The sequence below is a fragment of the Eutrema salsugineum genome, unplaced genomic scaffold (genome assembly GCF_000478725.1).
Source record: "Eutrema salsugineum unplaced genomic scaffold, Eutsalg1_0 scaffold_11, whole genome shotgun sequence".
Taxonomy (NCBI): Eukaryota; Viridiplantae; Streptophyta; class Magnoliopsida; order Brassicales; family Brassicaceae; genus Eutrema; species Eutrema salsugineum.
Genome location: NW_006256901.1, coordinates 9,869,290 through 9,941,378, shown reverse-complemented (window position 1 = coordinate 9,941,378; position 72,089 = coordinate 9,869,290). Strand labels below are relative to the sequence as shown.

Below are 72,089 nucleotides of genomic sequence, written 5' to 3'. Positions count from 1 at the left end.
CAATTTGGAGCAGATTTTTCCACCATCATTTTTTGACGTAATGGAGCACTTGCCTATACATCTTCCTTATGAAGCTGAATTAGGAGGCCCCGTGCAGTATAGGTGGATGTATCCTTTTGAAAGGTTTTTTAAAAAACTGAAAGCAAAAGCAAAGAATAAAATATATGCATCAGGATCAATTGTTGAATCATATATCAATGACGAGATTGCTTATTTTACGGAGCATTACTTTTCCGATCATATACAAACGAAATCAAGGTAAACTCCAGAACTGTGAATTCATATTTATAATTAGTCAATATTGGCCACACGGTAATTTTACTTTAATATGTGAATTCATATTTATTATTAAATATTGGGACAGGTTAACAAGATTTGACGAAGGTGAAGTCCCTATATATGATGTCCCCGGAGTTCCTGATATATTTACTCACGTAGGTCGGCCAAGTGGGCAAATGCATGAAATATGGCTTTCAGAAAAAGATCACAAAATTGCACATGCATATGTTTTGCGAAATTGCAATGGTGGTGTCGTTGACGTTCTTTCATCAAGAAAGTACAACAAATACGAACCATTTATTCTAGGTACGCATGATATATAAATATATAAATTAATATCTAACTCAATAAATATAATGATGATATATTCATTTAGTATTCATATTTGTATTCCACAGCCTCCCAAGCAGATCAAATATGTTATATTCCATATCCATACCGAAAAAAACCAAAGCAGATGTGGCTAAACGTCTTACAAGTGAATCCAAGAGGGAATATTTCAGGACATTATGAAGACAAAGAACAACCTCTCTTGCAACAAGAGAGTGATGATGCTTTTATGCTGACCACAATTGAAGATATCATTGTTGAAAATCGAGTACGCAGAGTAAACCCAATAAATCTTGACTTCAATGTCGGATATGCAAAACCAGAAGATGAATTTATGTGTAATTTATCATCATCTGATGATGATGATGAAGATGAAGAGAATCCTTACTAATATGTGTATGTTTATGATTACAAAAGATGAATAAAATTGTTGTATTGTAAGATAAATTATGTTGGTTTTTTTTTTTTACAAAAACTAGAATTTGACCGACTGAATAGCGATTGACATACTACTAAAGGTCCAAATTTAAATTCGCTAATTAAGCCCAACTCTAATCCCATTAACAGGCCCAATAATTTAACCAAGCCCACTAAACCTACCCGATTAACCCTTAATCGCGAGGAATCCCCAACCACTTTCTATTCGACTAACCCTAATTCCCAAAATCCTAAAATCTCCCTTCAAATCGATCCCTTTTCGATCCAATTCCAACCCTATATCGACAGATAAACGATCCCATACCCTTCTAAATCGATCGATAATCCCTAATTTTCAGTTCTAATCGATCGATTTTCTTCTCCTCAAACCCGAAACCCCTAATCGATCGATTCCCAATGACCTTCGATATTAAGCCTCTCCTGGAATCCGATGGGTGGCCGTGGAAGGAAAAAACGCGGAGGAGCACGAGGAGGAGCAGCCGTGAGTCCTTTACCCAGTCGTTATGATTTCATACCAGTGACATCTCCACCACCGCTGGTCCCAACCTACGCGCCGACACCAGTGATGGAGCAACAAGGAGTCCCTGAGTCGCAACCACTGCCTCAACCTAGAAGGTCAGAGCAATCGCAAATTCGATTCTCTCCATCTCCTCAACACCGGTTCCAAGAGCAACCTAATTGGCAGCATTCTGCATCACCTCAATCTCATCAAGGAGTTTCTGGAGCTTCTTCTTTCTCTCAAAACCGAGCCTCTCCATTATCTCAAGAAGGAGGTAATTCTCCACACTCTCAACAAGCTCATTATGACGGTGAAGAAGCTGCATTTCCAGATCATTCAGAAGAAGAAGACAGTGCTGTCAATCTCTCTGAAGACCAGCTAAGGATTCTTAATGCCTTGCTCACGAAGCCTGGGAGAGAGGCTTATACTACGGTGTTGTCTCCCATAGAAAAACCGGGTACAACGTGGTAAGTCTACTTCCTCTAGCTTGATTTGTTTCCTTCTTCAAATGATGATCTTGATGACTGCTTCCTTTGTTTTCTTTGTATGTAGGTTTGATTGTGACAAGTCCTCACTTACCCGGAAGATTACCAAGGTCTTCCAACAAGTTTGATGGCCCTTTCTACAGCTGGACTCGTGTGCCTCGTGACAGGCAAGAGCGTTACTTCGTGGAATTTGCGGTAAGATCCTCCTTTTTCATTTATATGTGTTTGTTATTGAGTTTGTATCTATGTATTATTCTAACATCATCTCTTTGTCTCTTGTTATTGTAGAAAACCCACACCTGGGATCCCTTGATCACTGGTGTGGTTCAAGCCAAGTTTGAGAGTATTTGCAAAAGCCGGATGAAGGATATGGTCAGCACCGTAAGGACATCAAGAGTGCAACCTAACTGGATCGGCGATACACTCTGGGAACAAATGACTGTGCATTGGGACAAAGAAGAATCCAAAGAAAATAGTTCAACCACTACAGTTGCTCGGTTGTCGGAACGTGGCGGTCTTGGTCCTCATGTTCACTACTCAGGTCAGAAATCCTATATGCAAATCCAGCAAGAAATGGTAACTTTCTATTCTTTTACTATTCATTAAGTGTTATAGTCTTATGAATATGATTAATAACTTCCCATTGACATATTTTGGTTTATCATTTCAGGAAGAGGAATTAGGTAGACGGGTGAGTCTTGGTGAAGTTTTCATCAGGACTCATACAGAAAAGGATGGGAGTTATGTGGATGGAAAGGCAAAGAGAGTGGTTGAGACTTACCAGAAAAACTTGGAAGCCAAGTTGTGTGCCATCAGGACTGAAAACTCAGAGAATCCTGAGGGTACATCACCTCGTCGAGAGCTAACTGTAGAAGAGGAGAATGACTTGTTTCAACAGGTACAGTTCAGTTTTCTTATTTGGTTTTTTTTTTTTTTTGCTTCTCCTTTTATTCTAACATAGTTTGAGTTTAATGAACCATATGTCTGACTCTTTTTTTTTTTGTATTCGCAGTCCACTATTATGAGTGAAAGAGGAGTACCTTATGGAATTGGTAGCCTCTCTAACTTGTATGTAAATGGCAAGAGGAAGTACCCAGGAAGCTCTGCATCCTACAACACTCTGCAGGAACAGCTTCAACAAGCTCAACAGCAAATAGAGCTCCAAACAGCTGAGCGTGAAGCAGAGTTTGCCAAAACTTCAGCTGCGCAAGAAGCCAAGCTCGAGAAGCTCACGATGGTTGAAAGGTACTTGACTCAAACTGATCCACGGTTAAATGATTTTTTGGCTAGTCAAACTCATCTATCGACCACTCCTGCTGCGAAGTCTACCACTCCAACACCTGCTGATCCGATAACTAATGTAACTCAAACCTCAAGCGGAACCTTAGAAGAGTAGGTCTCTTCTAACATTTTTTTAGAACCTTAGAACTATTATAATGTCTCCGAACCTTAGAAGAGTAGGTCTCTTCTCATTTTGTACTTCTCTATAATGGTTGTATATTGTAACCATTTTAGATTTTTTGGTTTGTATGAAATGACTTTTATGTAAATTATTTGTTCCTTTTGCTTTTTAAATATTCATCATGATTTTAGAATTCAAAAAAATACTTTTTAGAGCATTTTTTGTAATCAGGGTTTCAATTGGGGGTTTGTAAATAACAATACCAAATTGAATATACGATGCTCAAAATAGTCGCAAAACAGACATAAATTAGTCAAAAAATGGTCACAGATCAGAAACAAATCAGTCGCAAAATTGCAACAAATTACTATTCATTTCTCGACATTAGTCGGTATACAGTCGCTAATTCGTAGGTAAATGGGTCACGAAACAGTCGTAACTTGGTCGTTATATTTAACGACTAATTACCTACTACTCATATATTATTAATACGACTACAATATAGTCGTAATTGAGTCGCATATGTAGTCGTACAGTAGTCGTTAAATTTGCCAACTGCATTACGACTAATTTAAGACAATATATATCAAACGCAACTTAGTCGTAATTCAGTCGCAAATGAGCGACTATTTTACGACTGTTTGAATTAGCGATTAAGAATTAGCGACTGTTTGTTTCAGTCGCTAATAAGACGTAAAATGCTGAGTTACGACTTATTTTCGACTTTTTTTGCTGTCGCTAAATCGGTGTTTTCTTGTAGTGTATGCAGATATGTGCAAAAACGTCGGAGCGAAAGAGGATCAACGCGGTTTTCAGTCACTGAAGACGGAGACCTGCGATTTTATTGAAATGATTCAACAAAAAGAGAAAACTCAGTTTGCCTTGGAAAAACTTCAAAATCTTGGTAAATTTTTGTCCTTTAGATTTCCTCTCTATAAAAGGTGTTTCCCCTAAAAAATAAATCTGAAAATAAGAAGAGAAAGCGAATTTAAAACCTTACGAGAGTCTAAAAGGATCGAATCTTATTCTTGAGGCAAGCTAGAGTTCGATTATATAGAGTTTTGGAGATTATTTTTCTGATTCCCGGAAAAGATCTAGGTCTGGGGGAACAACTGTTTACAACAAAGGAGGAAGATTATGCAACATCATTTGGCAAAGGAGAAGTGAATGAAAATTTGCGGACATCAACAGGTCCTTCTCTCTCTTGCAGTTTTGCATAATATCTTGCATCCTCCAGATTCTTCAGGTAATCCGAAACAATTGAACTCCACCACTTAAATAGCCTTTAATGCCAAACGCCGTCTATTCTGAATAGTGCCTTTGATGAGAATTCACTATTGCGCCTAATGAATGTAGAGAGCTAGTTGCCTAGAAGTTAGATCCAAGTGTGTAGATTTTCGCATGACGGATTAACGGATTAGTTTTTTTTTTGTATTTTCGTGAGAATTTTCTAGACTAGATCCACATAGATGTTTCACGATAAGTTACGGTTTATAAGGACGGTCACTGAGATATTGTTTAGTTCCTGCGATTTTTAAAATTGTTTCTTGACTTGATCTGAGTTTGTTTGAGGACAAACATAAAGGTAAGTCTGGGGGAGTTGATAACACCGTATTTTGACCACCTTTATGGATCATAGTGATGTCTTATGCAGGTGTTTTAACTCTGTTTTCATTGGTTTTTAAAATTTTTTCAACGTTTTAGAGTTTCAAAAGACTTTTCAGGAAACTTGGGCAAAAGATATGCAATTTGGAACAAATGAGCAATTTTGGATAAATGCAGACCGTCAGAAGTATGGCAAGCGATGAAGACCCTCTCAGAATCTGATCACCCCCAAAAATTGTGACAACATATAAGATACAACCAGCTTTCTAATGCACTTGGTTTGGAGACAATCCAACGGTTAATCTTCATATACACCCAATGCAATAAAGACGGAAAATACAGTCTCGGAAGACGACACAAGCCGGGACCGCAGCCAAGCCTCATTTCCCCGCGGGTAGAAGCACCACGACCGCGGCCAGTAGTCGTTCACTTCCCAGACAAACTAATTAAAGCCCAACTTAATTCCCTTTATTATTTCTAAGGCCCTAATTGTCCAGGACAACTCCAGAAGCAATAAATACCCTCTTTAAGTCATTCTAACGAGGAGGGACCGAAAATTTAGACAGAAAGAGAGAGAGAGAGAGAGAGAGAGAGAGAGAGATTCCGTGTGTGTGCTTTACAAACCCTAGGAGCCGCCTTCTTTGAAGAGGAGCCGTCGAGGAGAGCATCATCACGCCTCCATCTGCGACTCTGTCCTTCGTTTTTCTTCCCTGTTTTCTTTAATTTCTTACAACTTTCAATACTCTGTGATGATTGTCTACAATATATTTGAGTAGCTTTCCAGTTGGGTTTAAAGGGCTTTTTCAAAGGGAATTTCGTGTGTCTTATCTTTAAATCAATATATTTAGGATTTATAATCTTCTAGATGTTCTTCGTTTGCCTTTGATTTTACTGCGTGATTCTCTGCTGGCTACTTAGAAGCCGATCTGATATGATATGTTGCGAAAGCTTTCATTGATTGTTTGAATTAGGGTGAAACGAGCAATGATTCTATATGAGTGGAAACCTACCTATAGTTGAGTTGTGAATGTTGATGAGTCTTGTTCAATTATTGCATCTTCTCTCTTCCAGGATCAGTGGAAACCTACTGGTCAGGGTTGGGAGAAATAGTTGTTTAGTTCTGCAAAAGTATATTCATACTTCTGTACCTCGAGTTCTAGAACATACGTTGTTGATTACCTTTATTATTTGTTTAAATTCGACATAGGTTTAGCTCATGAATCCCTGCGAATACCCTTGAGCCTGATAACACCTGATTTTGATCCATTTTCACCATTGATTTCAAATGCTTTTTCAAAGGTTTTAATCAGTTTAGGAACTTTTATTATGATTTCCATGTATTTGTAGTTTCAAAGCTCTTTTTAGGAAACTTAGGGAAAATGACGGCAAAATGGAAGAAATCCACTTTTTCAGCTAAGAGTCAGACTGTCGGAAGTCTGGTAACAAATGGAGGCCTTCCACCGTCTGATCCAGGTCAAATTTGGAGACAATCAAGAGGAGACAATCAGCTTTTCATAGAACGTTACATCACAAAGATCCAACGGTGCAATCAAAAGATACATGGAGAACAACTTGACCCAGTTCACTAGTTCCGGAAGACTCTCACCCGCGGGAAACATATGTTTTATCTGCCGTGGAAGACTCTCACCCCCAGTGGACATTTGGACGAGCCACAAGGCCCAATATCATAGCCCACTTCGCCATTCCTTTGCAGAGAAGCCCTAAATGAGACCTGGAAGACCATAGGACCTATAAATACATTTCTTAACAGCTCTAAACGGGTGTGTGCTTCTGTAATGAGATTTTGAGCCACCAAACTCTGTTTTTCTAGGGTTAGGCAATGGAAATGGGGATTTTTCGCCAGATCCATTGTTCTTTCTCCTTTCTATTCTACTAATTTTTCTGTTTCATTCTTTTGCATTTTTCTATGTCTTTTATCATTCATTGCATTATGTAGATTTGTCCCTGAGATTCAAGTTGTTTGAAGATTTCGATAGGTACACATATTGATTATGATTTCTATAGTTCTAAACCATATTCTGGATCTCATCTCTTCTAAGTTATTTATAATGCATGAGAGTAGATTCATGACCTATTCTCTGAGCCTAGGATTGATCAGAACCACGAGAGTGTCGTATCAGATCATCCATACCTAGCTTCCGAAGAACATAGTCGCTATAGGAGTCGAGAGCTACCTATAGAGAAGATGTGAGCAGACAAATTCAATGTGCAATGCATGATCTTATTTCTGTCATGAGAGCGAGAGTTAATTGTCACATCTAAGTGATTAGTTGATTAAGATGACGAGAGTTGGTTAATCATATATATGTTTATTCTAGTTCCATGCAGATTCCCTGAAACAGATGAAGATAAATCACCCGGAAACTAATTGGAAATGCCATCATACATCGATTAGAGTAAACCGGAGAAGCCTAAGTCACCACCTATGAGTTTAAAAGTCTTTAGTTTGAGTTGATATGCTTGAGATATTCTTTTAACAATTCATCCTGCATTGCATTTTATTTTCTGTGAATATTAGATTAGGTTTAGTTTAGGATCTTTAATCAAAAACCCCAAATCCCCATGAGTTTATGACTTTCCTTACTTTCCTAGTTTGTTGTTTCTCGCAGATTAGACATCCTCCCTGTGGATCGACACCATAAGTCCTACAACGTACATCTGTGTCCTTGCAGACAATAGGGTTTTATAAATTTAAAACTTTTGGAGGACCAACGGGCTTGTTACGTCAGAGCCCAGCATTTGTTTTCCATTGCTTACAACCTTCAATTTTATTTGCTTTTCATTCGATTTTTCTTGCTTTCATTTGCCTTTGATTTTACTTACTTTTATCTGTATTCGTTTTCAATTGCTTTTATTTACCTGCTTTTTAGTTTAGATTTAGTGACAACCAAAACCAAAAACCAAAATCCAAACCCATTTAGTTCTAGTCTGATTTAAGTATTAGCGCGAATTTGTACTGAAACAACTAAGTCTCTATGGATCGATACAGCGCACATATGTGCACTTGCAGACATTTAGGGATTAAAAGTTTAAAACCTGAAGCTTAGTAAAACGACAACAACAACCCCGTTTACAATCGCATCACAACTGGCTCTTCTTCCAGGACTGATGTCATGGCATTGCAGAACTTCTTTGGATTATCTTCCACCCTTCTTGGCAAGACTCCTGGCTGCCTTTTCATCGAATCTGCAGTCTGACCTATCTGTAATTCCAACTTCTTGACAAACTTCCCATTCAAGTCAATGTACATACAATCGATCCTCATTCCCATTTCCCTGATCAATTTCTCATTGCCTTGAGATGTCTGCATCAACCTTTGTTCAAGTGATTTTACATGGTTGCTTAGCTGGGAAATGATTACTTCTAATGAGCTGGTCTGCGCTTGTTGAGGGTTGAAAGGTGGTTTTTGTTGGACATTTCCTCCTCCATGATGCTAAGAGAATCAAGGGTTACTTATAGCTTCACGTTTTAAATTTATAACCCTAAATATCTGCAAGTGCACAGATGTACGTTGTAGTAATTAGGGGTCGAACCACAGATATTTTGAGTTTTCAGTGCGAATCAATCAAGACTTAAGACTAGCAGAACAAGCAAATGGGGGTTTTTGGTTTTGGTGTCACTAAATCTAAATGTAAATCGAAATAAACAAGTTGTAAAACAATAAGAAACAGGCGCTGGGTTCAAAGGGTTTTCGCAGGGGTTCATGACCTGATCAAAAGACATACAAATCGATAAAGGTAATCATCTAGTGAGGATCCCGAACTAGAATAAACACATATAAGATTAGCCAACTGTCGTCACCATAATCATCTAATCACTCAACACAGAAATTAACTCTCGCTCTCATGCTGCAAATAAGATCATGCATTATAAACATAATTCATCCACGCTCACGATTCTCTACAGGTAGCATTCATCCACACTTCTAGGTCTGGTAATTCGATACAGCACTCTCGTGGCTCCAATTACTGAAATTAATTTCTAAGTGGCTAGCAACAAAAACAGCATAGTGAATAAGAATGAATGAAGGACTCCTAGAAGATTATGAACACTAAATCGCAATAACCATATGATCAAGACATGAAATTCCCTTTGAAAAATCCCTTAAAAACCCAACTAGGAAATTACTCAGACATAATTGAATTCAACATCACAAGAGTATTTAGAATTGCAGAGAATTGAAATAGACAGAGTTTAGAAACGAAAAACAGGTTGAAGAAGGAGGGCCGCTGGTGCCCCTCTCGGTGGCTCCTCTTCTAGGCGAGCTTCTCTTCTAGGGTTCCTGGTGAAAGATGTGGCACACCCTTCTAAACGACTTAAAAGGGATTTATATAGTGTTTTGAGTCCTCGGAAACGCCTAGGGCTTGCAGGAATAATGACGGGAGTGACTTGGGCTTTGATATGGGCTTCTGAGGCTCGGAATTGAGCTCCCCGCGGTCTAAAATTTCGCACCCCCGGCGAATGATGTTCTGGCCGCGGGTGAGTTTCTGGCTGTGACGATTCGCTTTCCTTGTATCGATCATATCTGGAGATCTAACCGTTGGATTTCTCTGATTCCACTTGCATTGGAAAGATGGTTGTCTTCTTTATCATGTGTCAAAATGTGGGGATGATCAGACGGTGGGAAGACCTCCGTTTGTTACTAAACTTCCGACGGTCTGAATTTATCCAAAATTATGCCTTTTGCTCTCAAGTGCATTCCTTTTGTCAAAATATCCTGAAACTCTTTTGAGATTCTAAAACATATAAATCATTTAAAAACCTTTAAAATTGAGTGAAAACACCTGCATAAGGTATTAAAAGTGATCCATAAAAGTGGTCAAAATCAGGTGTTATCAACTCCCCCAGACTTAAACATTTGTTTGTCCTCAAACAAAACCAAAGATCTGAACCTGGAAAAGAGGTTTGAAAATCTCAGGAACTAAAAAAATCTCACAGAAAATACTTCCAAACCAGAGTTAGTCATTATGCTCAAATCAAGGATAGTCTAGAAAATTCTCACCAAAGCACAAACATAACTAGTCCGTTGATCCATCATGCGAAAGTCTACACACTTAAACATATCCTCCAGTCAACTAGCTCTTAACATTCATTTATAAATTTCAGTGGTTCTCATCAAAAGGATTTTAGTAAAGCAATCAAGGCTATGTGTTCAAAATGGCTGCTTAAGGGGTGAAGTTCTCAGTGTTTAGGGTTACCTTTTTCTGGAGAGACAAGACATTATGCAAAACAGCAAGAGAGGATGGAACTGTCAATGCCCCCACAGTTTCCAGTCATATTTTTCTTGTCTTAAGATTCTTGATCTCCTTTCTTCAGGTTCTCTTCATGACTACCCCTGACTTAGATTTTTGTCCAGGTTTTAAAACCAATGCTCAAAAATGAATACTTGTAGCCTTTGCTTCAAATAATTTCGGCCATCCTAGACTCTTTAGGCTTTTAGTTTCTTTTTCTTTCGTTCTTTTTCTCCTTTTTTTTTTTTGTGAAAGCGGAAACCGCCTTTTGATTGAGTCTTAGGAAGCACGAAAAAAATTCAAGCTTTTTGAGGCACCATCGAGCTTTGATAGGATTGCTGATACTCCTCTTTCCAAAATTTCTTCAGCCCTTCTCTTGAGTGACTGAAAACCATGTTGTTCCTCCCTCTCCGGCGTTTTTGCACATATCTGTCGATATAACTAAAGAGAGAATGCATGAGGTTTAAACACAAAGGTTTGGGTAAAGGGTGTGGTACCAGCTAAAGATGAACTGGCCATCTAGGATAACAAAGGATGGTAACAATGATGTAAAGATGTCCTAGATGTGGATCATGATGCTTGCTAAAACCAATGATGAGAAAATTAGATGTCAAGATTATGTTCAAGTAAAATGAGCTAGTCTATCCTGTCAGGACATGTCTCCATGAATAGAAATCCTCTGGTGGGAGTTAGTAGCGCAAGTGCTCTAGCTACCGCCTAGTCTAGTACTATCCACAAAAGAAACTAGCATGTAAAGTCTAGAAGCATATGATTTTGTTCCGGTGTTCCTGTTTTGAAAACCGTTTGGAAAACTTTTTGTGAAACACAAACTCAAAACAAACCAAATTTCATTAGTAAAAGATGAACATCCTCCCCCAAACCTATATCACACTGCCCTCAGTGTGACTAATTTATGAGAGGATGGGATAATGATGGACTGAAATTTGGAATGTTTAGGTGTACTTACCTGGTGATGTGCTTCCTGGTTCGTAATTTCTGTTCACTTCTTATTCGTTCTTCGCTTAAAAACCTGAAATTATAGAAAACAGAAACAAAGCAGCAAAAATAGAAACTCAATCGCTTATTAAAATCTGAGGAACTCCAAAGCGAGGGAAAATGTTAGATTTAAACAGCTTTATAACCACTTTTGCATCATTAGTAGGGCTGGCGATTGCTTCTACCCATTTAGACACATAGTCTACCGCTACTAAAATGTATTGGTTTCCGAAAGAAGTTGGGAAGGGTCCCATGAAATCAATTCCCCATACATCGAAGATTTCGACTTCAAGAATGAAGTTTTGAGGCATTTCATTCCTCTTACTGATGTTGCCCATTCGTTGGCATGAATTACAGCGTGAGATGTAGGCGTGAGTGTCTTTGAAGATAGTAGGCCACCAAAATCCTGTTTGAAGAACTTTTGAAACTTTTTTGTAGGTCGCGAAATGTCCTGCATACGCTGAACTATGGCATCTAAACAGTATTCCTTCTATTTCTTCTTTAGCCACACACCTTCTGAAAAAAACATCTACACATCTCCTATAGAGAAAAGGTTCATCCCAGAAATAATGCCGGATGTCCTTTAAGAATTTCTTCTTTATATAGCCAAAGAATTATGGAGGTTTGATTTCTGCAGCTAAGTAATTTGCTATATGCCTAAACCATGGGGTGTCAAAAACATCTGACCGCCGTATAGGAGGTTGGGATGACTTTTATTGCACGGTAATAGGTATAGTTTCCATAGCGTAAACATTTTCTTCTGGCAAACTATCATTCAAGGGGAGTTTCTCTTCTACTCGAATTCTAGAAAGATGATCTGCTACTCCATTATCTGCTCCTTTCCGATCTCGGATTTCAATATCAAATTCTTGCAGCAGGAGTATCCATCTGATCAACCTCGGTTTTGCATCTTTCTTAGACATGAGATACTTGATTGCAGCATGGTCAGTATGGACGATAACCTTAGATCCTACGAGATAAGATCGAAACTTCTCAAATGCAAAAACGACGGCTAAAAGATCCTTCTCCGTAGTCGCGTAATTACATTGAGCTTCATCCAGAGTTCTACTCGCATAGTAGATTGCGTGTAGTTTCTTTTTTTTTCCGCCGACCAAACACAGCTCCAACAGAAAAATCATTTGCATCACACATGATTTCAAATGGTTGTTCCCAATCAGGTGGTTACACAACAGGAGCAGAGACAAGGGCATTTTTGATCTTATGAAATGCTGCCAAGCACTCATCATCGAATTCAAAGTTCGTTTCCTTGCAGAGCAAACATGTGAGAGGTCTAGCAATCTCTGAGAAGCCTTTTATGAATCGCCTATAGAATCCGGCATGCCCCAGGAAAGTTTGGATTCCCTTCACATTAGTTGGAGGTTGTAGGCTAGTCATGACTTCAATCTTTGCTTTGTCAACTTCAATACCTTTTCCAGATATTTAATGTCCAAGCACAATCCCCTCGCGGACCATGAAGTGTCATTTTTCCCAGTTAAGGACAAGATGCTATCTTCACAGCGCTGCAAAACTTTCCCTAAGTTTTCCAAGCACCTGTCGAATGAGGACCCATAGACGGAGAAATCATCCATGAAGACTTCCATGAAATCTTCGATGAAATCAGTGAAAAAAGACATTATGCACCGCTGAAAGGTTGCAGGTGCATTACACAATCCAAAAGGCATTCGCCGATAAGCAAAAGTTCTGTATGGACAGGTGAATGTCGTATTTTCCTGATCTTCCGGTCTAATTGGAATCTGGAAAAATCCAGAGTAACCATCTAGAAAGCAGTAGTATTCGTGATTTGCTAATCTTTCTAGCATATGGTCAATGAAAGGTAAAGGAAAATGATCTTTCCGAGTTGCCGCATTCAATTTTCGATAATCGATGCACATTCGATGTCCCGTCATTGTTCTTGTAGCAATCATTTCATCCTTGTCATTTTTGATAACAGTCACTCCTCCTTTCTTCGGGACAACATGCACAAGACTAACCCAAGTGCTGTCCGAGATAGGGAATATGATTCCTGCTTCCAAAAGTTTCATGATCTCCTTCTTTACCACTTCCATCAGGTTTGGATTCAACCTCCTCTGGCTTTCAATCGAATTCTTGGCATTGTCCTCAAGATTTATCTTATGCATACGGAGGTCTGGAGAGATTCCTTGTATGTCATCAAGAGAATAACCTATGGCTTTTCTATACTTCCTTAACTCATTTAACAGCTTATTAGTTTCAGTACTACTTAAGCCGGAATTTATGATGACAGGATAAGTTGAGTTTGGTCCATAAAAAGCATACTTGAGCCCATCAGGAAGAGGTTTAAGCTCGAGTTTTGGAGCTTTGAGCTCGCTCCATGGGTCGTTTATAGCTGTCAAGTTATCTTTTGGAGGAGTAGGGATGTGATTTTCCTCATTCATGTCCAGATAGTTCACAAGTTTCGCATAATCCTCGGCCTTATCGAGCATTTGGGCACACTCTTTCGAAGTTTTTTCGAGCAAGTTGCGATCATCATTTGTGGTGGTGATGATGATTTTTAGAGGGTCATCAAGAAGGACTTCTTCATAAACTTCCTCAGTAATAACATCAAGTTTATCAACCCGACAAAGCCCGCCATCTAAAGTAGGTTTCTCAAGACTCTTGTTCATATCGAACTGCATAATCAAACTCTCTAGATGTATGTCTATCTTTCCTTCCGGTACGTTGATTATTGCTCTTGCAGTTGATAGGAAAGGTCTACCGAGAATCAGAGGGTCTTTTGGTTCTCTTTCCAATTCAAGCACTACGAAATCAGTCGGTATACAGTTTTCTCCAATCATGACTGATACATTAACCAAGACTCCTTCTGGTCGTCTGATTGATCGATCGACAAGAATCAGCGAGATTTTTTGTGGGCTGGAAAGTATGATATCCTAAGCGTTTTGCAACTGAGAGAGGCATCATGTTGATGCTTGATCCCAAATGACATAGACAACGTTCAAAAATCATATTCCTGATTGTGCAAGAGAGTACAAAACTTCCCGGATCTTCTTTCTTCTGAGGGACATGGTTTTGTAAAATGGAACTATATTCATGAGTTATCATCATAACGCCTTCTTCTAATGCTAGAGAATTTGTTAGAATACCCTTCATGTATTTCCTAGGAGCAGGTTTCATTGCACAAGCTTCAATGAAAGGTAACCTCACATTTAACTGCTCGATTATCTATTTCAGCTTAGCCCTTTCTTTCTCCTTCTTTAGTCCTTTCAAAGCTCGTGGGTATGGTGATTTGGGCTTGTAGACACGAGTAAGAGGAGGAGGTATAGGTTCTTCTTTAACGATTTCTTGAGGGGCGTTTTCCTTCTCCTTATCTCTTTCTTTCTCAACTGTTGCATCTCCTTCTTTATCAGTCGAAACTTCTCATTTTTCTCCTTCTTCGTAATCTTTTGGATATTCTGGTTCCTTGTAAGCTGAACCACTCCTGAGGGTTATTGCTTTTAAATGATCAGAGGTCTCCAATTCATTTATTCTTTCAGAAAAAGGTTCATTAAGATCATTAACAGAAAAATCTGTCTCCTTTGATTCATCACTAATCTGAAGAAGAAAAAGGGTGGAGAGTTTGTTAATGGCATCTTCATGCTTCTTTAATTGACTCTCCATCTCCTTTTTAAGCCTTTCAATCTCTTTTTCTAGTTCTTCAATCCTGGAAAAAGGATAATAGGATAATAAGGAGGAAGTATGGGATTGGGTTGATCAGATTGGTTTGCTTGAAAGAAGGTTGAAAAGAGGATTGGAAATCAGGCTGGCCGCGGTCAAAATGCTCTGACTCACGGTGAAACTCCTCTTGGCCGCAGCCAAAAGATTCCCACCCGCGGTGGAGGTCGGTTTTGCCGCGGTTGAAAGGCTCCCAGCCCTGGTGGGGTTGATTCTGCTCAGCCTCTTCAATCTGGTAAACATAAGCGGTTTGCATCATCTCCTGATTTGGAAGTTCATCTCCACCTCAAGGTTGTTCATCTTCTCATTGTAGGGCTTGCTATGATTGTTTCCTTCATCAGAGTTATGAATCCGACAAATCATGCTAAGAATCTTCTGAATGCCTTCTCTAATCTGATCTAGGTGTTCTTTACTAACAGATGATTATTTTTCCTCAACTTTAGGACATCTAGATTGGGTTAGAAGTCTCCTATTTCTGATACTCCTAGCTAGATTAGTGATATAGACGTGAGCCTCATATACAGTTCTAGTGGAAAAGTCTCCATTGCTAGAGGTATCAAAAGAAAACTTCAGTTCTTCATTAACTCCATGGTAGAAGATGGTCATCAGGCGCTCCTCAGAGAAACCATGGTGTGGGCAATCCTATTGGTAGTCTCTAAATCTTTCTCAGGCGTCATTGAGGTCTTCTATGTCCTCCTGCTGAAAATTTTGGATCTTGTCCCTTAAGAGATTGAAACAATCTCTGGTGTAAAAGTGACTAAGGAAAGCCTCTCTACACTCTTTCCACGTCTTTAAGGACACAGGTGGCAAAATTTTAAGCCATTTACTAGCTCTACGAGTTAGAGAGAATGGGAAAAGGACACACATATGGTAATCGGTATTTTTCATTATTGTTGAACACAGCTCTTCAAAATTTTCAATATGATCTATTGGGTGTTCAGTAGAAAAACCGTTATACTTTTTAATATAGCTAATGTATTGTACCTTAGCCTCAGAGTCGCCATCCTTAGGTAAGGGTGGTCGAATTGCTTGCCTATCTGCGAAAAGTTTGTGTGTATCACATTCTCCAATCAGCTGTTCTCCCTTCTTGCCCTACTCTGATTCTCCAATCGATTCATTGCCATCATCGATTGGATCATTAAGCTCATCATCTGATGGATCACCATCTAGAAAAGGATCCTCTTCAGCGAGAGGATCAAGGATGTGTTCCTGACCCCTCATCGAAAAAGTACCTGAAAAATCAAAGAAAAACAAAAATTAGAAAAAGTTCTACAGAATTAAGCAGAGATTTGCAACGAAAGAAATCAAAATCCCCGGCAACGGCGCCAAAAACTTAATGCTAAGAGAACCAAGGGTTACTTATAGCTTCACGTTTTAAATTTATAACCCTAAATATCTGCAAGTGCACAGATGTACGCTGTAGTACTTAGGAGTCGAACCACAGAGATTTTGAGCTTTCAGTGCGAATCAATCAAGACTTAAGACTAGCAGAACAAGCAAATGGGGTTTTTGGTTTTCGTGTCACTAAATCTAAGTGTAAATCGAAATAAACAAGTTGTAAAACAATAAGAAACAGGCGCTGGGTTCAAAGGGTTTTCGCAGGGGTTCATGAACTGATCAAAAGACATACAAATCGATAAAGGTAATCATCTAGTGAGGATCCCAAACTAGAATAGACACATATAAGATTAGCCAACTGTCGTCACCCTAATCATCTAATCACTCAACACAGCAATTAACTCTCGCTCTCATGCTGCGAATAAGATCATGCATTATAAACAGAATTCATCCATGCTCACGATTCTCTACAGGTAGCTTTCATCTTCTGTAGCAAATTCGCTCGATCACTTCTAGGTCTGGTAATTCGATACAGCACTCTCGTGGCTCCAATTACTGAAATCAATTTCTAAGCAGCTAGCAACAGAAACAGCATAGTGAATAAGAATGAACGAAGGACACCTAGAAGATTATGAACACTAAATCGCAATAACCATATGGTCAAGACATGAAATTCCCTTTGAAAAATCCCTTAAAAACCCAACTGAGAAATTACTCAGACATAATTGAATTCAACATCACAAGAGTATTTAGAATTGCAGAGAATTGAAATAGACAGAGTTTAGAAACGAAGAACAGGTTGAAGAAGGAGGGCCGATGGTGACCCTCTCGGTGGCTCCTCTTCTGGGCGAGTTTCTCTTCTAGGGTTCCTGGTGAAAGATGTAGCACACCCTTCTAAACGACTTAAAATGGGTTTATATAGTGTCTTGAGTCTTCAGGAACGCCTAGGACTTGCAGGAATAATGACGGGAGTGACTTGGCTTTGATATGGGCTTCCGAGGCTCGGAATTGAGCTCACCGCTGTCTAAAATTTCGCACCCCCGGCGAATGATGTTCTGGCCGCAGGTGAGCTTCTGACTTTGACGATTCGCCTTCAATGTATCGACCATATCTGGAGATCTAACCGTTGTATTTCTCTGATTCCACTCGCATTGGAAAGCTGGTTGTCTCTTCTATCCGATGTCAAAATTTGGGGATGATCAGAGGGTGTGAAGGCCTCCGTTTATTACCAAACTTCCGACGGTCTGAATTTATCCAAAATTATGCCTTTTGCTCCCAAGTGCATTCATTTTGTCAAAATATCCTGAAAACTCTTTTGAGATTCTAAAACATAGAAATCATTTAAAACCTTTAAAACTGAGTGAAAACACCTGCATAAGATATTAAAAGTGATCCATAAAAGTGGTCAAAATCAGGTGTTATCACTCCATAGTTCCCATTTCGGAATATGTTTGGAAAATTCCTCTGCTGCTGCGGATAAGGCTATCATACTCAGGGTTGTTGTTGCTGTTGGATATAGTTAAGTTTTCGATGAGTGCTCTCCCTTATGGTACAATTTTTGATTTGAAATCTACATTGCTGGCAGTGTCAAGAGAAAATTGATACTTCTGCTAACGTCCTCTCTAGAAGGTGCTTAGCAGGTTTGCTTCAGAGAAACCATGATGAGGGCAGTTGTATGGGTCGATTGGCTTCTCTACTATTTGGTGGAACAATGTTTTCATCATTCCTTCCTTCTCATGGATCATCCCGATCTCGTTTTCTTTGATCATCGGCGGCTTGAGCAGCATTTTTAGGGATTTGGTTTCCCCCTTCATCAAGTTGTGGCTGGCCATTTGCTTCATGGGCAGCATCTCGGTCATCATCGTGAATAGAATCACAGTATCGTCTCCAATGTGATCATCTTAATCACAGATTAAAAGATCTTCCCGATGGGCATTCGGATTGGCCATCTTGAGCGTCCTTCGTCTGAGTTTCCGAAGTTCTCTTTTGTGTTTTTCGACCTCGTCAAGAGGCGGTACAATATTGGCAGGATTTCTCCTAGTTTTCATGCACTTTAGAGCAAAAAAGCAAAGATAAAAAAGAGAAGTTAGAAAATCTGCAACAGAACTCGAAAATCTTGAGGTTTAGAATTGAAATTAGATTAAGAAATCAAATCAACAGCGACAAATCCCCGGCAATGATACAAGCACCAAGGTGTCAAGGGCTTGTTGGATCTTGGAAGCAAAGCCTGGTCGATGGCCAAGGGGTTGATTCAGCGGATGAGCAACTCTAACCAAAGAATCAGTTGATGGAAGTGAAATGGAATGGATGGGGGATTGAAGTGCACCATACAAGTTGTGAAAGACTTGTGATACAACACAGACTCTCGGCTCTAGGAGGTATTGGTCTCAACTAGAGAAAAGACGAACAAGTTTTTCTCAGAAAACTTAACTAAGAAAATTCTTGTTTTATTAATATCAAAAGGTGCCAAATTACAAGGCTGTAATGCGACCTTATATAATGGTCCTAGCAGCTTAGACTCAAAGAAATAAAAGAATCAAAACAACATGAATTTTAAAAGTAAATACTCAAAACAACAGCACTTGCAAATTAAAAATGCTAAATTAAAGGACTCAAAAAAAGGAAATAAAAGACTAACTAAATTGTCTCTGCATAAGACCAAAGAAAAGAGAAACTCGTTAGTCAAAGAATTGAAATTTGATTGAACACTTACCTTATTTGGTGGCTGAGACATGTGTGGCTTTGACCGAGTTTGAATCCTCCCTCCTAAGTGTCTTGGTGCATTGGCGAGATGGTCAGCATGAATACTTGGGCTTGAATTGGCAAAATGGGCCAGACATCTTGATTCTTTGAAGCTGGGGCGTTTGCTAGCTCTTGGCATTCCTCCAGTAGTCCAGTCCAAGCTTCTTGTTGATGGGCTTTAGTATGCGGCTCAATTTCTTGGTCTTCTTATGGCCTTGCTTGATCCACTTGAGATATGGCTTGTAACATTCTTTGGTTGTACTTGTGTTGAAGGACCTTTGCTCTTTGTCTTGTTATTGGCCCTTGATGAATGATTGGTACTTCCACATCTTGTAGTTGCGGCTCGGTTAAGTCTGGTTCAGCTTGAAAGGCCTCATCATTCCCTCCTTCAAGAGGTTTTGACCTCAAAACTGGATCATCTGCAAGATATGGAGCAAGATCAGTTACATTGAAAGTTGAGGACACGTTAAACTCACTTGGCAATTCAAGTTTGTAGGCGTTGTTGTTGATCTTCTCTAGTATCTTGAAAGGTCCATCTCCTCTTGGTGCTAGCTTTGAACTCCTTTGGCTTGGGAATCTTTCATGCCTCATGTGTAGCCATACCCAATCTCCTGGTTCGAACACCACTTCTTTGCGTCCTTTGTTGGCGTGCTTCACATATTTTTCAGTTCTCTTCTCCAAGTTCTCCTTTGCCTTTTGATCTAGTTTCTTCATGAAATCAGCTCTTCTTTCTCCATCTATAAACTCACGGCCTCAGCTGGTGGTAATTGTGTGAAGTCCATTGGGGTCTTGGGGTTGAAGCCATAGACTACTTCGAATGGAGACATCTTTGTGGCCGAATGTTGAGCTCGTTTGTAGGCAAACTCGATGAATGGTATACACTCCAGCCAATTCTTCATGTTTCTACCGAGTGTGGCCCTTAGCAATGTAGATAATGTTCTGTTCACCACCTCAGTTTGGCCATCTGTTTGTGGGTGGCAAGAAGTAGAGAACAAAAGCTTGGTGCCAAGCTTCTTCCACAAGGTTCTCCAAAAATGGCTCAAGAACTTGCTGTCTCAGTCAGATACAATGGTTCTTGGCACTCCATGTAAGCGCACTACCTCCTTGAAGAACAGATCCGCCGTTTGAGATGCATCATTAACCTTTGCACAAGGTATAAAATGTGTCATCTTGGAGAATCTGTCCACCACCACAAATATGGAGTCTTTGTGCTTGATCTTTGGCAACCCCAGCACAAAATCCATCGATATATCGACCCATGGTGCGGTTGGAATTGGTAATGGTAGGTATAAGCCGTGAGGGTGCACTCTAGACTTGGTTTTCTTGCAGATAAAACATCTCGGACAATGAGCTTCTATAGCCTTTTTGAGATGAGGCCAATAGAAATGCTCCTTCACCACGGCGAGGGTCTTGTCTACTCCAAAGTGACCCATCAGTCCTCCTCCATGAGATTTTCTGATGATAAGATCCCTAAGAGAACATTGCGGTATGCAAAGCCTCTTGTCTCGAAACATAAAGCCTTAATAGGTGTAAAATTTCCCGTGAGCTCCGTTGTTATACTCCTCAAAGCTCTCTCCTAGCATCTTTGATGAACTCAAAACCCATGACTTTGGCCTCCATAGTTGCGATGAGTGCATGTCTTCGAGATAAAGCATCTGCCACTATGTTGTCTTTGCCCTTCTTGTACTTGATAATGTAGGGAAAAGTCTAAATAAACTCCATCCATCTGGCGTGTCTCCTCTTGAGGTGGGTTTGTCCTCAATGATGCTTAAGTGTTTCATGGTCAGTGTGGACCACAAACTCTGTTGACATCAGATAATGCTACCAAGTCTTCAAAGCTCTGACTAGAGCATATAACTCTTCGTCATATGTCGGATAGTTAGCCATGGCTCCTCCTAGCTTCTCACTGAAAAAACGCCATTGGTTTCCCTCCTTGTGTCAGTACAGCTCCTATGCCAATCCCTGATGCATCACACTCCACTTCAAATGTTTTGTTGAAGTCGGGTAACACTAGAACGGGTGCATTTGTTAGCTTCTCCTTGAGAGTATCAAACGCCTTTTGTTGAGCTTCTCCCCAGGTAAAACCAACACTTTTCTTCACTACAGCAGTGAAAGGTGCGGCTATACTACTGAAATACTTGACAAAGCGCCGATAGAAGCTTGCTAACCCATGGAAGCTCCTCACTTGACTAATGTTTGTTGGGGCCGGCAAGTCTTTGATGGCTTTAATCTTCTCCTCATCAACCTGTAATCCCTGCGAGCTCACAACAAAACCTAGGAAAACCAACTTATCAGTGCAGAATGCGCACTTCTTTAAGTTTGCATCAAGGCCTTCTTGTCGAAGAGTCTTTAAAACAAACTCAAGATATGACACATGATGAAATAAACATTTGCTGTAAACTAAAATATCATCAAAATAAACTACAACAAACTTACTGATGTATGCTCTAAGAACTTGAATCATTAGACGCATAAAAGTGCTCTGTGCATTGGTGAGGCCGAAGGGCATCACCATCCATTCATAGAGACCTTGCTTGGTCTTGAAGGCAGTCTTCCATTCATCATCTTCTTTCATCCTCACTTGATGGTATCCACTCTTGAGATCGATCTTTGAGAACAAGGTGGCTCCACTAAGCTCATCAAGAATGTCATCGAGTCTTGGAATTGGGTGTCTATACTTGATGGTGATGTTGTTGATAGCTCGGCAATCTACACACATGCGCCAGGAGCCATCTTTCTTTGGCACCAACAGGACAGGAACGACACAAGGACTGAGGCTCTCCCTCATATATCCTTGTCTAACAGCTCCTTGACTTGCCTCTCCAACTCCTTTGACTCCTCAGGGCTCATTCGGTAAGCCGGTTTGTTTGGTAAAGCTGCTCCCGGTATGAAGTCTATTTGGTGCTCAATGCCTCGAATTGATGGCAATCTTTCAGGCATTTCTTCTGGAAAAACATCTTTAAACCTGTCAAGTAAATCAGTGATCTCCGGTGGTAGTTCAAGTTCACCTAAACCTGTGCTCAAAAGCTCCTTAAAGATCATTAGTAGCATTGTGTGTTTAGCAGCAAAAACTTTTCTAACATAGCTAGGCTGAACAAGAAAATTTGACTTAGAGATACTTTCTTTTTATTTAAGCATTTGCATTTGAAGATCATGCACTTGTGATGGTGTAAGAGGCGCTAGACTCATTTATCTTTTATTATGCATAAGAGTGTACATATTAGTCCTACCATCATGCTTAGTTTCTCTATCAAATTGCCATGGCCTACCTAACAACAAAATGACCATCTTGCATAGGAACAACATCGCATAAAACTTGGTCTTGATATTTTCCTATGCTAAATAGAATGGTGACTTGATCGGTAATCTTAAGCTCTACCTTATCATCGAGCCACCTCAGCCTATATGGACGCGGATGTTTAGTTCTCTCAAGGCCTAGCTTATCAACCATGTGAGCACTTGCAACATTAGTACAAGACCCACCATCAATAATAAGATTACATATCTTCCCCTTTATAGTGCAACGGCTGTAAAAGATGTTCTCTCTTTGTATGGTCTCGACTGGCTCCAACATCACACTTAACACACGTCTAGTGACAAGGAGTTCTCCTGTATCCGGATAAGCTATGTCTCCATACTCATCATCTTGATCTTCTTGAACATCAGCTTCATCGTGTGACTCATACTCTCCAGCCTCGGTCATGAGCATCACTCGATTGTTTGGGCACTTACGAGACATATGACCTCTTCCCCTGCATTTGAAACAAGTAATATCTCTTGCACGCTGAGGGTTATTAGCCTTACCTGCCTCTGGTCTAGTGTCTTTGCTTGTTTCGACCGCCTTGCCTTTGAAACGTGAATCAATTTCCACACCTTTGCCTTTTTCGAGTGGTTTGCTGAAGTTTGAGTTCCACGTGGGTTGCGGCTTGCTTCTGGCGTTTGTGATCTGCTTCTTGATGTGTTGTTCTGCCTGTATAGACAAATAGAAGAGATCTTTGAAGTCTTGATATACCTGTCTCTCCACTTTGCGGCTGATTCTCTCTTGCAAACCATCAAGGAATTGTGCCATTAGAGCTTCTTCATCATCATTGAGCTCCAATCGGTTCCTCAAGCGTTCAAACTCCTCATAGTATTCTTCTACGGTCCTGGTTCCCTGTTAAGAGTTCGAAAACAACGCTGTAATTCTCTATAAAAATGTGGAGGAACATACCTTTGCCTCATCAGGTCTTTCATGTCGACCCATGTATCAATAGCTCTCAAGCAGCTCCTCTTGCGGTCTGACACTTCTCTGTCCCACCATGTAAGTGCACCATCTCTGAGTTGAGCCACCGCTAGTGCGACTCTTTTGGGGCTAGGATGATTGTAATAGTCGATGATGTGGTCCATCCTCTTCTCCTAATCCATATATGCCTCTGGATCAACTTTGCCAGCGAAGTTTGGTGCGGTCAACTTGATATGGTTATGGTTTGGTCTAGAGTAAGGAGTATACTCTTCATCATCAGCGTCTCCATAGTTGTCTTGCGGCACACGTCGCCTTTGGTCGTAGTTTCTCTGACGTCTAGGGTGTGGTTCTTCATCTTGAGAAGAGTCGTCTTCGGTCATGTGTGGCTCGTTGATGCACACTCCGTTGTGCCTTGAATTGTTTCCTGTGTTCTGAGTGGTGTTGAGGCCGGTTCCTAATTCTCCAATGTGGCGAGTTGGTTGTAGAGTTACCCTCGGTGCTTGCTCCACACGGCTAAGTCTATGTCCAAAGTCTTGCCTTAATGCTTTGATCTCGTCTCTTATAGAGATTATGAGTCGATGAAGAGGGTCTTGCGCATTGCTGCTCTCCTCTCCCGTAGCTGCTTATGGAATTTTGTTTCTCACAAAACAGAAACAAAAGAAAAGGGTATTTTGCTTAGTTCTGATCAAAATAAAAATGGAAAGTCTTGTAATGTGTACTTATGCCCTTTTTTTTAACTTAGAATGACAGACTAAACAAATAAGGAAACTGGTGCTGTCTAAATAATTAACAACTTAGCAACAAAATGAATTTAAACGTGATTGAAACAAATAAGGAAAGTCTGACTTGATGCACCTAAACTTGGAAATCGACACAACAATTCAGGACTAATTTTTTTTTTTACTTTTCTCTGATGACACAACTTAGACAATAATCAAAATGAATCAAATGACTAGTAAAATGAAAATGCAGGAAGAACACAAAAATATATGATATGATGAATTTTGTTTTTTTTTTGATGCAATGAAACAAATTACTAAATGGAAATGAAAAGATGTAAATGGATCGATAAAACCTGGGCTGAAGGAAGTTCAGCTCTGATACCAAAAATGATACAAGCACCAAGCTATCAAGGGCTTGTAGAATCTTGGAAGCAAAGCCTGGTCGATGGCAAAGGGGTTGATTCAGCGGATGAGCAACTCTGACCAAAGAATCAGTTGATGGAAGTGAAATGGAATGGATGGGGGATTGAAGTACACCACACAAGTTGTGAAAGACTTGTGATACAAACAGATTCTCGGCTCTAGGAGGTACTGGTCTCAACTAGAGAAAAGAAGAACAAGTTTTGCTCAGAAAACTTAACTAAGAAAATTCTCGTTTTATTAATATCAAAAGGTGCCAAATTACAAGGCTGTAATGCGACCTTATATAATGGTCCTAGCAGTTTAGACTCAAAGAAATAAAAGACTCAAAAGAACAGGACTTTTAAAAGTAAAGACTCAAAACAACAGGACTTGTAAATTAAAAATGCTAAATTAAAGGACCCAAAAAAGAAAAGAAAAGACTAACTAAATTGTCTCTGCATAAGACCAAAGAAAAGAGAAACTCGTTAGTAAAAGAATTGAAATTTGATTGAACATTTACCTTATTTGGTGGCTGAGACATGTGTGGCTTTGACTGAGTTTGAATCTTCCCTCCTAAATGTCTTGGTGCATTGGCGAGATGGTCAGCATGAAGACTTGGGTTTGAATTGGCAAAAGGGGCCAGACATCTTGATTCTTTGAAGCTGGGCCGTTTGCTAGCTCTTGGCATTCTTCAAGTAGTCCAGTCCAAGCTTGTTTTCGATGGGCTTTATTATGCGGCTCATTTTCTTGGTCTTCTTGTGGCCTTGTTTGATCCACTTGAGATATGGCTTGTAACATGCTTTGGTTGTACTTGTGTTGAAGGACCTTTGCTCTTTGTCTTGTTATTGGCCCTTGATGAATGATTGGTACTTCCACATCTTCTAGTTGCGGCTCGGTTAAGTCTGGTTCAGCTTGAATGGCCTCATCATGCAACAATGCCAAAAACATGATGTGGGTGCAGTGGGCAACACAAGTTCTACTCTAAACAAGCTGCAAGTGCACAGCAAACGCATTAGTACTTAGGGATCGAATCCACAGGGATTTGTGTATTTAGGACTTCTAACTTATGCTAAAACCAATCGTAGACCTAATCGAATAAAATGGAGTTTTAGTTTGTCACTAAATCTAATTAAGTAGAGAATTAAAAAGCTTGAAATCAAAAGCGGTTGAAATCAATATGAAAAACGGCGCTGGGATTAAGGTTGTTCTTTAGGGTTCATGTTCTAAAATACAGAGAATTTAGGTAAGGATTTTCTCTGACTCTGAAACTAGGATAGACATTTGTAAGTTCAGCCACCTCTCGTCACCCTAATCATCTAATCACTTGTCTTGGCAATTAACTCTCGCTCTCATGCCTGAATAAGATCATGTATTTCAGATCGGAATCCATCTCGGCTTACGTATCCTCCGTAGCTAGCTTTTGTCTCCTATGACCGTGACGTTCATAAGATCCAGTTCAGGCAACCCAGATACAACACTCTCGTAGCTCGGATTTAACCTAGGATCGGACTTTGGGTGATCAATCTAGAGTTACCCCTTTGAGATTTGGATGAATAGGAGAATAATTCAAAAATTAAAATCCTTTAACCTAAAAACCTAGATGTCATTCAACCATGGGATCCCCTTTGATGGTCCCTTCACCCAACTCGGTGACTACTCAGATATGGCTGAGTTAGACATCATCATCGGTTTAAGAACTAAAAAGCCGTAAAGTGAAGAAACAAAAGTTGCAGAGAGTGTATGGCGATGAAAAGCTTTTATAGATGCATAATATTAAAACCTAAAGCTACAAATGAGTTCTCTCTCAGCGAGAAGAAAGAGGCTATTTTACAAAAGACCTAAAAATGAGTATTTATAGTGTTTCTCCAAGTGTGGGCGTCTAGGGCTCGTGAAAGGAGTCTAAGAAGTGTCTTGGGCCATAGTTGGGCTTCTGAGGTTTGGACATAGGTCCACCGGGGGTGAAACAAGCTGAGCCGCCGTGGGAAGAACCTTGGTCGTTGGTGAAAGCTTATGTCCTTGATTGAACTGTGTTGATTGGCCTTCAGTGCATTGATGATATCTGGAGATCTAACTGTTGGATTGCTTTGATTCCAAGTGTGTTGGAAAGCTGGTTGTCTCCTCTATATTGTCTCCAAATTTGGGGATAATCGGACGGTGAGAAGGTCTTCTTTGGTTGCCAAATTTCTGACGGCCTGAATTTATCCAAAACTGTACTTTTGCTCCAAAATGCACTCCAAAATTCCAAGTTTCCCGAAAAGCCTTTTAAAACTCCAAAACATGGAATTTTTTTATAAAACCTTTAAAACTGAGTGAAAACACCGCATAAGATATTGAAAGTGATCTACAAAAATGGTCAAAATCAGGTGTTATCACATCCCAAAGATATTAATCTTTTTTGTGTTATATTTTTCATTATATCTAGGTTACTCAGTACGTAAAGCTGACTTCTATAGGACTTAAATATCAGCTTATCAAAAATATATATGAGGCTCAGAGCGATGAAGAAGATGGTGATTATGATGAAAATCATGATCCTAATTTGAAGAAAGAGAAACTTCACAAATGGCAAATAAAGATTATAACGTGGAGGCAGATGACAATATTTGTCAATCAACCGTTCTCAATGTTCTTGGATCAACATCAAGATTTCAATTTGGTCTTCATCCTAATAGTAAGTACTACGAATTTCAAATTCGTTATTTTTTTTTTACATATAAATAATCTAGAAGATTATACTGTGAACTATATATTTTCAGGATATTATAATGATGGAGATCCCTCATTGAGTGTGGATACTGTGGAGCATATTTTTGGTATGGAGAGCGAATAGATGAATCCAAAAGACAATTGATTCCAGTATTCACGCTTTGCTGTAAGCAGGGCAAGATTGTCCTTCCTACACTTAAAAATTCTCAGATGGAACTTATAGAATTGTTATGCAAAGGGAATGCGTTGAGTAAACATTTTTGTGAGTTCATTAGAGCATACAATATGATGTTCTCTTTCACGTCATTAGGCGGAAGAATAGACTACAGGATTAACATTGGTCGTGATCCGTCATCTCTCAATTGAATAGAGAGAATAATCATCAAATTGGTGATATGATTCCAGATCTTGGCGAGATGCCCAAATTTTTGCAACTATAGATCTATGACACGCTTAATGAACTATGGAATAAAATAGGTTCTTATGGGTATGTATAATATTCATTTTAAAATACCTTATTTTCCTTTAACTAAATGACATAATATGTGCATACTCTTTATTTTCTAAACGTATTTTGAATCTTCTTAGGACTATGGGTGCGGAGACAGATAAATTTAACTTTACTATCTTGTATATATTGAAGAAGATGCTAGACAAATTCAATCCATACGTCAAGGTATTTAGGTAAGCTAGAGATAGATATGAGGCTGATGGAGAGATGAATTTCAAATTTTGATTGATAGATGGAAGATCAGCGGATAGAAGAACTCATAATATTCCTATTGCGGATGAAGTTGCAGCTTTGATACCAGGTGACTTTGTTTTGAACATGGAAAATAAAGACATCATTATTGAGTCCAGTACAGATGGAGGATTTCAAAGGATTAGTGAATTACATCCTGCATACATGCCTCTGCAATATCTTTTATTGTTACGGTATGGAGAATACGGTTTTCACTTGAAGATTCCGACTGGGTATAAAGAGACCTCTGCTAGGAAACATAAATCAGTAACAATGCAAGAGTTTTTTGCATTAGAATTTTGAGAGATGTGGGGAGGCTCCTACAAATCGATCAGGTAGACTATTTCAAAAGTTTCTTGTGGATGCATATAATATGATCGAATCTAGTAGACTACGTTATCTTTGGTTCAATCAGAAAAAGATTTGTTGTACTATAACGAAGGCATCTCAAGCTGGTGCCGAAATCTTAGTTCACAAGGAACAAGAATTTATATGCCGGCGAGTTTTACCAATGGACCATATTATTTAAATCAGCACTATCTGTATGCTATGGCCACATGCAAATATTTTGGTTTTCTATATTGTTTATAACATTTACATGCAATCCAAAATGGCCTGAGATTACTAAATATCTATAGAAATATAACCTCATAACATAGGATAGACTAGACATTATATGCCGAGTTTTCAAGATGAAGCTGGATAATATGATGAGTGATCTGACGAAGAAAAAAAAGAGCTATTTTTGGTCCAACAGCTGCTGGTATCTTTTACTGTTATACTAATCCATTGTTGAACTTCTGTCGTTTGTTTACATGAAACAGTATCCCTAACCGATTATACTTTTATCTAATGTCTTTCAGCTATGTACACGATTTGAGCTGGATATTTCCAAATTTGAGCTGGATCAGACGATGAGAAGGTCTTCATTTGAGGCTGGACCTCTGATGGTTTGACTCTGAGCTTAAAATGTGAATTTCTTCCATTTTTCCATGCTTTTCCTTAAATTTTCTGAAAAGAGCTTTGAAACTACAAACATAGAAAAACTATAATAAAAGTTTCTAAAACTAATTAAAACCTTTGAAAAACCATTTGAAATCAATAATGAAAATGGGTACAAATATTGTGTTATCAACTCCCCCAGATTTAGAGTTTGTTTGTCCTATAAAAAAACAAGATCCAAGCTAGAAAAATATCATCAACAGATATTACAGGGAATTCAAAAATATAAGCAACCATATTTCTTGATTAGGGGAAATGCATCGATCAGATGAAGTATAGAAAATTCTCACCAATATACAAACATAATTAATCTGTTAATCCGTCATGCGAGAATTTGCACACTTAGAACTAACTTTCAAGCAACTAGCTCTTAACATTCATTAAAGGTTTCAGTGATTCTCATCAAAAGAATATTAAACAAGGCATTCAAGGGTAGGTATCCAAATGGCTTTTTAATGGTGAGGTTTGATGTGTTTAGGGTTACATTTTTCTGGAGAGACATGATATTATACGAAACAACAAGAGAGGACGGAGCTGTTGAATGTCTACAGTTTCCAGTCACATTCTTCTTGCTTTAAGATTTCTGATCTCCTTTTTTCAGGTCTCCTCATAACTCGCCCAAACTTAGATTTTTGTCAGGGTTGTGAAACCATAACTCATTAGATGAATACTTATAGCATTTACTCCAAATAATTTCGGCTTCTAAGATTCTTTAGGCTTTTTGTTTCCTTTCCTTTCATTCTTTTTTTTTCTTTTTTAATTTTTTTAAAAAGAGGAAACACCTTTAGATATAGAATCTTAGAGAGCACAAAAATTACCATTAAAAATGAGCTTTCTTAGGCATTGTGAGGCTTGATAAGCTTGCTGATACTCTTCCTGCCCAATTCCATTCAGTCCTTCTCTTGAGTGGCTGAAAACTATATCGTTCCTTCCTCTCTGACGTTTTTGCACATATCTGTCGATAAAAACTTAAGAGAGAATGCATGAGGTTAGAACATAAAGGTTTGGGTTAAGTGTATGGTACCCGCTAAAGATGAACTGGCCGTCTAGGACAACAAAGAGTGGTAACAATAAGGTAATGATGTCCTAGATGTATATCATGATGCCTTCGTAAAACCAATGATGAGAAAATTAGATGTCAATATGAAGTTCAAGTAGAATGAGCTAATATATCCTGTCAGAAAGAATCTTCATGGATAGAAGTTCTATAGTGGGATTTTGTAGTGTAGGTACTTGTTGGGTGAAATTAATTCATTATCCGGTTAATGTGATCATGTCATTGCTAAGTGAAAAGGAATGACAAACATTCACTGTGATCATGTCATTGCTAAAAAAGGAGTGATGAACGGTCACTAGAGAGAGAGTCTCAACATCGACTATTTGACTATTTGTCTTTGTCAATCGGTTTAACATCGATCCCTCTTTACACAGGTTTCGATGATATATGGCATCTTGGTTGTTTGCAAGTTTTCTTTAGGTACAGCAAGGAGACAAATGATGATATTCGAACCTACTTTGGGAGGGCCAGACGTCTGACTTTTCCCAGAACATCACCTGATGCTGCTGTTTATTCAATCCACCTCCAAAGACCGGAAGAGTGCAGCCACTACACCAACAAAATCAGCAAAGAGAAGCTCGACGATTTCAATGATGTGGTTCGAAATTTGCCTGAAGGAATCACGTTTGCCAAATCTTGCAAGGACTTCATGATAGGCACTACTTCTATGAGAGCAAAGAATCAATCCCTGAGATAGAAGACTTGTTCAATCATGCCAGAAAAGGTAAACCTGTTCGAACACTTCACAAAATAGAAGGTGCAGGTCAGTTTCTTATCTCTTGTTCTATTAGAGGAGAAATGTTTAAAAACGTGCTTTGTGATTCTGGAGCTTGTCTTAACATGATGTCCAAGGCAATTGCTTTGAGACTTGGTATTAAACACCTGCGCAGGACTAGAGCAAAGATCAGCTTAGCTGATGATTCAAATGCAACACCTCAAGGAATAGCTCATGAAATTCCTTTGAGAATAGGAGATTGCATAGTGCCCGTCGACTTCTACATTGTCGAAACGAGAGATGCAACATATCCAGTGATTCTGGGATGGTCTTTTCTAGCAACTTCCGGAGCTATAATGGACTGGCTAAACCGGAGGATTTCATTTGCTAATATCGACAAAGATGTCTTCACAGAAGCTGTTCCATACAACAGCAAAGCAGGAAAACGTTCTGCAGCAGAAGAGTTTGAAGAAGAACTTTGGAGTGACGAAGAACCTGCTAAGCAAAGCAAGGAGATGTCGAAAAAGACTTGTCTCAGGACAAGGTCTTCTTCATTGGAATAAGTCACGTCCAATACCAAAAGTCGAGCTAAACGACTTAAAACAAAAGCGCTTAATGGGAGGCAACCCATTTAGGTATTGTTTTCTTTAGAATCTTTCTTTCTTTTTCTTTTGATCTTTTTCTTTTTCTTAGTTTCAGGTGTTTCTTATAAAACAAAAAAGCCAAAAAAATCAAAAAACCAGAAAAAAACCAAAAAGAAGGATGGTACCTGACTGCTCGGCCCAGCAGGAACCAAGGAGAAGCAAGAAGAGGCCGCGATATAAGCCCCCGCGGTCGCAAGTGTTCTGACCGCGGGAAACCTACTGTCGGCTGCGGTCGCGTAGTCCTGACCGCGGCCAAGCACTTGATTGCCGCGGTCGTGCAGCCCCTGACCGCGACACTTGGTCGTTGAGATCCAAACCCGACCCAAACCACCCCTTTCACCCCATTCCACCTCACCAATCACCCTCCACCTCATTCATCACCTTCCATCACCTTCATCACCACCTAATCACCTTCCCAAACCCCTTCGAATGAATCCGGTTCATCTCCACCAGCATCCCGGATCCAGGTAAGTTCTCTTTGTCCTTACCAATTCGATTATTTATGCATTTTTCTCATCCAATCTCGACTTGTTTCACACTGAGGACAGTGTGATTTAAGTCTGGGGGAGGATTTCATCCCTTTCTAACCACTTTTCTTTCATGAGTCTTGCATTATCTACATTTTTTGCATTTTTCTTAAAGTTTTTCAAAATCGGTTTTCAAAACAAAATACGTTTTAAAAGGGAATGGTGAACATGAATCAATGATAGTTGACTGTGTGCTTTTAGACTGTTCGTAGTGACATGCTCATTCATGATTTAGGACTAGACTAGGCGGTAGCTAAGCACATTTGAAACGAAGTACCCCAGAGGAATTTGAATGATTTCGATTTAGATGAAGGGATACACTAGCTGTGTTTTATTTGGACTTAATTTGGACTTAATTTTCTCATTGAAGCATTAGACCAGGGAAACGAATCATACATTCAGGACTCCTTTATCCTTTTACCACTCTCTGTTGATCCTGAATGGCTAGTTCATCTTTAGCTAGTTCCCCACCTTAACCAATCCTCTTTCAAACCACATGCACTCTTGTTTTCTATTGTCTTATATGCAGATAAGTGCAAAAACGTTGGAGAGAAAGAGGAACGACGCAGTTTTCAGTCACCAAGGACAGAGACCTGCGATTTGCCGGAAAAAGTTTCCGGAAGGATTCAACACAAGAGGAAGCTCAGTTTGCCTTAGGAAAATCTCGAATTTTGGTACAATCTCGTCCTCTAGTCTCTCTCCCTAAAAGGCATTTCCTTTCCAAAAAAAAAAAAAAAAAAAAAAATCCGAAAACGAGAAAAGAAAGGAAATAAAAGCCTTAGAGAAGTCGAATTTTAAGTCCCAAGGCAACTGGAGTTTGAGTTTATGGAGTTTTGGGAATTGTTTTCTGATTCCCGGAAAGAATCTAAGTCTGGGAGAATAGCTGTTTACAACAAAGAAGGAAGGATTATGAAACAACATTTGGCAAAAAGAAGTGACTGAAAACCTTGGTCATCAACAGGTCCTTATCTCTCTTGCGGTTTTGCATATTATCTTGCATCCTCCAGATCTTCAGGTAACCCGAAACACTTTAACTCCACCACTTAAATAGCCCTTTAATGCCAAACGCCGTCTACCCTGGATGATGTCTTTAATGAGAACTCACTATTGAACTTAATGAATGTAGAGAGCTAGTTGACTGAAATCAAGATTTAAATTGTTTAAGTTTTGCATGACGGAAAAAGTGGACTAGTATCTCTTGTGCATTAGTGAGAATTTTCTAGACTAAGTTGTGGATTGATGCACTATCTTTGGTCCTAGTTTTGGAGGTCATGTCTATGAGATTTGTGCATTCCCTATTTTTGTTTTCACTTAACCAGTTTAGGCTTTTGCTTTGTTTGAGGACAAACAAAGGTTTAAGTCTGGGGGAGTTGATAACACCGTACTTTGACCACTTTTATGGATCATTTTGAAATACTTTTTCTATGTTTTTAATTGCTTTTTAAGTACTTTTATCACGTTTTTCTAGTATTTGTAGTTCCAAGACTCTTTTCAGGAAACTTAGGGAAAAGCTTAACAAAATGGATAGAAAACCAGATTTCAGCTCAGAGTCAAACCGTCAGAAGTTCACCCCTGATTGAAGGCCTTCTCACCATCTGATCCAGCTCAAATTTGGAGACCTTAAAGATGGAAGTATCAGCTTTCCAGTGCACTTTACAGATTGGCAATCCAACGGTTCAATTAAAAGATACGCGAAGAGCAAGATGTCCCGTAAACCAGCTGGCCAGCACTTCCACCCGCGGCCAACAAGCATTTTCCTGCGGTCAGGAGCATCCTGACCGTGGCATACCACTCATTCCCCGCGGTCAGAGCACTCCCGACCGTGGCCTTCAACCTCCAAGCCCAAAAAGCCCATTTCTGAAGCCCACATTTGGAGAAACCCTAAGTGACGTCCAAAGAGGTCTTGAGCACTATAAATACATGTCTTAGAAGCCCTAGAAATCGTGTAACCTATCACCACCGAAATATTTACTTCATATTTTTATTGTTTTTGCTTTAGCTTTTAGGGAGAGAGAGATTTGTTCTCTTGAACCCTTGTTCTTTCTTTATCAATTTCGGTTTCTATTCTACTTCTTAATATTATGTCTTTAATTTCGTTCATTATGTCTGAGTAGTTATATTGTTGGGATTAAGGGATTTTCGATGGGGATTTATATGTTCGGTGAGGATTCCATTGGCTATTGAGCTGAATCTTAGAACTTTTTCTTCTGAATTCGTTTTTACTGCATGAGAGTAGCGTCATGAACTACAATCTGATCCAGATGCTTGGTGACACGAAAGTGTTCATCAGGTATCAGATCTAGTTTGGGAGAGAAAAACAAACATAGGAGTGGAAACCTACCTATGGGTGATTTGTGAATTAGGACGAGTCTTAAACATAAGGCATCTCTTCTCTTCCAGGGCCAGAGTGGAAACCTACTGGTCAGGGTTGAGAGAGATAGTTGTCTATGATCACGACAGTGGCGTATTCATACGTACGTGACTCCAGTTCGAAAAGTTTAAGCTAAGATCTTACAAAATTTATTCTCTAGCAATGTTTTGAATCGTTCGTACCCCTGAAAAAACTTCCCTGAACCCCAACGCTTTTTTCTCCATTGATTTCCTGCGATTTTTACTTAAGCTTTAGTTCAATATTGTCTTTCCTCTTTAGTTCATTTTCAGTTAAGCATTAGAATATCCGTTTTTATTATTTTTAGTCATTTTCATTAAGTTTAGTTATTACGTCATTTAATTTCCGTATTCTCTTTTAATATTTCGTTTTTAGATTGTAAACACACTACCAAACCCCCACTAAACCGTTTTTGTTCTAGACTTCCTTACTTTAACTTATTTTCAAAGGCTTTTTGCAGCAAAAGTTCCTCCTTCCCTGTGGATTCGATCCCTAAGTACTACAATCGATCAGCTGTGCACTTGCGGCTATTGATTTCAATTAGGGTAAAACTTGACAACCCTCGACACCACACATCAAGACCACCATCACAGGATAAAGAATTCAAAAAAAATCTATTCAACAGCTGTGCGCCCTACATCTCAACTTACTACTTCAAGGTTGGTTCGTTTTGCTTCAGTTATATTTTTTATACCACCATCAAGTTTTTGGCGCCGTTGCCGGGGAAGGCACGCGTTTTCTTTTCTGCAAAACCCCGAGAAAAGGTTAGTAAATCGACTCTAGAACACCATTTTCTGCAACTTTCCATTTTTCTGTTATTTTGTTTCCATTTCAGAAGATATGGATCCTATAAATCGAAATAAACATAATGAGGAAGGTTTCTATAACACTCCTCAAGCCACCAGACGCAGAGAGAAGCATCTAAGCGATCTCTACAAAGAAACTCAAAGCGAAGACAACAGAACGTCCCAGAAGGAACCCTGCGCACCTCAAATGGCCAACCCTGAACAACCTGCTCGTCGGTTGCCTCACAAGAATGAAAACGTCAGACCCATTCACCGATTGGAGCTACTAGAATTGGCAGTCTCGCACTTACTCGACGTTCGAGCGAGATCCACAATTGACGAGAGAATTGACGACTTGTCAATACTCTTTAAGAGAAAGCTTGAAGATCTTTCAGCTCAAGTCAAGACCGTCGAAAGCCTGCTAAACGAAGGTGCTGAAACCGTCCAGGAGAGGATTAAAGCAATCGAAGAACGAGTTGGAGCACACGAAGTTCGCATTCGCAAAGCCGGTTGGAGCATCCGCACCTTAGAGATCAAACTTGGTGAAGCAGAAGAGACTATTAACTACCACAACAACCAAACCTATTCCTATGTAGAAGAGATTTGGGATGGAGTACACAAGGTTCAAGAGAAAGTAGAGACAATAGACTCAACTGTGGACGAAGTAGTCTATACCCTCAACAAAATCGAAAAGAAGGTCGAAAAGCTTATGCAAGGATGTGAAACGAATGGTTCGACGCTTCTCATCGAAGATCTTAGCCTAAAAGAGGAGAAGACGGAGTTAGAAGGTGCAAGAATCAGTTCAGATGGCAAAGGAGCAGACGAAGCTGAAGAAACGACTCGGAGTCCCATCCCCGCGGTCGGAACTCACGTGACCACGGCCAACAAGCTTCCAGCCGCGGTCGTGAGCATCCTGACCGCGGCAAAGCCCTCATCACCCGCCGTCGTGGAGCTTCTACTCGCGGTCGGCACTCCTTCAGATGCCCTTCAGCCCTTTTCAACTCCTACAGGTCAATGCTCATTTGATACATCTGCTGGGATGGTCAAAACCCCTCTTCAGGAGCAGACGGTGTATGCTATCAACTCCAAAACATCTCAAGAAGAAAATGAGGTACTCCCTTGCAATACAGTCCTTGCATATGAAGATGAATATGAAGGGCACTACCTCGAAGATGAAGACTATCGTCTGTTCATAGAAGGAGGGAATCCAGACAAAATGGTGGAATTAGGAGCACCAATCTCCAGAGAAAGGCTCATTGAATTCAACAAGTTTGTGAAATCAATCCCTCTTCACACAGGTTTCGATGATATATGGCATCTTGGTTGTTTGCAAGTTTTCTTTAGGTACAGCAAGGAGACAAAGGATGATATTCGAACCTACTTTGGGAGGGCCAGACGTCTGACTTTTCCCAGAACATCACCTGATGCTGCTGTTTATTCAATCCACCTCCAAAGACCGGAAGAGTGCAGCCACTACACCAACAAAATCAGCAAAGAGAAGGTCGACGATTTCAATGATGTGGTTCGAAATTTGCCTGAAGGAACCACGTTTGCCAAATCTTGCAAGGACTTCATGATAGGCCACTACTTCTGTGAGAGCAAAGAATCAATCCCTGAGATAGAAGACTTGTTCAATCATGCCAGAAAAGGTAAACCTGTTCGAACACTTCACAAAATAGAAGGTGCAGGTCAGTTTCTTATCTCTTGTTCTATTAGAGGAGAAATGTTTAAAAACATGCTTTGTGATTCTGGAGCTTGTCTTAACATGATGTCCAAGGCAATTGCTTTGAGACTTGGTATTAAACACCTGCGCAGACCTAGAGCAAAGATCAGCTTAGCTGATGATTCAAATGCAACACCTCAAGGAATAGCTCATGAAATTCCTTTGAGAATAGGAGATTGCATAGTGCCCGTCGACTTCTACATTGTCGAAACGAGAGATGCAACATATCCAGTGATTCTGGGATGGTCTTTTGTAGCAACTTCCGGAGCTATAATAGACTGGCCAAACCGGAGGATTTCATTTGCTAATATCGACAAAGATGTCTTCACAGAAGCTGTTCCATACAACAGCAAAGCAGGAAAACGTTCTGCAGCAGAAGAATTTGAAGAAGAACTTTGGAGTGACAAAGAACCTGCTAAGCAAAGCAAGGAGATGTCGAAAAATAATTGTCTCAAGACAAGGTCTTCTTCATTGGAATAAGTCACGTCCAATACCAAAAGTCGAGCTAAACGACTTAAAACAAAAGCGCTTAATGGGAGGCAACCCATTTAGGTATTGTTTTCTTTAGAATTTTTCTTTCTTTTTCTTAGTTTCAGGTGTTTCTTATAAAACAAAAAAGCCAAAAAAATCAAAAAACAAGAAAAAAACCAAAAAGAAGGATGGTACATGACTGCTCGGCCCAGCAGGAACCAAGGAGAAGTAGGAAGAGGCTACAATATAAACCCCCGCGGTCGCAAGTGTTCTGACCGCGGGAAACCTACTGTCGGCTGCGGTCGCGTAGTCCTGACCGCGGCCAAACACTTGATTGCCGCGGTCGTGCAGCCCCTGACCGCGGCACTTGGTCGTTGAGATCCAAACCCGACCCAAACCACCCCTTTCACCCCATTCCACCTCACCAATCACCCTCCACCTCATTCATCACCTTCCATCACCTTCATCACCACCTAATCACCTTCCCAAACCCCTTCGAATGAATCCGGTTCATCTCCACCAGCATCCCGGATCCAGGTAAGTTCTCTTTGTCCTTACCAGTTCGATTATTTATGCATTTTTCTCATCCAATCTCGACTTGTTTCACACTGAGGACAGTGTGATTTAAGTCTGGGGGAGGATTTCATCCCTTTCTAACCACTTTTCTTTCATGAGTCTTGCATTATCTACATTTTTTGCATTTTTCTTAAAGTTTTTCAAAATCGGTTTTCAAGACAAAATACGTTTTAAAAGGGAATGGTGAACATGAATCAATGATAGTTGACTGTGTGCTTTTAGACTGTTCCTAGTGACATGCTCATTCATGATTTAGGACTAGACTAGGCGGTAGCTAAGCACATTTGAAACGAAGTACCCCAGAGGAATTTGAATGATTTCGATTTAGATGAAGGGATACACTAGCTCTGTTTTATTTGGACTTAATTTGGACTTAATTTTCTCATTGAAGCATTAGACCAGGGAAACGAATCATACATTCAGGACTCCTTTATCCTTTTACCACTCTCTGTTGATCCTGAATGGCTAGTTCATCTTTAGCTAGTTCCCCACCTTAACCAATCCTCTTTCAAACCACATGCACTCTTGTTTTCTATTGTCTTATATGCAGATAAGTGCAAAAACGTTGGAGAGAAAGAGGAACGACGCAGTTTTCAGTCACCAAGGATAGAGACCTGCGATTTGCCGGAAAAAGTTCCCGGAAGGATTCAACACAAGAGGAAGCTCAGTTTGCCTTAGGAAAATCTCGAATTTTGGTACAATCTCGTCCTCTAGTCTCTCTCCCTAAAAGGCATTTCCTTTCCAAAAAAAAAAAATCCGAAAACAAGAAAAGAAAGGAAATAAAAGCCTTAGAGCGTCTAGAGAAGTCGAATTTTAAGTCCCAAGGCAACTGGAGTTTGAGTTTATGGAGTTTTGGAGATTGTTTTCTGATTCCCGGAAAGAATCTAAGTCTGGGGGAATAGCTGTTTACAACAAAGGAGGAAGGATTATGCAACAACATTTGGCAAGAAGAAGTGACTGAAAACCTTGGTCATCAACAGGTCCTTATCTCTCTTGCGGTTTTGCATATTATCTTGCATCCTCCAGATCTTCAGGTACCCCGAAACACTTTAACTCCACCACTTAAATAGCCCTTTAATGCCAAACGCCGTCTACCCTGGATGATGTCTTTAATGAGAACTCACTATTGAACTTAATGAATGTAGAGAGCTAGTTGACTGAAATCAATATTTAAATTGTTTAAGTTTTGCATGACGGAAAAAGTGGACTAGTATCTCTTGTGCATTAGTGAGAATTTTCTAGACTAAGTTGTGGATTGATGCACTATCTTTGGTCCTAGTTTTGGAGGTCATGTCTATGAGATTTGTGCATTTCCTATTTTTGTTTTCACTTAACCAGTTTAGGCTTTTGCTTTGTTTGAGGACAAACAAAGGTTTAAGTCTGGGGGAGTTGATAACACCGTACTTTGACCACTTTTATGGATCATTTTGAAATACTTTTTCTATGTTTTTAATTGCTTTTAAGTACTTTTATCACGTTTTTCTAGTATTTGTAGTTCCAAGACTCTTTTCAGGAAACTTAGGGAAAAGCTTAACAAAATGGATAGAAAACCAGATTTCAGCTCAGAGTCAAACCGTCAGAAGTTCACCCCTGATTGAAGGCCTTCTCACCGTCTGATCCAGCTCAAATTTGGAGACCTTAAAGATAGAAGTATCAGCTTTCCAGTGCACTTTACAGATTGGCAATCCAACGGTTCAATCAAAAGATACGCGAAGAGCAAGATGTCCCGTAAACCAGCTGGCCAGCACTTCCACCCGCGGCCAACAAGCATTTTCCTACGGTCAGGAGCATCCTGACCGCGGCAAACCACTCATTCCCCGCGGTCAGAGCACTCCCGACCGTGGCCTTCAACCTCCAAGCCCAAAAAGCCCATTTCTGAAGCCCACATTTGGAGAAACCCTAAGTGACGTCCAAAGAGGTCTTGAGCACTATAAATATATGTCTTAGAAGCCCTAGAAATCGTGTAACCTATCACCACCGAAATATTTACTTCATATTTTTATTGTTTTTGCTTTAGCTTTTAGGGAGAGAGAGATTTGTTCTCTTGAACCCTTGTTCTTTCTTTATCAATTTCGGTTTCTATTCTACTTCTTAATATTATGTCTTTAATTTCGTTCATTATGTCTGAGTAGTTATATTGTTGGGATTAAGGGATTTTCGATGGGGATTTATATGTTCGGTGAGGATTCCATTGGCTATTGAGCTGAATCTTAGAACTTTTTCTTCTGAATTCGTTTTTACTGCATGAGAGTAGCGTCATGAACTACAATCTGATCCAGATGCTTGGTGACACGAAAGTGTTCATCAGGTATCAGATCTAGTTTGGGAGAGCAAAACAAACATAGGAGTGGAAACCTACCTATGGGCAATTTGTGAATTAGGACGAGTCTTAAACATAAGGCATCTCTTCTCTTCCAGGGCCAGAGTGGAAACCTACTGGTCAGGGTTGAGAGAGATAGTTGTCTATGATCACGACAGTGGCGTATTCATACGTCCGTGACTCCAGTTCGAAAAGTTTAAGCTAAGATCTTACAAAATTTATTCTCTAGCAATGTTTTGAATCGTTCGTACCCCTGAGAAAACTTCCCTGAACCCCAACGCTTTTTTCTCCATTGATTTCCTGCGATTTTTCTTTAAGCTTTAGTTCAATATTGTCTTTCCTTTTTAGTTCATTTTCATTTAAGCATTAGAATATCCGTTTTTATTATTTTTAGTCATTTTCATTAAGTTTAGTTATTACGTCATTTAATTTCCGTATTCTCTTTTAATATTTCGTTTTTAGATTGTAAACACACTACCAAACCCCCACTAAACCATTTTTGTTCTAGACTTCCTTACTTTAACTTATTTTCAAAGGCTTTTTGCAGCAAAAGATCCTCCTTCCCTGTGGATTCGATCCCTAAGTACTACAATCGATCAGCTGTGCACTTGCGGCTATTGATTTCAATTAGGGTAAAACATGACAACCCTCGACACCACACATCAAGACCACCATCACAGGATAAAGAATTCAAAAAAAATCTATTCAACAGCTGTGCGCCCTACATCTCAACTTACTACTTCAAGGTTGGTTCGTTTTGCTTTAGTTATATTTTTTATACCTTTGACTTTTCATCGTTAGTTGCTTTTTGCATTTTTTTATGATCGCCGAGACTGCACTACCTTTGGATTTGAATATTCTATTTCCTATCTACGGATAGACACTTCAAAAAAGAAACTTTAAACAAACGAGTTTTAGAAGTCCTCAAATCTATGTTCGTCATTCACGATGACACATAAAAGAGAGTGATCGACGATTCAATTTACGACGAGTGACAGACAATACTCAGATCAACAGGAAGGCACTGCCTTGAACAGATTGACGATTGTCACCCACTTAACTATTTAAAAGCATCACTGTACGCATACGAACTGACCAAGGTCATGAAAAGAAAGTTGTATTCTTCGAAAAAACATTGATAACAACCCATAGAGGGTGCAAGAGGCGATTTCTCACCAACAAAGATGAATGACATTGTCATCATCACCTACAAGCGAAAGAGGAGTGACATTATCAACCTTGAAAGAGGTGATTCCTCACATAAACAAGGAAGAGAGAATGGCATTGTCAACCTCAAAAGAGGCGATTCCTCACACACAAAAAAAAGAGGAGTGACGTTGTCACCTTCGAAAGAGGTTGTTCCTCACCAACAAAAATGAATGACATTGTCATCATCACCTTCAAAAGAGGCGAATGCTCATCAAAAAATAATGTTGTTACCCTATCGCGATTCAAGGGGCGTCATCACGTAAAACCAAGGTGACTACTGTCACTAAAGATTAAAGGAGTTCAAAGCCTCCTCAAAAATCAAATGAACAACTAAGAGGGAAAAAACACATGACAAGCAGCAACCACAGCTGAAATTGCTGGTATTACTGCAGTAAATGTCATAGCTAACCTAAGGGAATAACACTAAAAAGTAACGTACTTGCTACTGTTACCAATTTAAAGAGCGATATACATCACCGAATGAGAGATGTGATCCCACAATTAAGCAAACTGCAAATTGCAATATGTGCAACATATGGCTATACACCTGCCGTGGTAGTGAAAAGAACGGTTACAAACCGCCAAGATAATGTCATTATCCAGAACGTAAAACAAAGATGTCAACAAACGTTGCATCATCGACGAATGACAAGTTTTTAGAAAAGGATCGACATATCCTATCAGATAAACAAAAGTAAACGCCACGAGCAATAAAGTTCCAGAAGATAAAGTTCAAGGAAAGGCCTTAAATAAGAAATTAAGGTGATTTCTCAAAAGATACAGCCCAATACGACCACGGGTCAGTGTCGGGGGCAAAAGCACCATCGCCAAAACCTATGAACGAATCAGGAAATACCAGCATAGTCTTCCCATTGCTTTCGGCTGATTTAACAGCGACATGACATGAGGAATGACATGAGGTATGTCCAAAAGAAGAGAAAAGGGAACGACGAATAAAAAAAAAAAAGGAGCGACAACTCCCAATAAAAGAAGAAGAGAGGGAGGCGACGAGCAAAGTTAAAAGGAAAGAATTAACATAAGTAAAATAAATAGAGAAATATAGACCAGAAGAGACTTTAAAGACGGTAGGTCACTGCGAAAGCGCAAGGCGCTACCAAAACACAGGTCGTCAACGACCTCGCATATCAACCTTATAACAATGAAATTACAAATGATGACCTCCCACAAATATTTTCTAGATCGATCTTACGATGAGGTCCCAACGATTGACGACGTGCTCCTAACGTTCAACGACAAGCTCCCAACGATCGACGGCGGGCTCCTAACGATCGATAACGAGCTCTCAACAATCAATGATAAGTTCCCAACGATCGACGATGAGCTCTCAACATCAAGCAACGACCAACGATGATAACTTACCACCGAGTAACTAATGATGATGATCTTCCAACAATGAACCTTCCAAGGACGAGCTACCAATGACCTTCCGCACCTTCAGCAAAGAAGCTGTCTGTTTATTGGGAAGATGATGGTACATTGACGCTTGTCACTCCGTACATATGGAACATGCCTCATGCGATATGGAAGCTATGTTCATTATTAATTGAATCTGCTTATCTACCCTAGATAAGGAATGACCACGAATCGAGATATGGTAGAACCAAACAAGGTTCGAATAGACAAGAAATATTGTCGTACATTGACCAGCGATCACAAAGGCTAAGTTACTTTCCAAATTCTAAATAAGAAATTGAAGAGTAGGGGGCAAGTTGTTGGGTGAAATTAATTCATTATCCGGTCAATGTGATCATGTCATTGCTAAGTGAAAAGGAATGACGAACATTCACTGTGATGTCACTGCTAAGAAAGAAAGAGTGACGAACGGTCACTAGAGAGAGAGTCTCAACATCGTATATTCATCTTTGTCAATCGGTTTAACATCGACCAGTGGTTTATTATAAGTCGTTGGTTCATATTCTTGAGTAAACCGAAGAGTCTAGAAAAGTTGGAGCAACCGACCGACATGAGCTCCCAATTCAAAGGGAAATATGGAAAGACCGACCGACATATAAAACCTAGTTCAATAAGAATTAGGATTGACATAACCCTATAAATAGAGAAGTCCGAGAGCAAGGACGGACACACAAACACATACTGCACAAAACCCTAACAACTTTATTCCCGCAACAGAGAACCGAACGACCAGATCTCTTCGTACTTTCGCTCTCGCCAATCGACGACGACTACCGAGCGACAGCGATACCAACTTACTTTGATTTTCGATATTGATTGCTTGTAACTCAATATTCGTTGATTAATAAAGATCTATCTCTTCTCGTCATTCCGTAGGACTATTCACACACGAACCGGTTAAAATGTGCCCCAATAGTACTCTAGCTACCACCTAGTCTAATACTAAACCTTGAAAGAGGTTTCATAAAGCGATGGTGTAGAAGCAAACATGTTGGTAATCATCATCGATTTTGTCATCATTCTTTCAAAACGTTTTTGAAATTTGACAACACATTTTGAAATTGAAAAGACTTTGAAAAAGTTTTAAGAAAATCGAAAAAAATGATAAATTTTTAAGAAAAATGCAGAATGCAAAGGCCAATGAAAGAATGGTTGTTAAGGGATGAAATCATTCCCTAGACTTAAATCACAATATCCCCAGTATGAAATAAATCAGGTAAGAATGAGAAATAGAGTATGTAATAATTGAAAAGATAAAGGGAAAGAAAACTTACATGGTGTTGGTGTTAGGTTGTGAGGTGGTTGTGGCGGTGATAGGATAGTGAATGATAGATGGTGGTTGATGTGGAGTGGTGCTTGATGAAATGAGGGTTTGATTTGGATCAAGGTAGAGGTGGAGGTGGCCAAGGTTGGCAGAACTGAGCTTGGCTGCGGGCCAGGTTATCACGGCTGCGGTGAATTGCTTATTGGCCGCGGTTGAACCTTCCTCCGCCGCGGTCAGCCTCCTTTTTCTTCTTTTTTTGTTTTTTTTTTGTTTTTGATGCATACTAAGGCATGTATAAAATAAAAAACAAAACTTCAATAGAAAAAAAAGTTAAACTAAATAAATATGTACTTAAATGGGTTGCGTCCAATCAAGCGCTTTGATTTATAGTCTTTAGCTAGACTTTTGTAAAGAAAAAGACATAGTTCAAATAAGATCTTTTCCAAGGACAAGTCTTTTTTCGAGATCTTCCTGTTTTCTCTAGCAGGTTCTTCATCACTCCATAGTTCTTCTGGTTTGAATGCTTGTGCCTTATGCTTTCCACCTTGGCTCTTAAGTGGTGTAGCTTCGTAGAAGATGTCCTTGTCGAATATGAGTCATCTTTGGTCTTGACTATGTAAAGATAAACAAGGGATAGGCAATCTCCAATCCTTAGAGGTATATCTCGGGCTATCCCTCTTGGAGCCTATTCCTCTTGAAGGTTCACTTGAATCATCAGCTAAGATAATCCTTGTCCTGGCACTTGAAATGTGTTTAATACCGAGTCTCAAAGCATCAGCCTTGTACGTTATGTTTATACAATCTCCAGAATCACAAATAACATTTGAGAAATCTTTCACCTCTAATGTCACAAGAGATAAGAAATTGATCTTTGTTTTGAACTTTTTGCAGGGTTCGAACTGGTCCTCTTTCTTGGGCGTGTGTGAACAAGTCTTTCATCTCTTGGATATATTCTTTGCTATCACCGTAGAAGTGGCTGATCATGTAGTCTTTACATGATTTGGCAAACAAAATTCCTTTGGATAAACTCTGAACTACTTGATTGAATTCTTCAAGTTTTTCTTTGCTGATCTTTTTTGTAATCACTGGCTTCTTGTGGGTCTTTGAGATGGATCCTGTAGACACCTGCATCAGGCGATGGTCTAGGGAAAGATAGGTATCTGGCTCTCATGAAATAGGTGTGAATGTTCTCCTTAGTCTCCTTGCTGTATCTGAAGAAGACTTGTAGGCATTCCAACTTCCAAACATCATCAAATCCTTTGTAAAGAGGGATTGACTTCACAAAGTTGTTGAACTCGATCAGTATTTCTCTAGATATGCTCTTGGTTATTGATTCTGAGTTGTTCTTTGATATGTTCATAATTTGCATCATTTAGGTTGCATAAATCATTCCAAATCATGTTTTATTTCATGTATTTTAGGTCCTTAGGGTTTGTTTTAGAACTTAGGAGATGCATTAGGTCCCAATGAGTCTTTGCATGTTTTGAGTGTCTATCAGGTGATTATGGAGCTGAAAAGATGAATCCAGGAGGTGGAATGGTGAGCAGAGCTTGAAAAAGTGGAAAACTTGAGTCTATGGAGGTTATCGGCCATTCTCGCTGGCCAGGAAGGTTTTACCGGCCATTTTCATGTACCGCGGGAAGCTTTACCGGCCATTTTCACGTACCGCGAATTAAGTATATCGGCCAAAATCTCCGGGTGCGAACGAGTCTCAGAAATCACCTGTCCGGGGAGCCTTCCGGTCCGATTCAGATGGCGGGTCCTTCATAGAAGTTGGAGAGCATTGAAGCACGGTCTCATAGCAATTGGAATCGTAGAATTCGGACGCGTGAGCAGAGAGATAAGCTCGTCGGAAGAAACCCCTGTCTCGCAGGTATTCCGGACCGAGCAGATCAGTTCTGAAGGATGCGAAGGACGGTGCACTTCCAGGCCGATTCAGCTTCCGGGTCCTTCATGAGAATCAGAGACATTTGAGTCTTCTTTCCAGAACGTCCAAGAGCATTCAATTCGGATCTATGAGCAGGAAGATACGGCCTCCGGAATGGACACATGTCTAGACGCCTCTCTCTGGTCGTATACATGCACTGCAAAGATGTGCCCTCCAGGAAGCCTTCCACCTCCCAAGCACTGAAACTTCCTTCACAAAAGTTGGAGATAAATGAGTCCTCTGTCTTCTGCAACCGAAATCATTCAATTCGGACAAGTATCACAGGAGTTACACTCTCCGGAATGCGAAGTGATCTAAGCTGCTCTGGATGCTGCGAGATGGTCTTGCGACTTGGTTAACCCGCAGGCCTGAAGATGAACGCCTGAATGCTGATGCTGCGAGTTGAAATGTGCGGGTAAACTATCACTGGAAGAGGTCTGGAGCTCCCGAGCAAGAGAAATGCTAAGTCCACAATCGTGCGACTTAGGCATGCGGGTCATCCGTGCCTGGATCTATGCCGCACGATCACTCGGAATTCACTCCGACTTGAGCCTGCGACCTAAGTGCAATAGAGACCAACCCGCACAGTTTCTACATCCCCCAGAAACCGGCTCAGCCCTGCGAGTTGGAGAGGAAGGAGACCATGCCGCAGAAACACTCGCAATTTACTCCTAGATAGGCGTGCGGCTCCGACAAGGCGATTCAAGCCTCACAAGACAAGTCTTCATCTACTGCGACTTAGGTGTGCGGCCTGGGACATACTGAACCGACCCGCAGCTTTTCCCATTTTATCCATTAAAGCCGGGTCAGGACCCGGTTTGTTCCGGGCTGACCCGGTTCGTTTTTAAGAAGGTATAAATACTTTTTAGGGTTTTTTGGGGGAGAACTAAGTTTTATTCCCTTTGTCTCTTGCCTCTTTGGTGAAAAAGACTCCATTAAGAAGAGAAATATCTATTTTTGAGTGTTGAATCAAGAGAGTTTTAAGAGATCTGGGTGTTTAAAGCTGTTTACTTTTGAATCTATCATCTCTATCTCCATTTCTCATCATTAATCATGCTAATCTTCTCAACTTGCAAAGGTTTAAGAGAGATTAGTATGATTAGTGAGTAATCCCATATTGAGGTCTTAGATATGTAGATTAGGGTGCTTAAGTGGTAGATTAGCGAGCTTAGGGGTTAGATCATGCATATTCCATTCTCTACAACTTGTTCTCTATGCTAGATCCATACAAATCATATGTGGTCTAGATTCTGGGCATTTCATGCACCAAAAGTGTTTGATGAAATGCCTGAACCAAAGTTGTTAGAGGTTTAAGTGTTATTCATCATGGGAATGATTGTTTATATGCTTAAATGACAGATTAAACTGATTCTTAATGCTTGTTAACTCATGTTTCACTGATGATGATTGGGTTTGAAACTGATTTAGCATAGGAATTAATGCCTTCATGAGAGGATTAACTTAGTTAGAGATGTTTATGTTAAATGGCTTGCTTGATCATATGATTCATTAGCTCATTAGTTTATCACTGAAGGCACCCTAATCCACTATCATGTCTAAGACCTTTCTTATCATCATTCATACATTCTCATCATTTGTCATTGTTTAGTTCTTGTTTAAGCATTTCATTAATCCTTAATCCTGTTTAAGTTTGTAGTTGTCTCTAGATTAATCAAAACCCACTCTTGTTTGCTTGAATTAAGAACTTGATCATATAGCTTAGTGTCTAACACCACATCTGGATTGATAAACCTCTTTGTGCTACATTGACAAGGGGATTGATAGCCCAGAGACCCTTAAAAGTCCTATCTATCATTCTTTGATGAATGATCCCCAGGGTTTGCATCTTCAACAAACAAACCATATTCTTCATCTTTTAATAATTTCTCTTGAGACTCATTTTCACAAATGTAAACCATGTTGCAAGGTGCATAAGTGTTGGATTCCTCCTTTTCTTTTGATGCTTGTGTAGTGACTGAGAAGACAGCTTGATAAAACAACTGAGATCTGGTCACAAGGGGTCGGTCTACAGTTGAACAGGTTTCAGAAAGAGGATGAAAGGACTCCAGGTCTGAAAAACAAGGCTCCACCGTGGGTGAGGTGTTCACGGCCGCAGTGGTCGTGACACTGGCCGCGGATGAGGCTTCTTTATCCGCGGTCAGCTCCTCTCGGCTCACCATGCTTGTTTCTTCATTCTCTTATTCTCCATTGTTGTTCTCTTGCTTCCAGTAGTTGTCAGGCACGTCTTGGATATCAAAATCATTGGTTCAACTGTTCAGATCATTCTCCTTATGATCCTTAGAAAGTTTCTCAACTTTCTCTTCTACTTCATCTAGAGCATAGACAACTCTATCTAAAGTAGAATCAAGCTCTTCAGTCTTGTCAACAACCTTTCCTACTCCTTTCCGCAGCTCAAATGTGTAGTCGTAGGATTGGTTTTTGCATTCATTCAGATCCTTATACAGATCATTGATCTTGAAATTTAGGGTTTGCATCTCCCTCTCACTTTATCGAATGTCGAATTTGTTTTTCCCTTTCTCTTCTTTGACAGATGCTACTCCCATGCATTATAAATAAGTTTAGAAGATATAGTTCTAAGATTCGGCTTCAATAGCTAATGGAATCCTCATTGAACATATATAGCCCCCATCGAAAATCCCTTAAACCCAACAATAAAACTACTCATACATGATGAACGAAAGCAAAAACATTGTATTGAAAAGCTGAGTAGAAATCAATATGATAGAAGAACAAAGAGGGTTCAAGAGATAGATCTCTATCTCCCTAAATTTAAAAACTAAGAAAATAAAAGACAAAAACTTAAAAGCTTCAAAAAGAATAAATTGTATATGCATTTCTTGTCTAGGGCTCCTAAAAACATTTATTGATAGTGTCCAAGTCGTTTTGGGCTTGAAAATGGGCTTCGGGGTCGGACAAACCATTCTCTGCGGTCGGGAAGGTCGGGAACGTGGTAATGCCTGTTGGCGGCGGGTAGGAATGCTTGCCTGCTGGTTTACGGGACATCTTGCTCTTTGTGTAACTTATTATTGAACCGTTGGATTGCCAATCTGTAAAGTGTGCTGGAAAGCTGGTAGTTCCATCTTTAAGGTTTCCAAAATTGAGCTGGATCAGACGGTGAGAAGGTCTTCATTTGGAAGTGAACTTCTGACGGTTGGACTCTGAGCTGGAATCTGGTCTTCTATACATTTTGTTAAGCTTACCTAAGTTTCCTGAAAAGAGTCTTGAAACTACAAATACTAGAAAAACATAATAAAAATACTTGAAAGCAATAAAAAACATAGAAAAGTATTTCAAAACAATCCATAAAAGTGGTCAAAATACGGTGTTATTACTAAGGTGAACCAGAATCAGGCGGCTAGACATGAGCATCAGGCTCATGTGAACCAGCAGAACCAGCACCAGCTAAGGAATCACCAGCCTCAAGTGCACAATCCGATTTTTGTTGAAGAGAATTACAGGGCTAATGCACATCAAAAAAGAGCAGGAATCCAAGTTCCACCAGTCCAAAACAACAATTTTGAATTCATGGCATCACTTCTCAATATGGTGCAAAACTCAAAATTCTATGGATTTCCTATGGAGGATCCACTTGATCACCTTGACCAATTTGACTGATTCTGTGATCTGACAAAGATTAAGGGGGTTTCAGAGGATAGCTTCAAGTTAAGATTGTTCCCTTTCAGCTTGGGAGACAAGGCTCATCAGTGGGAAAAGAATTTACCTAGGGGATCCATTCAAACATGGGAACAATGTTAGCTGGCTCTCCTCTCAAAGTTCGTTTCAACATCAAGAACAGCCAAGTTGAGGAATCCAATCTCAAGCTTTACCCAACACAGCAATGAGACCTTTGGGGAAGCATGGGAAAGATATAGGAGCTACATCAACCAGTGTCCTCATCATGGTTGTTCTGAGGCTTCATTACTCAGTACTCTATATAGAAGAGCTCTCCCAAAGATAAGAAACCAACTTGATACAGCTTCCAATGGAAATCAATGCAGCAATGGATTTGGTGGAAAACTTGGCTATGAGCAATGACACATATGGAGAGGACTATGATAGAGCTTATAGAGGAGAAGTATCTAGTGAAGAAGACTGGCTGAAACAAGATATAAAGGAGCTGAAGATCAAGATTGATAAAGTGTTAGTTGCAACTCAAAAGCCTATACACTTTGTGGGAGACTTTAGTGAGAAGAACTACTTTGAGAATGTCGATAAAGAGGGTCTAACACAAGAAGAGCTGCACTACATTGGCAACCAGAATAAGTTCCAAAAGTTTCACAACTTCAGCAACCAGAACTTGTCCTACAGAAACCCCAATGTCGCTAATCCTGGTGAATAAGTCTACTCCTCTCAACAAGCTCAGCAAGGATATGTTCCTAAGAACCAGTTCCAAGGAAACTTCCAAGGTCCACAAGCTTTTCAACAATAAGCGGTCCAGAACCAAAGGAATAACTTCTCAAACCAAGTCAGTTTCCAGTAACAAAAGTCTCCACCTCCAGGCTTTGGACAGCCACAGGTTCAGCAGGGTTTTATGCAGCAACAGGGTCCTGATATCAGTGTTGTTCTCCAGTAGATCTTACAGGGACAGCAAAAGCTGGCTTCTAAGTGTAATGATCTCAGTTCCAAGTTGGAGACAATCTGGGAAGGAACCTCCACTTCTGATTCTCAAAGCTCTCTGTCAGGCAAAGCTGTTCCAAACCCCAAGAAATATTGCAATGCCATATACTCAAGTGATGATCACACTGCTGTTATTCAGGAAATTGAATATCTTCTTTATGGTCAAGTCTCTGATGGGTTCAGCCCTAACACTGAGAATGAAGCCGCCATTATTGAAGACTATGAGAACCTGTTCTCTGTTCTCAATGAGGACATTGAGAAAGAAGGTGGAGAGGCAGCTTGTTTTCATCAGAGTTGGAATGATTTTGTTCAGAAATGGAGCAATTCTGTGTTTGTTGAAGCAAAAGGACAACAAGTTGATCAAGCAAAGCCCAAAGATAGAGTCTCTAGCCTTGATTCAACAATGGTGAAGCCTACATCCCTCCCAAAGCTAGGTAACCCTGGAAAATTCACTATGTCTTGCTCTCTTAGAGATTTCAAGATTGAGAATGCTTTGTGTGACACTAGATCAAGTGTTAGTGTGATGTCTCTAGACATGGTGGAGAGATTAGGGATCAAAACTCTCAAGCATAACCCCATTTCAATTTCCTTTGGAAATTCCCACTCAAACAAACCATATGGGCTCCTAGAAAACTATGCACTAATGGTTGGTGAATGCATAATCCCCACTGGCTTTGTAGTTATGAAGATGAAGAAAACCAAGGAGTTTCCTCTATTGCTTGAAAATCCATTCCTCAACACCAAAGGAGCAAGAATTGATTTTGATACTCAGAGAGTGGTGCTCACAAAAATAGTTATAGAAGCCTCTTACCCTGTTAAGCCCCCATTAGCTGATTTTTACAGCACTGTTGTTGAAGGAGTTGATGATTTCAAGGACTATGATAAGAAATATGTGGGAAACATTGCTATCTTAGGAAAAACTCAATCCCTTCCAACTTTGGAGAAGAAGAAAGAACCCCAAGTCAAACCTGACTTTAAGTATGCAGATGGGGAGACCTTTATCAGAAAAGAAGCTTGATTGATCTCCTTTTCCTCTAAACTAAGTGAGATAGAGCTGAGCACCAACAAGGGTAATGGTTCAAGATCAAGAGAAAATAGCCCTATACCTGAATCTTCCTCTCAAGGCTTAACTCTCATCCCTTGGTAATGTGATGATGAAGCTATAAAGTACAAGCTGCAATGCAATGGAGGATCAAAACCATTTGCTGAAGTTAGGGTACTACTCACAAAAGCAATCGTAGACAAGGGGCCTGATGGTATTCAAGAGCTGATGAAGAAAGGTCTCATGTTTGAATTCAAAGACAAGGGACCTGATGGTGCTAAAGAGCTGATGGGTACAGCTTTCATGCTTGATTTCATGGACAAGATAAGTTGTGCCAATGCTCATCCTCTCCCTCATTAAGAAAAGGTTCTGAAAAGTCAAACTTAGTGACTTAAAACAAAGTGCTCTTGGGAGACACCCCAAGCTTATCCTTGTACATAAATCCTTTTAATCTTTTCTTTAGTGTTTTTGGAATGTTTTGATGGTTTTGTTAAGTGACCACAGGTTCTAGGAAGTGTTCTTGCTTAATGGCTTGAAGGAACAGCTGCAAAAAGGAGTTTAAAGAAGGCGTCCTTGTGATTTAAAGAAGCATTGGCCATGGCCTTGGCTTAGACACCTTGATATGGCCATGCCGAGGTGTGTCCACCGAATGAAAAAACCAAGGCCTCAAGGTAACTCTTCATGATGGTCTATACGGAGGTCGTGATATATTTGTTCCAGAGTATAAGTGTGGAATCAGGCCTCGGAGTAAATCTTGTGGTATAGCCTATGCCGAGGTACCTTGATGTGCTTTACCGAGTGAAAAGCTCAAGGCCTTGGGCAACCACCTCGTCTTAGCTCATACCGAGGCCATGAGTTGATCCTTCCAGAGGCTAAGTACAAAAGCGACCTACAGAGGAAACGTAAACCGAGATGGATTCCGATCTGAAATGCATGATCTTATTCTGGCATGAGAGCGAGAGTTAATTGCCATGCATTTAGGGTGACAAGAGTTGGCTAATCTTACAACTTTATATCCTAGTTTGAGAGTCATAGAAAATCCTTGCCTAAATTCCTTGTGTTTTAGAACATGAACCCTAAAGATGAACCCTGATCCCAGCGCCGTTTTTCATATAGTTTTCAACCGATTTTTATTTTAAGCTTTTTAATTCTCTGCTAAATTTGATTTAGTGATAAATCAAAACCCTTTTTATTCAGATTAGGTCCACAATTGCTTTTAGCATCAGTTAGAAGCTTTCAATGCACAAATCCCTGTGGATTCGATACCTAAGTACTACTGCGTTTGCTGTGAACTTGCAGCTTGTCTAGGGTAAAACTTGAGATGCCCACATCAAGTTTTTGGTGCTCTTGCCGGGGATTTATCGTTGTTGACTTGATTTCTTAATCTAATTTTAATCCTAGACCTCAAGATTTTTTGAGTTCTGCTGGAGATTTTCTAACTTCTCTTTTATTTCTACTTTCTTTGCTCTCAGGTGCATGAAAACTAGGAGAGATCCTGCCAACATTGTACCGCCCTAAGACGAGATTGACAAACACGAAAGAGAACTTTGGAAACACAGACAAAGGACGCTCAAGATGGCCAATCCGAATGCCCATCAGGAAGATTTTTTTTAAAACATGATCAAGATGATCACATTGGAGACGATGACCATGATTTTGTTCACGATGATGACCGAGATGCTGCCCATGAAGGAGATGGCCAGCCACAACTCAATGAAAAGGGAAATCAAATCCCTAGAAATGCTGCTCAAGCCGCTGATGATCAAAGGAGACGAGATCGGAACGATCAAGGAGAAATAAGGAATGATGAAAACATTATTCCACCTAATGGTAGAGAGGCCAATCGACCCATACAACTTGCCAATCCTGCGAGAAGATAGCCCCGCAATAGACTTATTGCCGATTTCGATCCACCCTACCAACACTTTCAGAATAGATCAGCTATTCAAGTTCCTGCCCCAACATGAGGAGATCACGAGATAAAACCTCAGATTTTCTCTCTGGTGAAGCAAAATCAATTCCATGGAATCTCTACTGAGCATCCAAATGACCACATCTTTTTGAAGAAATATGTGGAATGGTGAGAACCACTCCAGACACTGTGGACTATGTGAAGTGTAAGCTTTTCCCTTTCTCTCTAAGTGATAAAGCTTTAAGATGGTTAAAATCTATGCCATATGGTTCTATTACTTCATGGGAAGAATGCAAGTCAGCTTTCCTGAACCACTTCTACACCAAGTCAAGATCAAACCAGCTGAGAATCAAGATACAAAGTTTATAACAAGACCCAATATAATCATTCTATGAAGCTTGGGAGCGATTTAAGGAGTATGAGAGAGACTGCCCTAATCATGGTTTCTCTGGACTAAACCTGCTAAGCACCTTCTACAGAGGACTTCAGCAGACGTATCAACTTTCTCTTTCACTGCCAGCAATGGAGATTTCAGTTCGAAAACTATACCACAAGTTAGAGCACTCATCCAAAATTTGGCTGTAGCTAACAGCAACAACAACCCTGAGTATGACAGATCAAAGAAGACCATCATTAGTCATGAGTCAAGGGAGATTGCTGAGCTAAAAAGCATGGTAAGTCAACTTCTTAAAACTCAAAATAAGGATATACATGCTTGTGATACTGCTGCAGGAAATGAAGAAGATGGAAGATATGAAGATGATGGCATATATCAAGAAGAAGAAATCAATTTCAAGGGAGATCAAGCATACCAGAACCGATTTAGTCCCGCTTTCAACCATAATTTCAGGAATTCCAACTTCAACAATCTCTCATACAGGAGCCAGGGAACGGAGAACCCCCAGAACCTGCCTTATCCGCAGCAGCCGAGGAATTTTCCAAACAAGTTCCAAAATGGGAACTATGGAGGAGGAAATTTCCAACAAAGACCACATTTCAACACTCAACAAGCATATACCAGCTCATTAGAAGCAACACTTTCCCAGCTAAGCAACCAGGTAAAATCGCTTGAACAAAGTGTGATGCAGACATCTCAAGGCAATGAGAAGTCGATCAGGGAAATGGGAGTGAGGATCGATTGTATGTACATTGACTTGAATGGGAAGTTTGAATCTCTTGCAATCTATGTCAAGAAGTTGGAACTACAGATAGGTCAGACTGCAGGTTCAATGAAGAGGCAACCAGGAGTCTTGCCAGGAAGAGTGGAAGATAATCCAAAAAAGTTCTGCAATGCCATGACAGCAGTTTTGGAAGAAGAACCAGTCGCAGACTCTAAGGAAAAGTCGACACTGGAACCCCTCATGAAGGACACTAGAACCGAGCATGAGAGAAGCCATATCATCCCGGTTAAGGATACAAAATGCTTGCCTGACCAATGACCAAGGATCCAGGGCGTTTTTCTTTCACTTGCTCTATTTCTGGAATTGAATTTTCAGATTGCTTATGTGATTCTTGTGCTAATGTGATGTTATGTCAAAATCTGTTGCTGAGAGACTTGGTATAGGAACATTTGTCCCATCTCCAGTAAGGATAATCTTTGGTGATTCATGTTAAAAGAGGACAGAAGAAATGATCCTGGACTTACCACTGGTCATTGGAAACAAAATCATCCCAGCCGATTTCCAAGTTTTAGAGATGGACCAAGACAAAGAATGACCTCTGATATTTGGTCGCCCATTCTTAGCAATTGTAGGTGCTTTCATTGACCATGCAAATGGCTGTTTAGTTTTCTTAAATGTGGACAGGAAAAAGTTCTATAAGACCATACTGGATCCAGCTCCAAACCACAAGGACAAGAGCAAAGAGAAGATATTGGAAAACAAAAAGGAACTAAAGTACTTGCATCCAAGCAATTCGCAAAGGTCAATATAGTGGTGCCACCAGACATCAGAAAGGAGATGGAGGAAACCTTGAAGAAATTGTTGAGAAGACAAAACATTTTTTCAAAGATGCAAAAATCTTTAAGAAAGGAAAGGAGATTGTGATTCAAGATGAAGGAGATCGAAAGTTTAGGCTAAGGAGGATTCCTCAAGAGATCCTGCCTCTTCTTCCCAATCTTAATCCTACCAAAAGTCTAGCTAAAAGACTCTAAACAAAAGAGCTTAATGGGAGCCAACCCATTTGTTATGATTTTCTTTTCTTTTTATTTCTTTTCCATTTGATCTTTTCTTTTTATGCATTTTAGGCTTTCATAAAACCCAAAAAAAAAAAACCAAAAACATTCAAAAAACCAGAAAAATACAAAAAGATAGGAGGAAGAAACCAGAAACCGTAAAGAATCAGGTGAAGCCGGAGCCACTTTGTCGGGGCTGCAATCATCTCAGCCGCGGCCAGGCCTTCATTTGCCGCAGCCCACAAACTTCACCCGTGCATCCCTCACCCGCAGCCAGCCCCTGTTCTGCTTCCCGACTTGATTTCCCGATTTCCCGCGAACCGGAACTTCAAAATCCCGATCTATTCCAGGATTAAAGCGGAAAGTTTCCAAAACATTATTTCCGTCTTAAACACACCAAGGTAAGTCCTAAAAAGCTTTTAAAATAAATTTTTCATAAGAAAAAGACATTTTTAAAAGAAAAAGAGGATTTCAAAGATCAAAAGGCTCTTTTTCATCATCTTCTCCAACATGTTTGGAGATTGTGAGAAAAAGACCAGATTTCAAACTTGACAAATCTCTTTCAAATTTTCAAACCTGTCTTACTCGTTTTTAAAGAAGATTCCAAATCTATCATCACATTATACTTTAATCAAGGTATGGATCCAAATTTCTCAGTTTCTCTTATGAACTCAAATTTAGAGTTTTTTTAGAATAAGTAGAATTCACCTTAGGATGATTGGAGATTGTCTTTGAACTCAAGACTACACTTCTGGGTATTTTGATTGCAGGATTTAACACCTAGACCATATAGATTTGAAATTTTCGAAAATTTGAGATTTAAAAACTTGAGAAAATCAAAATTTGAAGAACAGTTTGATTGAGCTTAGCAAATCTGGTTTGTTTGGTCATTGTTGATAGATAATATGATTAGATTGCATTTGAATGAGCATGAACATCATCTTGATTTAGAAATCTCATGTGTTGAACATCACTATATCGCATTTGACCAGGAACTCACAAATTTTGCAATGTTTGATGCAATTACAGTTTGTTTGTCATGTGAATGTGTTTGTGATAGCTGTATGAACATCTTGCTCATATAAATCGATTCAAAAGCAGTTTCAGTTATTCTCTATCTGGATAATTTTGTTTTGCAGGCCATGAATCTCTCTCAGGTATGACTCATTCGAACCAAGAAGAGCCCTCATGCAAAGAAGCCCAACTCGCAGGAGACATATGATGCTTTGAAGCTGTCATATTGGAAGTCATCTCTACTCTCTTACCATTTTAGAGATGTGTGATGATTTGAAGCTGCCATATTGTGATGAGATTGCCTTGGAGAAAGATCCAGATGAGGATCTATGGAAATTGATTGGTTATGGAGTTTATGACAAAGGAAGGTCCAAAGCATCACTTCTCTCTCACCCTGTTGTTCAATATGTGCACAAGTTGCTAGCACACACTGGGTTTTTTAGAGCCAACCAGGCGAATGTCCTCAAGCCCGAGCTGGTGACACTTCATCTACCTTTCACAGACCACCCAACGTTCCCTTGCTTTGCTTCCATCATTGCAAGGAACCTAGTGAAGGTTAAGCATGAGATGCTTACCTCTGAGTGTCAGGACTACTCACCAGCCTTTGGAAGCATCATTACTTCGCTTATGGTAGCAGCAAGAGTTGGGTTTTCAGCCGAGACACCTCTTACAGAAGATTGGTTCGATCTCTCTCAGTTCTCCAGAGGTCGGACTATTACTTGGGCCAAGATGGACCCCATTGTATTTGCTTACAAGTTCTGCACTAATACTACCGAGTACAGAGTTCTCCTACCTTCAGATTCAGTGCCCCGAATCCGAGATAGAGCAGACCCAGGATGCATTTTTAAAGGTTTTAATCAGTTTTAGAAACTTGTATTATGATTTCTATGTATTTGTAGTTTCAAGGTTCTTTTTAGGAAACTTAGGGAAAATGATGGCAAAATGGAAGAAATCCACTTTTTCAGCTTAGAGTCAGACGGTCAGAGGTTCAGCCTCAAATGAAGACGTTATCACCATCCGATCCAGATCAAATTTGTAAACAATTAAGAGGAGAAAACCAGCTTTCCATAACACTTTACATCACAAAAATCCAACGGTGCAATCAAAAGATACATGGAGAACAAGTTGATCCAATCACCGGCCCCGAAAGACTCTCACCCGCGGGAAAGTGGCAGTTTACCTGTCCTGGAAGACTTTCACCCCCGGTGGACCTAAGGACGTGCCACAAGGCCCAACATCAAATCCCACTTTGCTATTCCTCTTCAGAGAAGCCCTAAATGAGAAATGGAAGACCTTAGGACCTATAAATACATTTCTTAGCAGCCTTAAACGGGTGTGTGCTCCTATAATGGGATTTTGAGCCACCAAACTTTGTTTTTCTAGGGTTAGGTTATGGAGATGGGGATTCTTCCCCAGATCCATTGTTCTTTCTCCGTTCTATCTTATTAACTATTATGTTTCATCTTTTGCATACTTTCATGTCTTTTATCATTCCTTGCATCATGTAGATTTGTCCCAGAGAGTCAAGTTGTTTGAAGAAGTTTTCGATAGGTACAAATATCAATTAGGATTTCTAAGTTCTAGACCATATTCTGGATCTCATCTCTTATAAGTTGTTCATACTGCATGAGAATAGATTCATGACATATTCTCTGAGCCTAGGATCGATCAGAGCCACGAGAGTGCTGTATCAGATCATCCATACCTAGCTTTAGAAGAACATAGTCGCTATAGGAGTCGAGAGCTACCTATAGAGAACATGTGAGCAGAGGAATTCAATGTCTAATGCATGATCTTATTTCTGGCATGAGAGCGAGAGTTAATTGTCAGATCTGAGTGATTAGTTGATTAAGATGGAGAACAAGTTGACCCAATTCACCGGTCCCGGAAGACTCTCACCCGCAGGAAAGTGGCGAGAGTTGGTTAATCATACACATGTCTATTCTAGTTCCATGCAGATCCCAGAAACAGATGAAGATAAATCTTCCGGAAGCTAATTGGAAATGCCACCAAACATCGATTAGAGTAAACCGTAGAAGTCTAAATCGCCACCTATGAGTTTAGATATATAGTTTGAGTCGATATGCTTGAGATATTCTTTTAACAATTCATATGCATTGCATCTTATTTCTTGTGAATATTAGATTAGGTTTAGTTTAGCAATTCATATGCATTGCATCAAAAAAAAAACCAAAATCCCATGAGTTTATGACTTTGATTACTTTTCTAGTTTGTTGTTTCTCGCAGATTAGACATCCTCCCTGTGGATCGACATCCTAAGTCCTACAATGTACATCTGTGGACTTGCAGACACTAGGGTTTTATAAATTTAAAACTTTTTGAAGACCAACGAGCTTGTTAAAAACAAACCCTAGGCCTGCAAGCCCATCAAGTTTTTGGCACCGTTGCCGGGGAGGTTTTTAGTCTCTGGAGGTCTAAACCTGGGAGGTTGAAGCCGCATACGACTATATATATGCCGAGTTTCTGCCAAAACAACATAGTAAGTAAACCAAACTCATAAACACCCGAACTTTTTTTTCAGCTTATTCTTTCTTCTGCTTGACCTAGTTTCAGAATCTTTGAAGCATGGATCATCCGAGAAGAAACCCTAATCCCAAGCATAGGTTTTGCAACCTGTGTGAAGCTCCCTGAGATTGTGAATCACCATCCACGCGTGATTCCGATCATCATATTCGTAACCCTAATGCAAACTACTACCATGGAGACTCGCGAACTCCACACCACCGAGATGAACCCTATTCGCCACACCTGGTGAACCGTCGACCATCTCATCCTTTACCTCATCAGATTCTGCACCAACACTGAGGCTGATCGATTGAGGCTCCAACTGAATTGATTAGAAGCTATGCTGAATCAATACCTTGACTTCCAAGTTGTTACGGAAGCTACCATGTATAAGAGGATCGATGATCTCACCCACCATGTGAAATCGCTGGAAGATCTGCATTCTAAAGATATTTATGCCCTAAAAGGGAAGATAGAAGCTTTAGAGGAAGAACAGCCAAGAAAAAAGTATGATATCCTTCAAGGATCCATCGATGCCAAGGCTGCCAAGCTAGAAATCAAGGAGACCAATGAAATCGCTTCATGGTACAGAGGAAGAACAGATGGTGAACTTCAAGAGATTGAATTTTGCCTAAACAATTTGAGCACAAGAGCATGAAACCAGTTCTGACATTACGCATCTCTCTAAGTGCCAAGGAGACACAAACCTTGTAGTGAGGAAGATCTTTAAGAATCATAAGAAAGATTCTCTTGGTCATGGTCAGCAAAAAGAAGGAGGATCAACAAATTCTGATGCAGGAGATCCTACAATGGACATCCAGAATAGCCCTGACGACATCCTGGAAAAGCAAGAGGAGGGGCAGCTGAGCAGCATTCGGAACTCCTCACCGTGGCCGCAAGAGCTTCACCCGCGGCAGGAAGAGACTTGGCCACGGGTGCGATACCTTAAACCGCGGGTATAATAATCCGTTCAAGCGATCAGGACGCGGTCAATGAAAAAGCTTAGAAAAACAAGAAAGCAGCTAAGGTTAATGGTCAAGAGCTTTAAGTTTTAGCTATACTAGTTAAGTTTTCGTCTAAGGAAGTCAATATTTAGTCGCGCGGGTGGATCGGTGGGTCGTTTCGATTTGATGGGAAGGTAGAAATGGGTTGGTCAGGAGAAGCTGCTATTTGACTCAGCAGCTTGACTCAGCAGCATAACTCAGCAGCCTGCTTGCCTGCTCGAGCAACTTAGACACCCACCAGGCACGCGCCGGCACGCGCCGGCAAGCACTTTTCACACGCCAAGAAATGCTTTCCACGCGCCGGGAAACGCTCTACACGCGCCGGGAAACGCTCTACACGCGCCTGGACACGCTCTTCACGCGTCGGGACACGCTCTCCACGCGCCGGCATACGCCAAGCACGACATAGCAGCTCCGTGTCCTGCTTCACTTGCTTATGCCTCCACACGCAAGCACGATGCAGCTGCTCAGGAATCTTTTCTGTAAGCATGACACAGCTGCTTGGGAATTTCTTAGAATCTCTATCTTTCTCCTATAAATAAAACCTTTAGGATTTAGTTTTCACGATAGAAAAGAGCAGCGAACATCTGCTATAGAAGTTCCGACGACCGTGACCGCCGTCGACCACCGCGAACCACTGTGCGAGCCGTAGTCGGGTAGCTAGTCAGGAACAGTCAGGTAGGTCGTTTTAGCTCAAAGTCGCCTGTCTAACCTAGTATTTCGTCTTGAATCTAAATCTGACCTCTGTTTAGCTCAGTTTTGGTCGGATCTCTATAAAAATTAAGTTGTGTAGGTGAACAGAGAGGTTAAATCGAAACCATAAGAAACCGTTATTGTATTGAAATGCCAAGGTGAGTCTCGGTTTGGGTTGTTTGTTGTTTGACTGAAAAGCAAGTAGGGATATATATTTATGTATACTGCGTGTTGCATTGCGATATGAATCCGTGGCACGTGCATTAACACATATTTTTGTGTCGTGCAGATGTGAGATGTGAGTTTGATGCCATGTGACCCTCCCTGAGTTGGTGATGTGAAATCCCGGGTCGATGAGTGATGCATGAGAGATGACAGTCGCGACCTTTGGCCTGTGTGGCGGGGGTCTGATTAGTGCAAAATGTGAGATTTTCTTTGTGCGGGACTGGTCAATGGCATCTGAGAGATTTGGCGTTTGGGTGTATATTGGATGTATGCATGTATAATAAGTACGTATTATCATGCATCAAATGTACTTGTTGTTGATGTTGCATGGTGCGTGCTGTGTGAATTATCGGGGTTTATGGGGTTGCTTGAACAGTTAGGGGGAACCAAACTCACTGAGCAATTAGTTGCTCACGACTCTACTTATTTTGCAAGTGACCATAGTGGGTAGCCAATTGGGACAGAGAAGTTTAGGGCCATTGGTGTAGATTTCATGTCTTTTGCAAAACCAAGTATGATTTAAGTTGTTTTCGGTATAATGTTTTCTTAGGGCGCCCATTGTATAATAAACAATGTAGTAAAAGTATGTTTTATAAAAGCTCGGGTTTTCGAATGATACTAGTCTTTTTCCGAGACGAACCAACTACCGGGCACGTCTCAGGTTGAAAAGATGGGAGAAGCATTCGGTAGGAACAGCTTGTGCGGACGTCGACCATAGGCTCTTGGACGTGCATGTTCTTGTTTGATTGGTGCATGGCTAAGAACCTCGGGCCATCAGTCTGTGCGCGCAACAGTAGCACCGTCGATCCAGTTTGGGTTCGAACGGTCAGTTGTGCATGTTCTTGTTTGATTGTTGCACGGCCGGTCATTCCACTTGGATCTAGACCGAGTCAGGGGTGTTACAGCGGGGAACCACCATTCCTCTCTGAGTTCGTATCACCAAGACCCTGAGGATCCTGATGAACACCACTCTCACATCCCATGCATGATGATTATAGAAAGTGAACCAGACGTCATAGATGTGGATGATAAATCACCTAAGAGAGTTGAAGTGCCATACATAGATTCAATCATTAGTTTCGAAGCAGCAAAGTTCTATTGTGATTCTTATTCTGCATTTGAAGCACCAGATTATCCACATGAAATATATGTTCGAACTCTGCACAAAGTTCAAGACAAAGGTCAATTTCTTATCTCTTGTGACATTAGACATGAAAGATTCCTCAATATTCTTTGTGATTCTCGAGCTTGCATTAACATGATGTCCAAAGCTACTGCTTTGAGACTTGGCATTAAGCACATATAAAGTACCAGGACAAAGATTAGCTTAGCAGATGATTCAAGTGCAACACCAAGAGGGATAGCCCGAGATATTCCTCTAGTTATCCAGTTATCCTTGGATGGCCTTTCTTAGCAACTGCTGGAGCCATCATTGGTTGGTCCAACCGGAGAATTTATTTTGAAAATATCAACAAGGACATCTTCTATGAAGGTACACCACTTAAGAGCAAAGGAGAAGAGCATAAAGCCCAGGCATTTGAACTAGAAGAACTCTAAAGTGATGAAGAACCTACAAGACAGAACAAGAGGACTTCGAAAAGGACTTGTCTTAGGACAAGATCCTATTTGAACTAAGTCATTTTCTTTGCAAACTCTACCTAAGGACTAAAAACCAAAGTGCTTGATGGGAGGCAACCCATTTAGGTATTTAATTGTTTTTGTTTAACTTTCGTTTTTCTATTAAAGTTTTATTTTTCTTATCTTAGACAGGCCTTAGTATGCATCTTAAAAAAAAGAAAAAAAAAGAAGAAAGGGAGCTGACCGCGGCCAAAGGAGGTTCAGCCGCAGCCAGCAAGCATTTCACTGCGGCCACGAAGACTTGGCCCGCTGCCAGCACGAGTCCCACCGTGGCCAGCAACAATCCAGCCACCCTTGGCCACTTATACCTCTACCTTGATTCAAACCAGTCCAATTTTGATCAAGCACCACTCCACATCATCCATCATCCACCATTCAACATCCTACCACCTCCACAACCACCTCACAATCCATCACTAACACCAGGTAAGTTTTCTTTTCTCTCATCTTTGAAATTCTTCACATACTCTATTTCTCATACTTGCCTTATTTATTTCACACTGGGGCCAGTGTGATTTAAGTCTGGGGGAGGATTTCATCCCTTTCTAACCACCTTTCTTGCATGAACCTTTGCATTCTGCATTTTTATTTAAAATGTTTCAATTTTTTCATTTTTTCTTAAAACTTTTCAAAAGTCTTTTGAGTTTCAAAAAATGTTTTCAAAGGTCAAATACATTTTGAGGGAATAATGACAAAATCGATGATGATAACCAACCTGTTTGCTTCTACACCAATCATTGATAAAAAGCTCTTTCAAGGTTTAGTACTAGACTAGGCGGTAGGTAGAGCACTTACACTATGAAATCCCACCAGAAGACTTCTATTCATGAAGATCTTTTCTGAAAGGAAATACTAGCTCATTTTACTTAGACATAATCTTGACATCTAATTTTCTCATCAATGGTTTTAGAAAGGCATCATGATATACATCTAGGACATATTTACCTTATTGTTACCACTCTTTGTTGTCCTAGATGGCCAGTTCATCTTTAGCAGGTACCTTACCCTTAGACCAAACCTTTATGTTCAAACCTCATGCATTCTCTCTTAAGTTTATATCCACAGATATGTGCAAAAACGCCGGAGAGGGAGGAACAACATAGTTTTCAGTCACTCAAGAGAAGGACTGAATGAAACCAGGAGGAAAGTGTACCATGCAATCTCAGCAAACCTCATGATGTCTCAAAAAGCTCATTCTTATAGGTAATTTTTGTGCTCCCTAAGACTCTAAAAGGCTGTTTCCTCTTTCCCAAAAAAAAAAAAAACCAAAAAAACCCAAAAAAAACCAAAAAAGAGAAAAAAGAAAGAAATGAAAGGGAACCAAGAGCCTAAAGAGTCTTAGAAGCCGAAATCATTTGAGCCAAGGCAATAGGTATTCAGTTAAGGAGTTATGGATTCACAACCTGGATAAAAATCCAAGTCTGGGGGAGTTATAAGGAGAACGTGAAGAAAGGAGATCAGAAATCTTGCTGTTTTGCATAATGTGCGGGCATTGACAGTTCCATCCTCTCTTGCTGTTTTGCATAATGTCATGTCTCTCTAGAAAAAAGGTAACCCTAAACACATCAAGTCTGACCATTAAAAAGCCTTTTGATACCTAACCTTTTGAATGCCTTGTTTAATATCCTTTTGATGAGAATCACTAAAACCTTTAATGAATGTTAAGAGCTAGTTGACTGGAAGTTAGTTCTAAGTGTGTGGATTTTCGCATGACGGATTACAGATTAGTTATGTTTGTATTTTGGTGAGAATTTTCTAGACTTAGTCTGATTGATGCATTGTCCATAATTAAAGTCTAGAAGTATGGTTGCTGATATTTTTCCAGATTGGATCTTGTTTTGTTTGAAGACAAACAAAGTCTTAAGTCTGGGGATTGATAGCACCATATTTGTACCCATTTTCACCATTGATTTCAAATGCTTTTTCAAAGGTTTTAATCAGTTTTAGGAACTTTTATTATGATTTCTATGTATTTGTAGTTTCAAGGCTCTTTTCAGGAAACTTAGGGAAAACTTAGACTTCTCGTGAAGTATATTGAAGTCTACTAGTCAACATAAGGTTATTTTTGCAATGGACTTCTTAAAAGTAGACTTCGTTAAACTTCACGAGAAGTCTACTCGACATCCTTTGAAAACAAAAAAAAAAAGCTTAGTAGACTTCGTTTGAAGGCTCAAGAAGTCTACTAAAGAAAAGAGGTTATTTTTGTAGTTGACCGTATTTTGACTTTTGGATTTATACTTCCTTATGAAGTCTACTGTTTACGTCTGCATAAGAAGTCTACCTTAAAGTTACTTTTGTAGTTTGACCAAAAACGTATAGGTCATTTTAGTGTTTGACTACTGTTTTTAAAAAATTAAAAAAATTAAAAAAATTCCGAAAAACTTCAGTAACTGTAGACTTCTTTGTGAAGTCTACTTATATTTTTCGGTCAAACTTAGAAGGTATCCTTTTTTGAGTAGAGTTCATTGTGAAGTCTACTCAAAAAATTCAATTGCAAAAATAACATATTTTGTTCCGTAGACTTCTATTAAAAAAGTAGACTTCAAAAGTAGACTGTCAGAGAAGTCTACTCTTACATGAACTCTACAATAGAAGTCTACTTTGTTAGTCAATGCATCGGTCAAATGCTAAAGTAACATTTTTGGACGGAAGTCTACTTCTGAAGTCTACTGAAGGAAAAATCAACAGATTTTTTAGTAGACTTCATTAGTAGACTTCTCTATGAAAAAGTAGACTTCTCCTCCAGTCTACATTTGAAGTCTGCTATAGAAGTCTACTTTTTGACGTTTTTTTTAAAACGCGTTTTAGGCAAATTTATAAAGTATTTTTCAAATTTTTTGGATTATAATTGCTTCTTAGTAAGTGTTTGAACTACCCAGTGAATTTCATTTCATTTCATTCGATATTTATTGTTGAATCAGAAGTTTCGATTTTTAAGCTACTTAGCTTATCAAAGTAGACTTCGTCGTGTAGTCTAGTAATGTTCTTTTCGGGAGAAGTCTACTCTTGATACAAAAAGTCTGTATGCAGTGTCTGCTAATATGGTTTATATGGTTATTTTTTCAGATAATGGCTCAAATTCCAGTTGTGTACGGGCAGTGGAAGATTGAGGAGAATTCATGGCATTTTGTTGTTGACATGGGCAAAGGTGGAAGAATGTGGTTTTTGAACGATGGTTGCACCTTGGGGGAGCTTACTGAGATGGCGCGAGATGATTATAACTTGGGCAAGAAGACTGAGCTCATCGAGTTAACCTACTCACTACCAGTCTCAATGTTGCAAACTATGGCTCCAGATACACCTCCAATGCATGTCACCAATGATAAACAAGTTTCAAGCTTGATTGCGTTAAGCAGAGTGCATATGGTACGTTTTTGTGTGTCCACTCGAGTGGAGATGGATACTGAGGAGAACCAGGAAGGATCAGATGAAGATTTAGGTGAGGAGTCTGAAAAAATATTCAGAACATTCTACCGATGATGAGGCAGACAGTTCAACGAGGATGGAGAAGATGTCGACGATGCAGCTCACTCTGACGGAGAAGATTACAGTGTCTACGGTAAAGTTAAAGATGAAAATGATGATGAAAATGAAGTCTATATTGAAAATGTCAGAAACAGATATGGTGAAACAGGAAGCACACCCATGTCATGGTCTGATAATATATATGTTAGGGCAAGTTTCCCTACAAAAAACAAGCTGTTATCAGAGGTTAGATTGACTACGATAATGTTAAAATTTGCTTTTAAAACAGAGAAGTCTACCAAGACCCTGTTTGTGGCTAAATGTCGAGTGGAAGGATGTGCTTGGATGGTTAGAGCGAGCGTGAAGAATGATGTATCCACTTTTTGGGTGACAAAATATGTGAAAGACCACACATGTTCAATAGCCCATCGAATGGCTCAGTGTGGGAAGTCTACTCCTAAGTATATTGGCAAGCTGTTTATAAGCCATTTGGGCATCACTGATGGACTTACACCAGAACATGTCAGGGTTTCAATGAAGCATATGTTTGGCATCAAGATGGATTCCACTACCTCATACAGATCTTTGATATATGCCCAACAATTAGTGAGGGGAACAACTGAAGATGGATATGCGAGTCTCCCAGCTTACCTACATTCAGTGAACAAAGCCAATCCGGGAACTGTATCAGCTCTTCATGTAGATTCGAATAACAAATTCAAATATCTATTTCTCGCATTTGGATCATCGATTGCCGGTTTTCAGTACATGAGAAGAGTTATTGTAGTTGATGGATGTCATCTAACAGGGAAATACAAAGGTATTTGTTGGTTGCCACCGCACAAGATGGAACCTTTCAGATTTTTCCTTTGGCCTTTGGAATTGTTGATGGTGAAGATGATGCATCATGGGAATGGTTTTTTTCTAAACTGCGTGAATGTGTCTCAGATGGTTATCATTTGGTGATAGTTTCTGACAGACATCTTTCTATTAAGAAAGCTTGTCAAACTGTTTTCCCATGGGTAAAACGAGGGATATGCTACTACCATCTACAACATAACATAGTAACAAAGTTTAGGAGGGAGTTGTTGTACTTGGTAAAACGTGTGGCTTATGCTTACAACCTCTATGACTACAACCGGTACATGGCGGAGCTGAGACAGATCAAGCCGGACCTTGCTGACTATTTGGAAGAAGCCGATGTCTCCCTTTGGTCCCGAGTTCATTTTGTTGGAGAAAGATACAATATTAAGACTAGCAATGTCGCAGAGTCTATAAATGCTGCACTTAAGAAGGCCCGTGGCTATCCCATTTCATTCCTCTTGGATTTTATACGAGAGAAGCTCGGTCGGTGGTTTTTAAAAAGCAGAGAGGATGCTTTGAGTCTCACAACACATAATACTCGGGGAGTGGAGTATTTGCTGGCGATTCATGGACATTATGCAGATGCAATGGAGGTGGACCGAATTGACACTTGGAGATACTATGTCAAAGGAGGAACCAGGAATTGTATTGTTGATTTGTAACATGGAATTTGTGAATGTGGTGTGTTTCATATCGAGAAGATCCCATGTTCACATGCTATTGCAGCTGCATTATCCGGTGGGATAGCTGTGGATTCCCTTGTATGTCCGACTTACTGATAACACCGTATTTTGACCACTTTTATGGATCATAATTGTATCTTATGCAGGTGTTTTAACTCTGTTTTCAATGTTTTTAAAGTGTTTTCAATGTTTTAGAGTTTCAAAAGACTTTACAGGAAACTTGGGCAAAAGATATGCAATTTGGAACAAATGAGCAATTTTGGATAAATGCAGACCGTCAGAAGTATGACAAGCGATGAAGACCTTCTCACCGTCTGATCACCCCCAAAATTTGAGACAACATAGAGGATGAAACCATCTTTCTAATGCACTTGGTTTGGAGACAATCCAACGGTTAGATCTTCAGATACTCCCGATGCAAGAATGATAGAAAATGCAGTTCCGGAAGAGAGCATGTGCCGGGACCGCGGCCAACACCTATTTTCCCGCGGGTAGAGCTCAAGTGAAGCAGATCCCTCTGATCATGTGAAAGCTATCACACTTAGGAGTGGATTAGCTTACAGAGAGCCTGAATTTCCTAAAGATCCCGAAGTTGAGGAAAAGGGTAAGGAAAAGGAGAAAGAAAAAGAAAGAATCACGAATGAAGATCTTGTAAAGGAAGTGGTAGGAGAGAAGGATGGAGAAGAAGTAAGAGAAGATTCATCCCGGGAAATCCTTGGAGAAGATCCAATTCCACCTCCACTAACTCGTGTCTATAAACCTAAACCTCCATATCCTAGAGCCTTAAGAGCCCCTAAGAAAGAAAAAGAAAAAGCTAAGCTGAAAGAGTTGCTTGATCAATTAAATGTGAAATTACCTTTCATAGAAGCTTGTGCTATGATTCCTTCTTTAAGAAAATACATGAAGGGTATTCTAACAAATTCTTTAACTCTTGAAGAAGGTGTTATGATGATAACCCATGAATGTAGTTCTATCCTGCAAAGCCAAATCCCTGAAAAGAAAAATGATCCTGGAAGCTTTGTACTTTCATGCACCATCAATGATGTAGCTTTTGAGCGTGCTCTCTGCGATTTAGGATCTAGCATAAACATGATGCCTCTTTCAGTAGCAAAACGTTTAGGACATCACACTTTCAAGCCCACTAAAATTTCTTTAGTATTAGCTGATCGTTCTGTTAGACAACCAGTAGGTATCCTAGTAGATGTTCCTGTAGATATCGAAAAATGTTCCATACCAACCGATTTCGTAGTTCTAGAACTAGAAAAAGAACCTAAGGATCCACTTATTCTTGGACGACCATTCCTATCTACAGCCGGAGCCATAATCAATGTTCCTGAAGGAAAAATTGACCTTCATCTAGCCGGTTCAGTTATGCAGTTTGACATGAACAAAAGTTTCGATAAACCAACTTTGGATGGCAAAATTTGTTGGGTTGATGAGTTAGACGGGATTATTGAGGAAGTCTATGAAGATCTGCTTCTAGACGACCCTTTAAGTGTCACGCTTTCACCCGCAAAAGACGAACGCAATTTCCTTGAAGGAATTTTGAGTGAGTGCGCACGTATGCTTGATAAATCCGAAACTTATAGGAAACATCTACACTATCTAGATCTTAAGGACCAAACAAACATTCCTACACCTCCTAAAGACACTGCTGCAGCAATTAACGATCCTTGGAGTGAGCTTAAAGCCCCTAAAGTCGAGCTTAAACCTCTTCCCGTCGGACTTAAGTACGCTTTCCTTGGACCAAATTCTACTTATCCTGTCAAAATAAACTCTGGTTTGACAGAAGAAGAAACCACAATGCTGTTGACTGAGCTGAGAAAGCATAGAAAAGCCTTAGGATATTCACTTGATGACATACCTGGAATCTCTCCAGATCTTTGTATGCACAAAATAAATCTAGAGGATAATGCTAAAAACTCAATCGAAAGTCAAAGGAGACTGAACCCTAGTCTCATGGATGTTGTCAAGAAGGAGATTATGAAGCTTTTAGAAGCTGGAATAATTTTTCCTATCTCAGATAGCACTTGGGTTAGCCCAGTTCATGTTGTTCCGAAGAAAGGAGGAGTCACTGTCATTAAAAATGATAAAGATGAAATGATCGCTACGAGGACAGTAACTGGACATCGTATGTGCATCGATTACCGGAAACTGAACGCAGAAACTAGGAAAGATCATTTTCCACTTCCCTTCATAGATCAAATGCTAGAAAGATTAGCTAATCATCCCTACTATTGCTTCCTTGATGGATACTCCGGATTTTTCCAAATTCCTATTCGCCCGGAGGATCAAGAAAAAACGACATTCACTTGTCCATATGGCACGTTTGCTTACAGACGTATGCCTTTTGGATTGTGTAATGCACCTGCTACCTTCCAGCGGTGCATGATGTCGATCTTCACAGATTTTATTGAGGATTTCATGGAAGTATTCATGGAAGATTTCTCTGTCTATGGATCTTCTTTTGAAAAATGCCTAGGCAATCTTGGTAAAGTTCTGCAAAGATGTGAAGATAAGCACTTAGTATTAAATTGGGAAAAATGTCACTTCATGGTACAAGACGGAATCGTGCTTGGGCACAGAATTTCCGGAAAAGGTATTGAAGTTGACAAAGCTAAAATCGAAGTCATGACCAGCCTACAACCACCCACAAACGTAAAAGGAATTCGTAGTTTCTTAGGACACGCAGGATTCTATAGGCGCTTCATTAAAGATTTTTCTCAAATAGCTAGACCTCTTACGCGTTTGCTTTGCAAAGAAACGAACTTCGAGTTCGATGATGAGTGCTTAGCCGCGTTTCATAAGATCAAACAAGCTCTTGTCTCCGCCCCTATCATGCAAGCACCTGATTGGGAACTCCCATTCGAAATCATGTGCGATGCAAGTGACTATGCAGTCAGAGCAGTGCTTGGCCAACGAAAAGATAAGAAACTGCACGTAATCTACTACGCAAGCAGAACTCTTGACAAAGCTCAATGCAATTATGCTACAACAGAGAAAGAACTTCTAGCTGTCGTATTTGCATTTGAGAAATTTCATTCTTATCTCGTAGGATCTAAGGTCATAGTTCATACTGATCATGCTGCAATCAAGTATTTAATGTCTAAGAAAGACGCTAAACCTCGGTTGATAAGATGGATCCTCCTACTGCAAGAATTCGATATCGAAATTCGAGATCGAAAAGGAGCAGATAATGGAGTTGCAGACCATCTTTCACGAATTCGAGTTGAAGAAAGATTGCCTCTAAATGACAGTTTGCCAGAAGAAAACATCTATGCAATAGATACTACTCCCAATGCCAATACCGCACCACCTCACCCTCTAATGCGACGAGCAGATGCTTTCAACACCCCATGGTTTAGGCACATAGCGAATTACCTAGCAGCTGATGTAGAACCACCACAATTCTTTGGTTATAGGAAGAAAAAGTTTCTGAAAGACATAAGACATTATTTTTGGGATGAACCCTATCTCTATAAGAGGTGTGCTGATGGGTTATTCCGAAGATGCGTGGCTGAAGAAGAGATGGAAGGAATTTTATTCGGATGCCATAGCTCGTCTTACGCAGGACACTTTGCAACCTTCAAAACCGCTTCAAAGATCTTACAAGCTGTTTTTTGGTGGCCTACTTTGTTCAAAGATACTCAAGCTTACATATCGCGATGCGATAAAATGCCAAAGGATGGGCAACATAAGCAAAAGGAATGAGATGCCTCAAAATTTTATTCTCGAAGTCGAAATTTTCGATGTCTGGGGAATAGATTTTATGGGACCCTTTCCTGCTTCTTTTGGAAACCAATACATCTTAGTAGCAATAGACTACGTGTCTAAGTGGGTTGAAGCAGTCGCTAGTCCCACCAATGATGCAAAAGTTGTCATGAAGCAGTTTAAATCTGTTATATTCCCGCGTTTTGGAGTTCCTAGAATTGTGATAAGCGACGGAGGATCGCATTTCATCAACACAGTTTTCGAGAATCTTCTTAGAAAGAATGGAGTTACACATAAAGTTGCTTCTCCATACCTCCCCAAACCAGCGGTCAAGTAGAGATCTCAAACAGAGAAATCAAGTCGATTTTGCAGAAAACTACTGCAGTTCATCGCAAGGATTGGTCTACAAAGCTTGTCGATGCATTATGGGCATATCGAACAGCATTCAAGACACCGTTAGGAACAACACCATTCAATCTAGTTTACGGAAAAGCATGTCACCTTCCAGTAGCACTCGAGTATAAGGCGCAATGGGCTATCAAGGAGATGAATATGAACTTGAAAACGGCTGGAGAAAGAAGACTACTTCAACTTCATGAGTTAGAAGAAAT

General features: G+C 40.0%; 3 non-coding genes across 3 annotated transcripts; 1 reads left to right on the top strand and 2 right to left on the bottom strand.

The window, feature by feature from the left end:
• Positions 1–15,595: 15,595 nt before the first annotated feature.
• LOC112090154 lies at positions 15,596–15,705 on the top strand. Its single transcript, XR_002901504.1, has one exon. It is a non-coding gene; the product is annotated as a small nucleolar RNA R71 (small nucleolar RNA).
• Positions 15,706–49,709: 34,004 nt separating this feature from the next.
• LOC112090110 lies at positions 49,710–49,815 on the bottom strand. Its single transcript, XR_002901466.1, has one exon. It is a non-coding gene; the product is annotated as a small nucleolar RNA R71 (small nucleolar RNA).
• A 4,007-nt stretch (positions 49,816–53,822) lies between these two features.
• On the bottom strand, positions 53,823–53,928 carry LOC112090070. Its single transcript, XR_002901429.1, has one exon. It is a non-coding gene; the product is annotated as a small nucleolar RNA R71 (small nucleolar RNA).
• Positions 53,929–72,089: the final 18,161 nt, after the last annotated feature.